Source organism: Oncorhynchus gorbuscha, linkage group LG08 (genome assembly GCF_021184085.1).
Source record: "Oncorhynchus gorbuscha isolate QuinsamMale2020 ecotype Even-year linkage group LG08, OgorEven_v1.0, whole genome shotgun sequence".
Lineage (NCBI taxonomy): Eukaryota > Metazoa > Chordata > Actinopteri > Salmoniformes > Salmonidae > Oncorhynchus > Oncorhynchus gorbuscha.
Window position 1 is genome coordinate 64,800,595 of NC_060180.1, and position 72,089 is coordinate 64,872,683.

General features: G+C 42.7%; 3 protein-coding genes across 3 annotated transcripts; 1 reads left to right on the top strand and 2 right to left on the bottom strand.

The window, feature by feature from the left end:
• Positions 1–4,908: 4,908 nt before the first annotated feature.
• Positions 4,909–35,582, bottom strand: LOC124041999 (solute carrier family 25 member 36-A-like). Its single transcript, XM_046360253.1, is given in 8 exon segments — positions 4,909–7,166; positions 7,460–7,752; positions 8,279–8,345; positions 14,054–14,154; positions 22,219–22,271; positions 22,274–22,298; positions 27,105–27,269; positions 35,181–35,582. Coding segments are annotated over 8 exon segments (939 nt in total). The 5' UTR covers positions 35,222–35,582; the 3' UTR covers positions 4,909–6,972.
• A 24,558-nt stretch (positions 35,583–60,140) lies between these two features.
• Positions 60,141–63,245, top strand: LOC124042000 (E3 ubiquitin-protein ligase MARCHF2-like). Its single transcript, XM_046360254.1, has 5 exons — positions 60,141–60,427; positions 60,988–61,223; positions 61,520–61,715; positions 61,841–62,050; positions 62,493–63,245. The coding sequence occupies exons 2-5, from the start codon at positions 61,045–61,047 to the stop codon at positions 62,646–62,648; spliced, it is 741 nt and encodes a 246-aa protein (XP_046216210.1). The 5' UTR covers positions 60,141–60,427; positions 60,988–61,044; the 3' UTR covers positions 62,649–63,245.
• A 187-nt stretch (positions 63,246–63,432) lies between these two features.
• Positions 63,433–69,441, bottom strand: LOC124042001 (ras-related protein Rab-11B-like). The gene is made up of 5 exons (XM_046360255.1): positions 69,235–69,441; positions 67,357–67,552; positions 64,508–64,701; positions 63,849–63,929; positions 63,433–63,720 (listed from the first exon to the last, which is right to left on the bottom strand). Exons 1-5 carry the CDS (start codon positions 69,272–69,274, stop codon positions 63,578–63,580), a joined length of 654 nt encoding a protein of 217 aa, XP_046216211.1. The 5' UTR covers positions 69,275–69,441; the 3' UTR covers positions 63,433–63,577.
• Positions 69,442–72,089: the final 2,648 nt, after the last annotated feature.

Genomic DNA, 72,089 nt, shown 5'->3' on the forward strand with positions numbered 1-72,089 from the left:
GACAAAACGGACAGCTGATCATCCTCGTAGTCACAGACCACGTGTACCAACACCTGCACAGGATCGGTACATCCGAACATCACACCTGCGGGACAAGTACAGGATGGCAACAACAACTGCCCGAGTTACACCAGGAATGCATAAACCCTCCATCAGTGCTCAGACTGTCCGCAATAGGCTGAGAAAGGCTTGACTGAGGGCTTGTAGGCCTGTTGTAAGGCAGGTCTTCACCATGCAACAACGTCGCCTATGGGCACAAACCCACCATCGCTGGACTAGACAGGACTGGCAAAAAGTGCTCTTCACTGACGAGTTGCGGTTTTGTCTCACCAGGGGTGATGGTTGGATTCGCGTTTATCATCGAAGGAATGAGCGTAACACAGAGGCCTGTACTCTGGAGCGGGGTCGATTTGGAGGTGGAGGGTCCGTCATGGTCTGGGGTGGTGTGTCACAACATCATCCGACTGAGCAATCTCAACGCTGTGCGTTACAGGGAAGACATCATCCTCCCTCATGTGGTACACTTCCTGCAGGCTCATCCTGGCATGACAATGCCACCAGCCATACTGCTCGGTCTGTGCGTGATTTCCTGCAAGACAGGAATTTCAGTGTTCTGCCATGGCCAGCGAAGAGCCCGGATCTCAATCCCATTGAGCATGTCTGGGACCTGTTGGATCGGAGGGTGAGGGAGCCATTCCCCCAAGAAATGTCCGGGAACTTGCAGGTGCCTTGGTGGAAGAGTAGGGTAACATCTCACAGCAATAACTGGCAAATCTGGTACAGTCCATGAGGAGAAGATGCACTGCAGTACTTAATGCAGCTGGTGGCGCCATCAGATACTGAATGTAACTTTTGATTTTGACTCCCCCTTTGTTCAGGGACACATTATTCCATTTCTGTTAGTCACATGTCTGTGGAACTTTTTCAGTTTTTGTCTCAGTTGTTGAATCTTATGTTCATACAAATATTTACACATGTTAAGTTTGCTGAAAATAAATGAAGTTGACAGTGAGGGGACGTTTCTTTTTTTGATGAGTTTAGATCCAGAGTTGCTTTGACTCTCTAACTCAAAAGGAAGATGAACAGAATAAATGAAAACCTGCAAAATCAGCAGTGTATCAAATACTTGTTCTCCCCACTGTATATGGCCAATATACCACGGCTAAGGGCTGTTCTTAGCACGATGCAACGCGGAGTGCCTGGATACAGCCCTTAGCCATGGTATATTGGCCATATATCACAAACCCCTGAGGTGCTTTATTGCTATTATAAACGGGTTATCAATGTAATTACAACAGTAAAAATAAATGTTTTGTCATACCCGTGGTATATGGTCTGATATACCACGGCTGTCAACCACCCAGTTTATAATTAAGCAATAAGGCACGAGGGGGTGTGGTATATGGCCAATATACCATGGCTAAGGGCTGCTCTTATGCACAACGCAAAGCAGTGTCTGGATACAGCCCTTAGCTGTGGTATAATGGCCATATACCACAACCCCCCCGATGTGACTTATTGCTATTATAAACTGGTTACCAATGTCATTAGAGCAATAAAAAGACATGTTTTGTCATACCCGTGGTATACGGTCTGATAACCACGGCTGTCAGCCAATCAGCATTCAGGGCTCGAACCACCCAGTTTATAATAGACAGTATACCACGTGTATGACAAAACATTTATTTTTACTGCTCTAATTACGTTGGTAACTAGTTTATAATAGCAATAAGGCACCCTGGGGGGTTTGTGGTATATGGCCAATATACCACAGCTAAGGGCTGTATCCAAGCATACCACACCCACTCAGACCTGATTAATTATACAATCTGACTGTAGATTTTTTGTTGTTGTATAGAATATAGGTAGGCTACTCAATGTTTGATGGGATTTTATACAATAGAATTCACATACCATCAACTCTAATGACAGGCTATGGAATCGCTTTCTATTAACCTACCTCGCGAGGTAAAATTGATGAAAGCGTACATGTTAGAGCCTCTAACTGTCATGTTTATTATAAAGCTACCTACGTATACATTTAACCCACAACGTTGCAAGGTAATTACTGTTATTACTCCGATTTATTGTTGGCTACATGGTCTACTACCCAAGTTACTTATGGTCACAATTGTGAGTGCTTCAAATTTTCTCACAAAGACCAAAAACAGGACATCAATGCCTTTGTATTGCTTTGAGGAGACTAAGATTGTAGCTCGACTAATCAATATCATTTCAGGACCTCATGTTGTTTGGATGACACTTCCCCATCGGTCAGGTTGGAAACGTACCTCCTTGCATCTAGTTATGGCGACAGAGCGCCACTGGAGTTTATGGTTTAATGGGATGTAGGCAGTACTGTCACGTTGGCTTTGCCTTTGCTGACACCTTGTGGTACAATGTCCTACAGTGTAAAACAGGCTCAGCATAAAATAGCCAACACAACAGCAGTCAAGAAAGTCCATAGTAAAATTGCCTGAACAAACATGGCCTTTGCTTTGCTTCTAGGCCATTTATATATATAAATAAATAAATTAACAAGCAAGCAATTTGAGTTACAATTTGGGTTTTATCAACTGTTGAACAAAAAGGAGGGATGATGATATAGGCGGCAAAGTAAAGACCACGTTAACCAACAGCAAACAGGTGAGATCGAATGGCATTTCAGATACAGGCTGATGGCAGTCAAAACAAAACATTTGAAATAAATGAGATCACTAGTAATCCATTTTTCTATTTACACATTTTGAAAGATTTGACCTCAAGTTACCGTATTTCTCCTTTAAATAGAGTCATCAAGCATCTGAGAAAAATATTTGTTTCAGGCAAAAACATGGATACAACAAATCTCTTGGAACCATCATCCAACTCAGAAACTTGGGCCTCTTTCTAGGGTTCTTGACTTTCCGACTTGAAGATCACCGATGTCATGATTACATTTTTCCCCCCCGAGATCCCAGTTGTCTTTGTATACACCATCACCCAAGACTCTGTGGAGAAAGACAGCTCATGATACTGCAGATCTGATGGCCTGTATAGTGTTTTATTTCCAATACAACAGAGTCTTGAATTGAAAGCAGGACAGTCATTAATATGCAAGCCTATGCTCTACAACAAAATACATCACAGTTGATTGTTCATGGAACAGTTGTTGGTTTGTGAAAATGATATTCCTTTGTACACTAGTTATTCAAATCAGTTTGACTATCAGGGCACTGATAGTAACGATTACACCTACCCTGTAGTCTGTGGGAAAAGGACTCCAGTATGTTCATTCACATTGCGGTTTTAATACAGTATTTCAGTGGAAAGGAAACAAGTTGAAATTGGCATGAGAAAATGGGCAACTATTGTAGATAAAGACACTGTGCTTGAACGCTTCCATGTACAGAAGGATATTTACATCCATATAAATTATACGCATCATAATCCCATGTAGCCTCTGCACTGCCGAAAAGTATTTAAATCAGGAATCCAGAATCAGTTAAAACTACTTCAGGGCAACTTGAATGCCAAAACAAATCTTGTCATATTGACACTACAATAATATAAATATTCAGTAAGATTGAACCCCATCTGTTTATTATTGAAATGCCAGATTGAGAATTTGGAACAAAGGCACTTAACCCTCATTGCTCCTGTAAAATCACTCTGGATAAGAGTGTCTACTAAATGACTAGAATGTTAAGAGCTGATAGGATGTTGTAGCAGTCTACACACTTCGATATGGAGGTTACTATGGATAGCAAACGGGGTAAAAACAAAACAAAAAATTAAGTATTTTACACCAAATCCAATTATTTTATGAATGCCATAAAATTAAAGACCATCTTTCAGCATCAAGCCTTACATGTCAAATTAAATACAATATTATAATATACAACTTTAACAAAATAAAAATGTCAACACACCATGTTGCAACAGGTTAAAATATCTTGACAATCGTACACAAACAAAAATCATTTGCAACTGAACTGCAGTATAATACATGGATCTAAGCAAAATATACACAATAGTTGATATGTATAAACATGTACTATATCAACACACACAAATGAAAATCCTTTGCAAGATTAAGTACTCAACTGTACAATATCTGCAATGGGAACTGTTGAGCAAAATACAGTTTTTGCATAAACAGTAACACTATTCTTATAATGCAAGATTAAAATGTCCCACACACACACACAAATGTTAAGCACAAGACCCAAAAGGTCATAAATGTTGAGTTGGAAGCCATTGGTAAGGCAGGGCTCGGGTGTAGGAGCTGGGATGGACCTGGGATGGGATGGACCACAAATGTACAGTAGCTCAGCCTTGCTCCTAACCTTAATGATCTACACTGAACAAAAATATAATATGTAAAGTGTTGGTCCCATGTTTCATTAGGTGAAATAATAGATCCCAGAAATGTTCCATACAGAAAAATCTTATCTCTAAAATGTTGTGCACAAAGAATCTATCCACCTGACAGCTGTGGCATATCTAGAAGCTGATTAAACAGCATGATCATTACACAGGTGAATCTTTTGCTGGGGACAATAAAAGGCCACTCTAACATGTGCAGTTTTGTCAAACACAATGCCACAGATGTCTCAGATTTTGAGAGAGTGTGCAATTGGCATGTTGACTGCAGGAATGCCCACATGTTGCCAGATAATTGAATGTTAATTTCTCTACCATAAACCACCTCCGTCATTTTAGAGAATTTAGCAGCACGTCCAATCAGCCTCACAACCGCAGGCCACGTGTATGGCGTCGTGTGGGTGAGCCGTTTGCTGATGTCAACGAACACAATTGCATTTGATCAATGAACATTTGAATGCACAGAAATAATGTGACAAGATCCTGAGGCCCATTGCGAAGACCACTTCTTTTAATAAGGTATCTGTGACCAACCAATGCATATCTGTATTTCCAGTCATGTGAAATCCATAGATTAGGGCCTCATACAATTATTTCAATTGACTGATTTCCTTATATGAACTGTAACTCAGTAAAAACAGTTGCATTTATATTTTTGTTCAGTATACATGATTCACTTTTAGTGGAGGGAACTCTACCAGATATCAGGGATGTTCGCTCTCACCCCACAAACACACAAAAATACACAAACGGAGTCAAATGCACAGCAACACACACACACACACACACACACACACACACACACACACACACACACACACACACACACACACACACACACACACACACACACACACACACACACACACAGAGTCTTGCAAACACTCAGGTTGGGAGTAGTGATGAAATAAACATTAACACAACCTTGCTTCAACACTTAAATTATCATCAAGTAGCGGCATCACACCGATATATAGATCTCTAACCTGCTAAATGTTGGTACCCTTCTAGGGTAGTGAAGTCTAGTTCATTCACGAGACAACTAGGTCCTTCACAATGACTAGTATCAGAGAAACAATACCGTTATACAAAAACACTGAAATGATAGTCGGCTTTCAAAACAAATAAACCACTGGTTAAGTGTGAGGCATGTGTTGTGATCGGCGATCACTAGTCTTGTGCAGCAGTGCACCATATGCAATGCTTCAGACTATAACGGGAAACTCGAACCTTCAGGGGAATGCTTGAAGACAAACTCGTTGTAGTGCATGTATGGTTTGCTTGCTATTTTCTTTTGATATACAGGTAAACTGCCAAAATAAAAGAAAACACTTGCGTAAATGATGGATACAAAGTATATTGAAAGCAGGTGCATCCACACAGGTGTGGTTCTTGAGTTAATTAAGCAATTAACATCCCATCATGCTTAGGGTCATGTATAAAAATGCCCAGTTTTTTCTCAGGGACTTTAAAAGAGGAGTTTCATAGGAAAATAGAGGGCTTAGTCACCAGATCTCAACCTGATTGAAGACTTATTGGAGATTATGGAGCGACGCCCGAGACCACATTATCCACCACTATCAACAAAACACCAAATTATGACATTTCTCCTGAAAGAATGTGTGTCGCATCCCTTCAATAGAGTTCCAGACACAGAATCGATGCCAAAGCGCATTGAAGCGGTTTTGGTTGCTTGTAGTGGCCCAACGCCCTATTAAGACACTAGGTTGGCGTTTGCTTTATTGTGACAAGATTTTAAAGGCCCAGTGCAGTCAAAAACATTATTTTACTGTGTTTTATACACAATGGAGGTTGGAATATTGTGAAGTTGTAAAAATTATGATAATGCCCTTTTAGTGTAAGAGCTGTTTGAAGAGACCTGAAATTTCGGCCTGTTTAGGTGGGATGGAGCTTTGAAATCAGTTAATAGACCAATAAGAAAGAGTTCCAAACCTCTCTTCCAATAGTAGCTAGCTTTCCCCTCCCCACTCAAACAGTCCTAGCAAAATTATTGCTTGAAAAAGTGATCTGGGGGGGAATCAGTTGAAAATAAAGATACCCATCCACCAAACTTGGTTTCAAGTTACTGAAACAGAGCATGCTAAGCTCGTTTCAAATATTAGCTTACATGTTAAATCCTAGTGAAAAAGCACTAATTTAATCAAATGCATCTACTGGAGAATTTTATGTAATCTTCAGTGTTATGACAGCAGTTTTTGATCGATTGTTTTCAAACATTCCCTTTCAGATTGTAATTTCCGATACAGGCTAAAGCAGTTTGGTTTCATTCTACAAAAGACACAGCGACAAACTTAAAACTCTTTAAAGGCCACAACATGATATCCGTCTTTCCTTCAGAGACATCTCCTGTTTGACAGGCTCTATAAAAAGACTGACCCAACTGTTTCTCTCTGTCCCCAGACCATAGAGCCCCCTTGAGGGTCAACCTGTAGGATTAGGGTGTGAGGTTGTTGGATGGGGAGTAGGGGGGCTCCTGTTCTTTCTTCTTGGTTCTGGTCCATATCAGTTTTCCTTTGGTCTCCATCTTAGATATGCCCAACCAAGTCAGTCACTTCCTACTTTCTCTCCAGACAGGAAGGGGAGGGGCTAGCGTTGTAGCATGTAGACCACCATCTCGTAGGTGGACATCATGATGGCGGTGTTGGGGATCTGGCGGACCAGATGGGTGGTGAGACCACGGTACAGGGCGCGGTAGCCCTCCTCCTTAGGTACTGTCAGTAATGTCTGGAAGAAGGAGCGGTACTTGCTGCCCTCCTCTCGTAGCCGGGTGCGGATCACCTCTACAAAGGGAAGAGAGAACAGGAGAGCACAGGAGAGAGTACAGGAGAGAGAGGACAGGAGAGAGGACAGGAGAGAGGACAGGAGAGAGGACAGGAGAGAGGACAGGAGAGAGGACAGGAGAGAGGACAGGAGAGAGGACAGGAGAGAGGACAGAGAGAAAAGGGGGAGGACAGGAGAGAGGAGAGAAAGGGGGGGATAGACTGATTAACCCCGACTCAGTTTAAAAATATGTATCATTGGCGATACAAATATCATATCAAACAATAACCATAAGGGTGATACACATGCATACCGTGGGGGTAGGCGAGAGAGGTGGCACAGGTCTTGGAGGTGGCGGCGGCCAGCATCATGCCCACAAAGTCTGAGGCATCCCTCACCGACTCGTCCTCGTCCTGATCCATGCTGGCCTGGGCCCTGGACTCCATCAGCTTGCGCTTGATGCTCTCATAGATGACAAAATGGATGACAGTCTCGGAGATGCCGGCATACGAGGCAGACATACCCCGATAGAAGCCCCGCCAGCCCTCCGCCTGGTAGACCCGCCGCACACACTCAAACGCATTCATGCGCCTCTCGCCACGGTTTCTGTGGTAAAAACACGTTGGGGGGGGGGGGGGGGGGGTCTTTATAGCTAAACGGAATACATTTGGCAAGTAAGTAACATATTAAGGGATTCGCAACATCCAATAACGTAATATGCTCTACTAGTACTCAGAATAACACCGTTTCCCTTAGCACAATGAATCAAAACAATATTTTATTTTACCTCTATTTAACCAGGCAAGTCAGTTAAGAACAAATTCTTATTTACAATGATGGCCTACTGGTGAACAGTGGGTTTACTGCCTTGTTCAGGGGCAGAACGACAGATTTGTCAGCTCGGGGATTCGATCGTGCAAACTTTCGGTTAATAGTCCAACGCTCTAACCACTAGGCTACAATAAGCATGACAATGCATAACATACAGTATTTAGAGAACCAACAAAATATGAAACATCTGTGGACTAACGTAAAAGCTTAGGGAATTTCAAATTGGCTGCATTCTGACTTTGGGGAATCAAATACTTTTACAGCATGTGGCCTAGATACAGCCTCCCTCCTCAGTGCTTACCTGGCATCCAGCTGCAACCGGGTCTTGATCAACCAGATGGGATTGGTCGCCGTGATAGCAGTGAACCCTGGGAAGAAGAGTTCAGAGGTTCAGACAGGGGGAGTGACTGTGTGAAGGACTCAGCCTATCCAAGGACAGAGATATATACAATGGGGGTGCATATTTCACAAAGCACCACCAATGAGTGAGCCAGCCATCTAACAACTGTATTTCCTGGATGATAAAGGAAGATCAACTTGAATATAGGGAACAATATTACAGATTCAATACTTGCAGTAGTAACCCAACGACATTCAACTTCAGCTGGCTTTATGAACTAGAAAAGTAAGAGTTAGAACTGACTGCTGGCCTACCTATGGATCCTGCGTTTTGTGAAATACAACCCCGGTGCACTCTAAACATTTCCTTCTCAACTGGCAGCAGTGTGTGTAAGCTTTGTTGACATCTTTAAGCTGTGTTTATTTGGCCTTTTACGAGCGGTTTATTTACCTCTATTTAACCAGGCAATCTTGTAAAATATTTCCTTTTATCGCTGGTGCTCTGGTACCAGAGATGATAAAACATTTAAACTTGATTACCTTTGTTAAGGGCAGACTGTCCCTCACAGGAATGGTATTGTATGGACTGATTAGATTCCTCAAGGTTATTACAGTACAGGCAAAAACTCAGCTTAAAGATACAGTCCACATTCTTCATATTTACAAGTTGCAACAAATATAACCAAGATAAAGCCTATAATTACTATAAATACTATTCCTTAGTGTTAATAAACAAGGTGGGCCTGAATCTCATGTACACGGAAGGCATTACAGAATGATATAGCATAGTGCTATGCTATTGTTCAGCCCCCTCAATGAACATCATTATTATACTTCACTCTGATTAAGTGTGCCTGATAAAATACTACCATTTAAATTAGTCAATTAATTGAGTAAATGTAATTTGAACAATAGTAGCTAGCTCCCAGATGAGGTGAGCTCAGCCCTACAGTAGGCCTACATCTTAAGAGAAAGTCCTTGTATGAACGACGTCATGGTGTGAGCCTCAGCTGAAGGCCTCATTGGCTGCCATGAGGAAACTAAAATGGAGTCTGGCCTTCTTGAATTATTCAAGAGGACCAAAGAGGGAAAATCACAAAGTGGACAAGTAGGCGGATGTTATTTCCCGGGGAAACTAGGTGTATTTATGAATACCAAAACATTTACTAGTTTAATAGTGTTATTAATAAGTTGCTTGTACTAAATTTGAGTTTGATTCTTTTTTTTATTTTTTATAACAAGAGACCAATGAGTCTCCTGACAATGCAACAAGTCAGTATGCTAATTCACACAGGAGTGTTATGTCATATACATTACAAGGTATATGACAAATGTATAAGGTGCAGGTCATTCTAGTGTGATCATGTGTGCATTTTTAAAATACAGACAGTAAATCCTGCACATCACTTGTGCTCTGTACCGATGTGGTCAAGATACTAAACCTCCAAACAGGAACATAATTTAAAACATGACCATTTGAAAATCAACATACATTTAGATCACTACATAGCATCTTCTCTAAACAAGAAACCAGGGGACGTCTACAGTACAGTACGCACGACTAGATCTTCTACTGTATCAAGTGACACAGTCCTAAGGAAACTGCATGAAGAGGATGACAAGTCTGTTGAAGAAGAAGAAGAAGGAGATAGCGTCTATGGCGTGTACTCACAGAGTAGGGGCAAAGCTACTCCGCCTCACAGCTGCAGCTAGAAGCCTGCAGATATGGGGGGGCTGAGGTGGCGGGGGCTCTCCCCCCTCACGCAGGGGTGAAAGCTACAGTAAATCCCTAAAATGACCACAGTCACACACAGGCAGCAGTCAACCAACCAACCCACCCACAAACTCCCTTTATTTACATAGATGAAGAAGAAACCTACCAATCCTACCAAATCCCTGTATTTTTTAACAGGTAAAATAGGATGACAGGTATCACCCCCATCTCCCCCAATCTGATATAAACAGGTAAGATCCCCAAGCCTCCCCAAATCCCCCTTTTTACATATAAACTTAAGAATCCTCCCCACATTTTTACCCACCCTTTTTTAAACCAACCAAGGTGGGAGAGGAGAAAAGGGTGTGTGTGTGTGTGTGTGGGGGGGTCTCTTCCTCCCCACTCTAACCCTCAAACTCTTGACCTTACCCGACCCACACCTGTTTTAAAATGCAAGAGGCCATCTCGTGTCGTTTCGCTCCCCTACGTTTTGTCAGGTACTGTATCTGTTGTAAATGAACATCACCCCACTGGTATATTCATTATGTGCAGGACAAAACTAATAAACATGTGTGGTACACAATAATAAAATATATATTTCAACGATGCTACAGGTGCCAATCATTGTCAACCAATGGCATCATTACCACAGTCACTTTTATTGATTCTAAACAGTAACGATGGGGTCAAATAAAATGGGGGACAAAGTCAACATTGAAAGAGTTACAATAAAATTAAAATAAAAGGTCAAATAATGCCAGAGGGTTGAAATGCTAACCTTGTCAAGCAGACTTAAGTCTATGAAATGACAACAAGTGTGCCCGATTAAATTCTACCCTATAAATTAGTCAATGAATTTAGTAAATGTAATTTGAACAATAGTAGCTAGCTCCCAGATGAGGTGAACTCAGCCCTACAGTAGGCCTACATCTCAAGAGAAAGGAATTGTATGAACGACGTCATGGTGTGAGCCTCAGCTGAAGGCCTCATTGGCTGCCATGAGGAAACTAAATGGAGTCTGGCCTTCTTGAGTAATTCAAGAGGACCAAAGCGGAATAAGTTAAACGGAATATCGCTGAGTGGAGAATTTGTTTCTCTCTGATAAACAGTGTTGTGATACGCCAATTCAACAAGACCCACCCATCGGTTTCTGATCGCCTGAACAACTTCCAAAAGTGAAGCATTAATGCCATTTTTATGTTAGACAAAGGACTGTGTGGAGAACAGAGGTCTCAAATGCATAGAACTTTTCCCCCAAATGAAACATATTACTGGAGTGTCAGCCGTTTCATATCTAAATTAATTCAATGGCGTGACCCAGTTCCAGTGTTATTACAGTACAGCACTAGACATCTGCTATAATGCAGTGTGCTTTAGGCTGAAAGGGGCCCCTCTTAAAATATATGATAGATGTGATATCTGTGCACAAAGAGTGTCACTTATTGTGGTTGTCAGAGTCCACAACGTAGTTCAAGGCTCTTGACATACTATGGGGTCCTGATCCAGCGTAAATTAACCACATTAACTAGCAAGTCTATACAGGAGATTTATGGACACTAGGCCCTGAGCAAACTGTGGTTGTGTTGAACTCAAGAGAAGGCATGAGTATGTGTGGCAACTCCTACTCATGTGTTATATTTACTAGGGAAAATGGTTTAGATGTGCAGCTGGAGAACAGTTCTTAGCTCCACTCCTGAACTCCTATAGAGAGGGTTCAGGGAGTTGAATGACTGCAAAATGGGCATGATTTATAGGCCAGTAGTGGGTATGATTATGAATCAACACCAAGTATACCAAACACTAGGAACACCTTCCTAATATTGAGCACTCCCCTTTTGCCCTCAGAACAGCCTCAATTCGCCAGGGCATGGACTCTACAAGATGTCGAAAGCGTTGTTCCAAGTTGTCTGGATGTCCTTTGGTGATGGACCATTCTTGATATACACGGGAAACTGTTGAGCGTGAAAAACCCAGCAGTGTTGCAGCCTGGCACCTACCACCATACCCCGTCCAAAGGCACTTCAATCTTTTGTCTTGCCCATTCACCCTCTGAATGGCACACATACACAATCAATGGCTTTATTGTCTGGGGGCTTAATCCTTCTTTAACCTGTTTCCTCCCCTTCATCTACACTGATTGAAGTAGATTTAACAAGTGACATCAATACGGAATCATAGCTTTCACCTGGAATCACCTGGTCAGTCGGTCATTGAAAGAACAGGTGTTCTTAATGTTTTGTATACTCAGTGTATGTTGTCTAAATTAAAATGGTCTATTCATTCTACATCTGTAATTGAAAAAGTCAGTAAGCATGTTTCTATCATTTGTACTTGGAAAACTGCCACTATATCAAATTTAAAAAATGCTGACTAAAAAGCATCTTTGGGTAATTATTCTCTATCTGCATGTGTAACTGAGGGAAAGGATTCAGGTGTTTCAAATCATTTTGGGAGTGCCATAATCCAATAGGGATTTTCTAGTGTCTGGAACTAGGTTGTCACCGATAGCCTATATCCTGTATATAGACATACGTATGTTACATGAGTGATATCTACAGCACAGTATTGTCATCAGACGAGGGCAGACGTAGGTTATTTAAGTTCAGCGATGTACATCTGGTGTCAGCGGTTCAAGAGTAAATGACGATGAACCAAATAAGGACCCTCAAACCTAATAGTGACAAGGTTAGCATTTCACTTCATATGCAGACTAAGAAACATCTAAAAATGCGTATTGTTCATGTACCTTCAGTGGGGGTGGGTGGGGGGGTAAACAGGCTGGTAAAAAAAGGGGGAAGGGGTACAGTGTAGTGTATCAAGACTGTGCAATCATGTAGAAGTTAAAGGAGATGAAAGAGCTGCAAACCAGCTAGTGACCTATAACCAGCATCATCATTACTAGCATCAATAGCATCATCATGGTCATACCAGTGAAAGGAAATGGAGTGCTACCTGAGGCGTCCGGCCGGTGTGTCGCCGCGAGGCGGGGGCTCCCGCAGTGAGGGCCCTGACATGTTAGCACCCTGGGGCCTTTACTACTGTACACACACAGCATAGACAGCGCTTGAAGGGCCAAACTCACTGTTTAGCAACAAACTGGTACGTTAACACAATTTAGGGTCCTTCGAGAGAGAGTCAAAGAGCCTCAAGAGAAAAAACTGGGGAAAGTGGGGGTGGGATGGAAAGCACAACCCAAACTTTGAGGATGTTATTTATTTTATTGCTGGAACAGACAGCTAGCTAGTGGTAAGTCTTGTAGTTGTATGTAGTAAAGCGTTGGGCCTCTGCCAAGTTGGCTGTATATAATTGTAGGACAGAGGCAGTAATGTGGGTCAGTGGGTCTATTTGCCGTGTGAAATCACAAGAGCAGTTCACTATATGAGTGGAAGTAGTAGAAAATGTAACTGACAGTTAACTCTGTGCTTTATCTTTTTCACACTGTCTTTTCTTACTAAGTGCTTTGACAGAGAACACAGATTATTTTTTTCACATACAACTTAACTACAATATTGAAGGGCAGAATAACCTCTTCACTTTCACTATAGATATAAAGTAGGGTTTATACTAGAGACTTATCCTGAAAGTCTTCAATTGTGCTTTCGGGCAAACCATCTGTGGTTGATATTCAAAACACTGGAAAACGTCCACAAGGCAACCCATATAGTGGCAATGTCTAACACCTAGCTGGATAGAGGCTAGAGCAATGTTAATAAAATATTGAATTCTGTTCAAATTAACAGGAAACCCCATTCACCCCATACCGCAAGATACAAATGTACAAAACAAACATTTAATCAAATAGACAAATATGGCCAGTTACTTTAAAAAATAAAAACAAAATCAAAATATCTTTAAATAAATACTTAACATATCCCCTTCTCTATGTAATCAGTCAAAATAAAATAAGTAGCTGGAAATGAATTGTCTAAACAAGTCAACTTTGAATGTAGCAACAAGCAGTAGAAACTGCACTGACAAGCAGGCTATAGACAGCAGAGGAGGAGTTTGTGGAACAACTGTTACCTGCTAGGCCTGCAGACACCATATGGACCTGTGTAGAGTCGGGCTCAAACACGCCGTTCAGCTTCTCTTTGGCAGTGGAGTAGGATGCAAAGTAGATGGCCCTGTTGATACAGGAGGGAATGGATGTGAGCTAATAGAGGGAATCAATCAATAACGATATCCTAACTGAGCAGTTACTGTTAAACTATATTTTTGGGGGTCATGACAATCGATACCAATATGGCAAACAGAAAATGTTTCATTTTTGTGAGATTGGGGCAAAATTGCACAGTATAAAGCACAGGAAAATGCCCTCTGTCCAAATTGACCCACTTCAACTTGCTTACCCCCCAATAGATCCACAGATGATGCAATTGCCATCGCACTGCCCTATCCCATCTGGACAAGAGGAATACCTATGAAAGAATGCTGTTCATTGACTATAGCTCAGCATTGAACACCATAGTACCCTCCAAGCTCATGATTAAGCTTGGGGCCCTGGGTCTGAACTCCGCCCTGTGAAACTGGGTCCTGGACTTCCTGACGGGGTGCCCCCAAGTGGTGAAGGTAGGAAACACCTCCACTTCACTGATCCTCAACACAGGGGCCCCACAAGGGTGGGTGCTCAGCCCCCTCCTGTATTCACTGTTCACCCATGAATGCATAGTCACACACACGACTCCAACTCAATCATCAAGTTTGCAGACAACAGTAGTAGGCTTGATTACCAACAATGACGAGACAGCCTACAGAGAGGAGGTGAGGGCCCTGGGAGAGTGGTGCCAGGAAAATAACCTCTCACTCAACATCAACAAAACAAAGGAGCTGATCATGGACTTCAGGAAACAGCAGAGAGAGCACAAGCCTATCCACATCGACGGGACCACAGTGGAGAAGGTGGAAAGCTTCCACATCATGATAATCTGAATTGGTCCACCCATACAGAGTGTGGTGAAAAGGGTGGAACAGCTCCTCTTCAACCTCAGGAGGCTGAAGATATTTGGCTTGGCCACTAAAACTGTTACAGATGCACAATTGAGAGCATCCTGTCGGGCTGTATCACCGCCTGGTATGGCAACTGCACTGTCCGCAACCGCAGGGCTCTCCAGAGGGTGGTGCGGTCTGCCCAACACATCACCGGGGGCAAACTACCTGCCCTCCAGGACACCTACAGCACCAGATGTCACAGGAAGGCGAAAAAGATAATCAAGGACAACAAAACACCTGAGCCACGGCCTGTTCACCCCGCTATCATCCCATCAAAGCTGGGACAGAGGGACTGAAAAACAGCTTCTCTCTCAAGGCCACCAGACTGTTAAATAGTCTTCACCAGCCGGCTTCCGCCCAGTTACGCAACCCTGCACCTTAGAGGCTGCTGCCCTATATACATAGACTTGGAATCAATGGCCACTTTAATAAATGTTTACATACTGCTTTACTCATCTCATATGTATATACTGTATTCTATTGTACTGTATTTTTACAGATCTTACATTACTCATATCACATGTATACATGTACATATTTTCATTCACCCCTTTAGATGTGTGTGTATTAGGTCGTTGTTGGGGATTGTTAGATTAGTTGTTAGATAAACTCAGCAAAAAAAGACATGGCCCTTTTGCAGGAGCCAGTCTTTCAAAGATAATACATAAAACTCCAAATAACTTCCCAGATTGTAAAGGGTTTAAACCATGTTTCCCATGCTTGTTCAATGAGCCATAAACAATTAATAAACATGCACCTGTGGAACGGTCATTAAGACACTAATAGCTAACAGACGGTAGGCAATTAAGGTCACAGTCATGAAAACTTAGGACACTAAAGAGGCCTTTCTAGTGACTGAAAAATCACCAAAAGAAAGATGCCCAGGGTCCCCGCCCATCTGTGTGAACGTGCCTTAGGCATGCTGCAAGGAGGCATGAGGACTGCAGATGTGGCCAGGGCAATAAATTGCAATGTCCGACAGGTTTGGTACATCCGAACATCACACCTGCGGGACAGGTACAGGATGGCAACGACAACTGCCCGAGTTACACCAGGAATGCACAAACCCTCCATCAGTGCTCAGACTGTCCACAATAGGCTGAGAGATGCTGGACGGAGGGCTTGTAGGCCTGTTGTAAGGCAGGTCCTCACCAGACATCACCGGCAACAGCTTCACTTATTGGCACAAACCCACAGTCACTGGCAAAAAGTGCTCTTCACTGACGAGTCTCGGTTTTGTCTCACCAGGGGTGATGGTCGGATTTGTGTTTATCATCGAAGGAATGAGCGTTATGCAGAGGCCTGTACTCTGGAGCAGGATCGATTTGGAGGTGGAAGGGCCATCATAGTCTGGGGCGGTGTGTCACAGCAACATCGGACTGTACTTGTTGTGATTGCAAGCAATCTCAACGCTGTTCATTACTGGGAAGACATCCTCCTCCCTCATGTGGTACTCTTCTTGCAGGCTCATCCTGACATGACCCTCCAGCATGACAATGCCACCAGCCATACTGCGCGGTCTGTGTGTGATTTCATGCAAGACAGGAATGTCAGTGTTCTGCCATGGCTAGCAGAAAGCCCAGATCTCAATCCCATTGAGCATGTCTGGGACCTGTTTGTTCGGAAGGTGAGGGCTAGGGCCATTCCCCCCAGAAATGTCCGGGAACTTGCAGGTGCCTTGGTGGAAGAGTGGGGTAACATCTCACAGCAAGAACTGGCAAATCTGGTGCAGTCCATGAGGAGATACACTGCAGTACTTAATGCAGCTGGTGGCCACACCAGATACTGACTGTTACTTTTGATTTTGACCCCCTCCCTTTGTTCAGGGACACATTATCCCATTTCTGTTAGTCACATGTCTGTGGAACTTGTTCAGTTTATGTCTCAGTTGTTGAATCTTATGTTCATACAAATATTTACACGTGTTAAGTTTGCAGTTTACAGTGAGAGGACGTTTCTTTTTATCACGCTAAGTTTATTACTGCACTGTCGGAACTAGAAGCACAAGCATTTCCCTACATTAACATCTGCTAACCATGTGTATGTGACATAACATTTGATTTTAGTCAATGCCACTCCGACATTACTCAATCTAATACTTATCTTTTTTATTCCATTCTTTTACTTTTAGATTTGTGTATATACTGCTGCACTGTTGGAGCTAGGAACACAAGCATTTTGCTACACCCGCAATAACATCTGCTAAATATGTGTATGTGACCAACACAATTTGATATGGCGTGGAACTCCTGTTGCATACATTTGGATCGTTTGTGTGTTACCAACCTACATAAAAATAACATCTACAGCACCTATAGAAAGTCCACAACCCTTTGGATTTCTTCACATTTTGTGTTACAAAGTAAGACAAAAACAGATTGAATTGTTATTTTTGTCAACAATCTACACAAAAATTATACATTTTATTATTAAAAAGTACAATTCATCCCCAACCAGGCACCCAAATCACATGTCCTGCTTTAGCTGGAGATTCATCTCCCATGCAACTCCTACGCTTCCTCTACTAAACTCATATTCCAGAGGATTAACGCAAGTAAACATATCCGCTGTGGGGATTAAAACCCAACGACCCGCCAGCGCTTGGCTCGCTCACCCTGCCCTTAGTGTGCAAGTGTATGTTTGTGAGAGTGAGATTATGTACACTGTGCATGTGAGAGACTGGGTGCATATTCATGCGTGTTTGTTAAGTGATGGCCGATCTTCATAGTGGTGACGCGGACTCGTCTAAAGCTTGTGATGTGGAGTGTGCTGTAGATGAACAGCTGACTGCCCAGCCAACCATGCTCTAATGGCAAACAATATGCTCTGCTGAGCAGCAGGCTGCAAAGGCCAAGGGGGAGACCAATCAGCCAGGTCCTTTCCACAGCCATGGCACGCAGCAGTGTTACAGTTACTTCACTGTCTGGTTGGATAAGGTTCCTTGCTGTGTTAATGTTGGTAAAGCCTGGTGAGCGTTTAGTCGCTGGCAGGGCTTATTGAAGAAATGGCATTGGTGTTTTTGCTCTGTTCCAGTGCAACATTGAGGAGAGTATTGAGGAACAGAACCCTGTAGGAGTGAATGAGTAATGAAGAATGATTCATTATTCTCCCCCTTTCCACTGCAGTAATTTTTATGGCAGTGTGTGCTCAGGTTAGTCTGTCTCCTTACCCTCTCCCTCCCTGCCGTTCTACCTCGCTCCTTCCCGGTTTCTCCGACCCCTCTCCCCCCCAGACTCTCCAGAACCCCCGCTCTCCCTATCCTCCCTGTCCTCAGCTACCGCTCCACTTCACTGTCGTCCCACCTCGTTCTCCCTCCTCCCCTCTCCACACCCTCCTCGCTTTCCCCCCTCCCTCCCTCCCGGTCCTCCTCCCTCCTCGTTTCCCTCCCCCACCCTCCTCGTTATCAGCCCTCTCCTTAACTCTCCTCGTCCTCCTCGTTTTCCTCCCTACCTCTCCCATCCCTCCGTGATCCTCCCTCTCCCCGCCTTCCCCTCGTCGTAGTCCTCCTCCCTCCCCCTCCTCGCTTTCCTCACCTCTCCATCCCTACCTCTCCCCGCCCCTCCTCCCTACCTCTCCCCGCCCTCGTTTCCCCCCTTCTCCCCGCTTTCCCCCGCCCTCCTCGTTATCCCCTCTCCCAACCTCCCCGACCTCGCTTTCCTCCCACCTCTCCTTCTTGCCTTCCTCCCTCCTCGTTTTCCCTGCCCTCCTCCCCATCCCTACCTCTCCCCGCCCTCCCACCCCTCTCACCCCTCTCCTCCCACTCTCCATACCTACCGCTCCCGGCCCTCCTCGCTTGCCGCCCTCGCCCCAGAGCAAACATTAGCTAGCTAGTCAACAAGCCTGTGCGTGCGGAGTAGCACTAGAATTTAAAACGTCTTACCTTTTTGTAGTTAATAAATCTTATGTGAAACGTGATAACTATAGTATCCTTAACTAGCATTAAAAAAGTAGATCCATAATCAAACATCGTCAGTAGGCTACAGCAACCTATGCTTCAGAACGGAGTGGCAGGTAACCCACACACACTTCGAGCTGGCAGGCAGACGTTGGTTATCGTTAGTTGGTTGTAGGTATACACGTACTGCGTTTCAAGTTTTCAAGTTCCGACTAGCACGTGAACGTGGCGTAAGTTTGAGTGACAGAGGGCTTGGCATAGGCGCTTTGTTGCAATTTCTGTGGGAATGTAAAATAAAGTTAACGGTTCTGTTCCGGGAAGAGTATAGATCACCCTCGTTTTAAGGTTAGGGTTCTTCTCTTGAAAACAATTTCATTATTTTCCAGTTTTTGGTTCTGTCCTTGAACCGGCTCCAACCCTTGGTTAAAAGTAAATTACTGTGACATCAGCCTATGCCATATGGTCACATTGATTCACTGATCCATTGGCGGCTAAAGAAATGAGCGTATGGAACGCAGCAGTAGGCCTTTAACTTCCATTTCTCTTTCACAGAGAGGATTGGTGATTATCAAGAGGGAGATTGTTGTAAAGACTTTTCAAATAGCTGTGTGAGGAACAATTCCTATACATTATCATTTGCAATAAATAGAAAAGATAGAAAAGATGTAAAAAAAACAAACACTTTCCTACATTTCCAGGCAGCATATTAGCGGATTCGGCTATTTCAGCCACATCCATTGCTGACAGGTGTATAAAATTGAGCACACTGCCATGCAATCTCCATAGACAAACATTGGTATTAGAATGGCCTTACTTACGTTGCCCCGTTAAGCTCAGTGACTTTCAACGTGGCACCGTCATAGAATAGCACCTTTCCAACAAGTCAGTTCGTCAAATTTCTGCCCTGCTAGAGCTTCCTCTGTAAACTGTAAGTTCTGTTATTGTGAATTAGAAACGTTTCGAAGCAACAACGGCTCAGCCGCGAAGTGGTAGGCTACACAAGCTCACAGAACTGGACCGCCGAGGGCTGAAGTGCATAGTGCACCATGCCAAGCATCGGCTGGAGTGGTGGAATGCTCTCCGCCATTGGACTCTGGAGCAGTAGAAACACGTTCTCTGGAATGATATAGCACTTTACCATCTGGCAGTCCGACAAGATGAATCTGGGTTTGGCGGATGCCAGGAGTACAACCTGCCCCAATGTATAGTGCCAACTATAAAGTTAGGTTCGGGCTAGGCCCCTTAGTTTCAGTGAAGGGAAATCTTAACACTACAGCATACAATGATAGTCTAAGTGATTCTGTGCTTCCAACTTTGTGGCAGGCCAGGCCATTTCCGATTTCAGCATGACAATGACCCCGTGCACAAAGCGAGGTCCATGCAGAAATGGTTTGTCGAGATTGGCGTGTTAGAACTTCACTGGCCTGCACAGAGCCCTGACCTCAACAAACACCTTTGGGATGAATTGGAACGCCAACTGCGAGCCAGGTCTAATCGCCCAACATCAGTGGCCGATCTCACGAATGCTCTTGTAGCTGAATAGAAGCAAGACCCCGCAGCAATGTTCCAACATTTAGTGCAAAGCCTTCTCAGAAGAGTGGAAACTGTTATAGCAGCAAAGTAGGGGGGACCAACTCCATGTTAATGTCCAGGATTTTGGAATGAGACGTTCGACGAGCAGATGCCCACGTAGGTTTGTATGTAATAGGGAATTGATAAAACCAAAAAAGGGCAAACAATTCACACAACGAATGCAAAATAAATTACAGGGAGACCGCTGAACCATTCTGGAGAGACTTGCCTATATAGTCACCACACACACCACTCTCCTTCCTCGTCTCAACATATTAAATTACACCCAAGACAGTCACATATTTTTTAGATGGTTTTCACTGAAAGCAATAATCAACTAGGCCTATTGCCTCACGCACTGCCCATATTGTCAGCTTCTCAAATAAGCATAGCTTGTAACAATCCACAACAACAAAATATTAAGAAACAAATGATCCTCGATTCCTCTGTGGCGAAGTCATTCTTTCTGGTGAAGTATTTTGAATTATTATATTTCTGTATAGACAGGAGTAATTATATCATTTTGGCAAATGCATTTCCATTTCCTTCTCTATTGGACCCACCACTATGCCGTTTTTCTCCTGTTCTATTGGTTTTAATATCAACATTATTTCATTGTCCAGAAGCCGAAGGCACAACCCTCGTCACTAACAACCCATCCTAGTTGTTGGATCTTTAGATTCCCCTCTTTCTAAGTCATGGAACCTCTGCAGGTGCACTATTTGAATAGTGTTTTTCCAAGTGAGCTGTTTAGAATGGCATTTTTGGCAAATGTTTGAAAATTAAGTTTTATTGTCTGCTTCATCATAGTAGTTGCATGTTCTGTTCAGATGTATTACCAGTGTAAATGTGATGTCTGTTATTCTGAGCACCGTGGGTGGATGCCCTAATGGGTTATGCACGCAACGCAGACAGCTCCGGTACATTTCTCAAATGACTGGTATATTTAAATCTTTCCGGGCATGTTGTTCGGCTTCACATTTTCCTAACGGAAATCCCTGTCACACACACACAGACGGAAACAGGGAAGACCGTCAAGGGCATTTAACGCCCCACAGAGGACCAGACTAGCAGAATGAGAGAGATGATCTACATACAGAGAAGGAAAGAGACATTCAGATACTCAAAGATACTCAAAGAAAATTTACAAAGCGCATTTTTTTCATTTTACCAACCCTTTTCCTAACAACCTAATTTGAATAACCTGCTACGCAAAGTCAAATCTGTCGTTAATTTGACAAAAGCTGTATCCCTTCTAGCCCTGACCCAGTGGACAGCCGATACTCTGCCCACAGTGACTGTGATTAACAGACTGGACCAGGAGGCTACTGTTGCGTAATAGGGCTAACACAAAGAACAGTCATTTCAGTCTGGGTTCTACCACTAGGTAGTGTGAATAATGCCCCTGTGGAGATGGAAGATGAAGACAGGGAGGGAGTGGAATTTTACTGGCAATTAAACTGCAGAAATTCATTTGGGGGGGGGGGGGGGGTTACCTGGAAGAAGATTATGTAAAATTGTGTCGTCCTCCGATGTGGTTACAAAATGGAATTGCTATCATCAAGGTCAAATAATGGAAAACCAAATACAAAATACATCTAGGTTTCCTAGCCACAACCCTTTACATCTGAAGCCAGAAAAAAAAACTATAAAATAGCATACATAGAAAGAGAAGAAAATGCTAGCAGAAGCCACAACAGGACAAATTACTGCACAGGAAGGGAGGTCATACCTGGAAGGAGCCACACCCACCAGGTTGGGCCCAAGGCCTCTGAACAGCGAGCGCGCGGTCCCTCCTTCTCCAGTATCAACCTGTCGAGGGAGAGAGGAAGAGGTGTATGAATAGCTAGCATAGCGCAAAGTGTTAATTACTGATATGCTGAAACATAAGAAAAGATGGCTATCAAGATAGTGGGCTGGTGCCAACGTGGATAATCAGTCTGCCATGACCATAGCACATCGGCCTTTACCTAAATTTGTCCATTGGCGACTAATACTGTAATAAACAGATGCATATATGGTACATTTCCTGATACTGTGTGTTTTTGCAAGATGGCTGAAAGGAACCAAAAGTGTCAAAACAGATCAACATAGCTAGCTGATTATGCATTACATTAGATGATGGATTTCAGCATTTGTCTATGTGACCTTTTTCTTTTTAATACAGTGTGTTGTTTTAATCCTGAATGCGGTTTGGTTAAAACCGCTTTTCCAGCCGGTGTCTATTCACATACAACGATCTGGCTCAGTCAGCTAGGGTTAGGTGGCCTCCCGACCAGTTAGCCCCAGGTAAGACAGCAGGCCTCGAATGGAGACAAGACGTTATTAGGACGGCTGGTAGCCTAGCGATTAAGAACATTGGGCCAGAAACCGAACAGTCTCTGGTTCAAACCCCTGAGTACACTTAACCCTAATTGCTGCTGTAAGTCACTCTGGATAAGAGCATCTGCTAAATGACTAACATGTAAATGTGAATTATAAAAAGGTCAGCAATGCAATGAGCTGCTCTATGTAACATGGTAATGGCTGTTGGGGTTCATGTTGTTTAGTGTCACCCAAGGTTATTCCACCATTAACTTCATTCATGGAGATATTCAAAGCAGTGACAGAGCGAAGCTTCAATTCAAGGATTAAGGCCTCTAAATTCATCTGCGAATTCAGTCTACTACGCAGTCAGGACTGCTCATAAAGAGCTACCTCTGTTCTAAATGCGATTTGGCCTACGCTGCATTCGGTGGTGACCCACTTCTGCAAGTTGTTTTCCTCTCCCTGTGCTGCTTAGTGGTGGTGTTGGGTTTCAGTTAGTGCTTCCAGGGCAAAAGCATGGTGATTGACTGATGGAGAAGGGGGGGGCAGGCCCAAGAACACTGCAGCAGAGCGGTGATCCAACAGAACAAAGCCTTCAGCCAAAACCTGACTTTAGCCATCTTAATAAAAAAATCTAATGTAAAAAAACAAGTAGCTTCATCGATATTTCACTAGAAGGGAAATCTTTGTATCTAAGCAATGAACTGGCTTTTATGGTGATGAGGCAATTGATGATACATTTGAAGTCAGAAGTTTACATACACTTAGGTTTGAGTCATTAAAACTTTTTTTTTTTTTCAAATGACTCCACAAATTTCCTGTTAACAAACTATAGTTTTGGCAAGTTGGTTAGGACATCTACTTTCTACTTTTTTCCAGCAATTGTTAACAGACAGATTATTTCAATGTATCACAATTCCAGTGGGTGAGAAGTTTACATACACTAAATTGACTGTGCCTTTAAACAGCTTCAGCTAATTCCAGAAAATTATGTCATGGCTTTAAAAGCTTCTGATAGGCATTTGAGTCAATCGGAGGTGTACCTGTGGATGTATTTCAAGGCCTACCTTCAAACTCAGTGCCTCTTTGCTTGACATCATTGGAAAATCAAAAGAAAATCAGCCAAGACCTCAACAACAACAAAATGTGGAGGTTTATCATTGGGAGCAATTTCCAAATGCCTGAAGGTACAACGTTCATCTGTACAAACAATACGCAAGTATAAACACCATGGGACCACGCAGCAGTCATACCTCTCATGAAGGAGACACATTCTGTCTCCTAGAGATGAACGTACTATGGTGTGAAAGGTGCAAATCAATCCCAGAACAACAGCAAAGAACCTTGTGAAAACGCTGGAGGAAACAGGTACAAAAGTATCTATATCCACAGTAAAACGATCCTGTATCACATAACCTGAATGGCCGCTCAGCAAGGAAGAAGCCACTGCTCCAAAACCGCAATAAAAAAAGTCAGACTACGGTTTGCAACTGCACATGGGGACAAAGATCATACTTTTTGGAGAAATGTTGTCTGGTCTGATGAAACAAAAAAAGAACTGTTTGGCAATAATGACCAAATCAAATCTTATTTGTCACGTACACATGGTTAGCAGATGTTAATGTGAGTGTAGCGAAATGCTTCTGCTTCTAGTTCCGACAATGCAGTAATAACCACCGCGTAATCTAACCTAACAATTTCACAACAACCACCTTTTACACACAAGTGTATGCACACCATTATGTTTGGAGAAAAAAGGGGAGGCTTGCAAGTCGAAGAACATGATCCCAACCGTGAAACACGGGGGTGGCAGCATCATGTTGTGGGGATGCTTTGCTGTAGGAGGGACTGGTGCACTTCACAAAATAGATGGAATCATGAGGAAGTAAAATGATGTGGATATATTGAAGAAGCAACATCAAGACATCAGTCAGGAAGTTAAAGCTTGGTTGTAAATGGTTCTTCCAAATGGACAATGACCCCAAGCATACTTCCGACATCGCGGCAAAATGGTTTAAGGACAACAAAGTCAAGGCATTGGAGTGACCATCACAAAGCCCTGACCTCAATCCTATAGAAAAAGTGTGTGAAGCAAGGAGGCCTACAAACCTGACTCCGTTACACAAGCTCTGTCAGGAAGAATGGGCCAAAATTCACCCAACTTATTGTGGGAAGCTTGTGGAAGGCTACCCGAAACATTTGACCCAAGTTAAACAATTTAAACAAGGCAATGCTACGAAATACTAGTTGAGTGTATGTAAACCTCTGACCCACTGGGAATTTGATGAAATAAATAAAAGTTTAAATAAATCACTCTACTATTATTCTGACATTTCACATTCTTCAAATAAAGTTGTGATCCTAACTGACCTAAGACAAGGAATTGTTACTAGGATTAAATGTCAGGAATTTAAATTGTGAGTTTAAATGCATGTAAACTTCTGACTTCAACTGTACATAACTAGTTGAATTCAAGGTTAATATATTAACTGAAAATTTGAAACACCTAATTATGTCTAAAAAGAGTATGTTTGGTTGGATGGTCAAAATTTGTTGAACAGACCTTGTGAAGAAAGTGATATGCCCATACAACTACAAGGTCTATGGCCCAATGTATTTGGTATTACCCCTCAAACTGTAGGGCTGTGAGTCAAGGAACTTTGGATGACGGTTTTTTGTCAGCCAAATGACCATGGTCATCAGTCAAATAGCCCAAAAATATGCATATTTTCTCCTCTCCTTCGCTCCAGACTGTATGTGCTGCAGGGGGAGGTGTCCTGTGTTTACTGTTTAGCTAAGCTGACAGCTGGTAGAGGGGATGGCTTGAAGATCTTTCTGTCAGATTGGGCCCTGTTCTTGGTAAGCCATTAGGTGCATGCATTTCATGATGCAGTGCATTCAGAAAGTATTCCACCCTTGACTTTTGCCACATTGTTACTTTGCAGCCTTATTATGTAAAAAAAATACTCAACGTACAATGCACACACACATTTGCCACACCACCTTGCTAAAACAAGAAGCACCAATTTCATCACGTCATAAAGAGTCCATCTTACCGCGGAAATGGAGTCAACCGCATGTCTGGCCGTCTTCAGTCAGCTTCTCATTCCACACACAAAATTCTAAAACTGGATATTCATGTCTCTCCTCTTGCCTTATTCAAAAAATAAACAATGGCTATTAGATGTGAACCAGGCTTACTTTTACTTTACTGCTGTTGGGTAGTTTGTCGACTTGAAAATATATATTGTTTTGTATTAAAACAGGTATTTTAAATGTCCATAATCGTTGGTTACCAGATTACCGTGCCAGCCCTAGCTTTTTGCTCCCTTTACTACGCCAGTTATGAAACTGGCTGTGCCTCCTGGCCCCGTGGTGTGGAAAATGTTTAAGGTGAGGGCATCTAAACAGCTGTTGGTATGAGGGACATTCATTCACTGTGCCACTGTCCACATTAAAATAACAGCTGCAAAGAACGTGTCTATTTCCTTGTCCTCTATGTATTTCAGCCTCTATTCTAGTCCGATCAGCAGAGGGCTTTTACAGAGCAATACGAAAGGAGAAGATTAAGGGGTTAATGTTTTCTCTTAGCAATATGGAGGATAGGAAGGAGTTGGAATAGTCACAGTGCAGTGGTATAGACTAAATGTTTTTAAAAACTAAGGCAAAGGAGAAAGTTGCCCTCTACGATACTTACGTGGGTAGTTCCACAGCAAACCAAAGCAGAACCACAGTAATCCCTGTTCTCATTCTATTTTTACAAGTGAGTGATGCAGATTTAAGTATGCTATAGAACAACTTGTACTTATCCAATATGATAAGGGATATTTCAGCCTTAGCAATGATGACTGCTAAACTACATCCCCAATCTGAGATTATAGAACCCCACTATGTGGTTCAATATGTGTGGGAGAACCATATTGATGCAATCAAAATGCTGAAAAGCAAAGCAAGATTCCCAGACCGTAGTCTATTATGACAGTCTTGCTTTAGCTATGACAAACTGTCGTTGCCTTTTGGGGGGGGGGTTGAAGAGTAAACTTTAACCTTAGAGGACAATAAAAAGACGCCCGCTTCATGACCATTAAAAAGGAAACGTCAAGATGTTTGTCTGACAACACTCTCCTACAGAAACTCATCTTTGAATCATTGGGTGTTGTGTCAAAATGACATGTGAGATACTGCAGGTGGCCTTGAGTGAAACGTGGCGAGAAACTTCTAGTCTTCCCGAGACGGTGACCCAACAAACCCTGTCCAAACAATGGAATGTGTAGGCTATTCTCTGTAACCCCTGTGTGTTTGTGAACTTACTTGAGGCAGTGGAGGGGTCCCGGGGGGGCCATGCGGGCCACACTGGCCCCATTGACGGTGCTGAGCTGCACCTCAGAGATGTAGAAGGTGACATGAGAGGACTGTAGTCTGGTCTTTACCACTTCCAGTGGACAAGTCAGAATAGCACCCACTGTTCCCCCACACCTAGATGGGTTGAGAGAAAGAAAGAAGATGGGAGGAAGACAAGCAGGTCAGAATAGCACCCACTGTTCCCCCACACCTAGATGGGTTGAGAGAAAGAAAGAAGATGGGAGGAAGACAAGCAGGTCAGAATAGCACCCACTGTTCCCCCACACCTAGATGGGTTGAGAGAAAGAAAGAAGATGGGAGGAAGACAAGCAGGTCAGAATAGCACCCACTGTTCCCCCACACCTAGATGGGTTGAGAGAAAGAAAGAAGATGGGAGGAAGACAAGCAGGTCAGAATAGCACCCACTGTTCCCCCACACCTAGATGGGTTGAGAGAAAGAAAGAAGATGGGAGGAAGACAAGCAGGTCAGAATAGCACCCACTGTTCCCCCACACCTAGATGGGTTGAGAGAAAGAAAGAAGATGGGAGGAAGACAAGCAGGTCAGAATAGCCAGAGTACACAAGGCTGTTTATTATTATTTTTACAAAAACAAGAAACCCCATAATTGCTCTCGGATCACTAAGATTAGGATCTGTATTTATCCATTTCATAATTGTTTATTGACCAGATATTATACTTTTTACCACAATTTCCAACACAAAAATTCTCATTACAGCAACAGTTTTCAAAGTCCCAAAAATAAACTAAATCTATGTAATATTATTTTTACATTGCTCACCTGATGAAATGGCCTGAGTAAGACACTGAAAGCAAATATATTTTAAGTTAAATTATTAAATTGTATTTTGTCATTTCACTCTTTACCGCAACACTGAATCTTGTTTTTTTGGTCTTAATTACTTGTGTGTACTTTATTTTATATATATATAACTAAAACTAAATGAAACTGGGTGATAATGGTACAATTGGAAATCAACAATGTTTGACCGTCATCGTTATTTGACAGACAATAGTTTAGCCTATTTGAACTTGACTGGCACCGCTGAAGTCGGGCAACGCACAGCTGGGCGACATACCAAATGACCTACCCATTCCCATAGCCTATTTCAATAAACATGTCGTAGGTAGGTAGCCTGTTATTAACATAATGCAAGAGTACAAATCATCTAGGAGGCCAGTAACCGAGTTCTCGGAAAGTTGTGTGTCGTTTGTGAATAGCCAAAATAAAAACATGGTATGGTAAAGAGAATAATCCATTTGGAAGTGTCTGCCATCCACCTGACCAAAGCCTTAGTTTTCTCCTAAGTGTGGTGCCGGAAAATCCCTCCTTGCAAACCAAACAGCCAATAATATTGACCTATACTAGGCTACGGTCAATTAACGTGGCAGTAAACGTTACCTGTGTAAATTAAACTTAACATTTATTTTATTGAAGTGTTTATTCATATCCTTGAATTGCACACTTGGCATTAGCCTAAATAAGCTCCAACAGCAGTGCTTTTGATAAATGGGAACAAAAAATAAATGATTTGTCAGAGTTGTCACAAACAAATGTATTTCGAATAGCTATTATGAACAGTGCATTTATTTCAAAGCCATCAATCACATTAAACAAATAATTTCTACAAAGCGAACACCAAAAACGGCAAGGGTGGATGATGCATTTACACTTTCTGATGCTTTTTTGATACTAAATTGGCCATAACACCTCTTAAGTTTTAATGGTGGATCATTCACCGTTGACTTCATTGAGGAAAGGTCCAACAATGCTGTTGAGAAGTAGGGAAAGACCCACCCACATCTAGACCTGATATTTCTGGAAACTAGATTGATTTTCATTGAGTTCCCTGCTAGCAGCAGCTGGATCTGGGCCATATAAAGAATACAGACTACGCAACTGGAGGTGAACATAAAACGTGCAACTGTAAATACAGACAAACAATGGTAACCTGGGGAGACTTTGAACTGGATTTACTCGTCTGTGAAAGTGTAAACTGAGGTGGTGGCCCTTCTGCCTGTAATGAACGCCTTGGCATATTATGTCTGTTGGTGTAGGCTGGTGTCTGCGGTTGCTAGGCTACAGGCTTTCCCACCTCCGCTTTCAAATAATATTTGTCAATGAACCTCAACATGGGCTGTGTAGAACGCATACTCTTTGGGCGCAATCACACTGCTCCTTAGCCCGGGGCTAAGAGAGTGTTCGTACTTGCACATTCTAATGTGAGCTAGCATCAACCTTAGCCCAGGGATAGCTGGCCCTGCAGCAGAGTTTGCACTGCCTTTTTGGCGCTATCGCCAGAAACATTGTCCCAAAATATCCCGTGTGAAACAGGGTCAAAAACAATGCGTAGAATTTGTTTACTGTCTAATCGATTGGTCAACATTTTAAAACGTGTATTTTTCCATATATAGAAACACTGAATAAAATCAACTAAATGTAGGCTACTGAGCTTGTCTGTTGCTTTAAGCACTGCGATTAAAACTGAAGACAAATTACTAAAGAGAGCTCAAGAGATCAGTATAGCCTAACATGCTGACCACACCGCTCACGTCGCAAAATACATTTAAAACATACATGTTATTCAATTATTTCGCTCACGTGCACCAACAAGTGTCTGCGTTACGCTAAAATAGAAGTCAGTTCTCTGACACTGAACGCGGTGCAAGTACTGCCTCGCCCATCTTCTCATTGGTTTATAGAAGCAGATACCCATGTGCCATCTCATGTGTTATCCCCACATGGGTGATTGAAAGATTAACTGAGTTCGGTCGGTCGTCGTGGTAACTTTGAAAGTTAGATGCCAATCGCCAAAAAATGTCCAAAGAAGAAAAAGCCTGGAAGGAGATTATAGAGGTCGACCGATTATGATTTTTTTCAGCGCCAATACCGATTATTGGAGGACCAAAAATGCCGATACCGATTAAATGGCCAATTTTTTTTTTACATGTATTTGTAATAATGACAATTACAACAATACTGAATGAACACTTATTTTAATTTAATACATCAATAAAATCAATTTAGCCTCAAGTAAATAATGAAACACGTTCAATTTGGTTTAAATAACGCAAAAACAAAGTGTTGGAGAAGAAAGTAAAAGTGCAATATGTGCCATGTAAGAAAGCTAATGTTTCAGTTCCTTGCTCAGAACATGAGAACATATGAAAGCTGGTGGTTCCTTTTAACATGTCTTCAATATTCCCAGGTAAGAAGTTTTAGGTTGTAGTTATTATAGGAATTATAGGACTATTTCCCTTTATACCATTTGTATTTCGTTAACCTTTGACTATTGGATGTTCTTATAGGCACTTTAGCATTGCCAGTGTAACAGTAAGGCTTCCGTCCCTCTCCTCGCTCCTCCCTGGGCTCGAACCAGCAACACAACGACAACAGCCACCATTGAAGGAGCGTTACTCATGCTAGCTAGCAACTTACCTTGGCTTACTGCATTTGCGTAACAGGCAGTCAGTCTCCTTGTGGAGTGCAACGAGAGAGAGGCAGGTCGTTATTGTGTTGGACAGGTTAACTGTAAGGGTGCAAGATTGATCACCCGAGCTGACAAGGTGAAAATCTGTCGTTCTGCCCCTGAACGAGGCAGTTAACCCACCGTTCCTAGGCCATTATAGAAAATTAGAATGTGTATTTAATTGACTTGCCTAGTTAAATAAAGGTATAAATAATAAATAAAATAAAATGTCAATTTAAATAACGGCAAATCTGTCCCCAAAAATACCGATTCCGATTGTTATGAAAACGGCCCTAATTATTCGGCCATTCCGATTAATCGGTCGACCTCTAGTAGAGATGACAAGAAACGATTCAGTTGACCAATTTTGTGTGTGGATTAATAATAATAATATAATATATGCCATTTAGCGGACGCTTTTATCCAAAGCGACTTACAGTCATGTGTGCATACATTCTACGTATGGGTGGTCCCGGGAATCGAACCCACTACCCTGGCGTTAATTGTCGGAGTAGAGGACCTTGTGCATTTCAGGTAAAATAACTCAATATCCCAGGACAAATTAGCTAGCAACTGCAAGCTAGCTAGCTAGCTAAATTCCCATTAATGTTTAATGCTTTTCGTCCTGTCCCCAAATTAATATAAATGGTTGAGAGTTTGTTTTTATATTTTAACCTGCGTGTCATGATCGCGTTTGGTGTAGGGGGATGAAATCAATTTGCCTGCGGACAGTTTGGGTATGGTGTGACCAGAAGGGATTTCACGGATTTAAAAAATATATATAGAAATAAATAAAATTGTTCCCGACTCTCCTTCTGCTACCTGAAATTACCAGTAATAAGCTACACCAACCTTTTCCCATTTGGAGTGTCAAGTTATCGTACCATTTCTACTGATCTGTGTGCCAGTTCTGATTTTCATTACATACATTTTTGTGGAACAGTTTCATTGCAGCCCGCATGTAGAAAATGTCCTGATAAAAATAAATATCCCATTAATCACATTGGCTACGCATGGCCTGTCTGCAAGGAACTTGACACATGCAACACAGCATTCCTAAACTAGCCAACAATGTCTGCTATGTGGATCGAGCAGTCATTTGAAAGAGTAACAAAATTTCAGCAAGACAACTCAAAAGGCAAAATACATTAAAGCCAAGATAATAGAATTCATTGCCCTCCACAATCAACCATTCTCTGTCATGGGTGATGATCAAGCACCGGTACACACTACCAAGTGCGTAATTTTTCAGATGTTTCCATACTGGAGTTGCACAGTAACGGAGTCTTTGCGTGTCAAAAAAGATACAGTAGCACTGTCAAAGCTGTACAAAAAAAGTCTGCAAACAAGAAAACACCAGCCGCGAACGATGTGCTTACAATACCACGTTGTTAATAAAGCATCATTTGTTCGACCGCAACTTCTGGAGAAGCCAGCTTTAGTTTGGTACCTAGCTAGCACCAATACAACCAGCCTGAAAACAATGACCAGTAGAAACAGCAGTAAATTTCATTATTCTTAGCAATGATTTTAAGAATCCTTGTGAGTAAGTATTAACTAGGTTGCCACTTGTTGTTCGCCTATTGAAATTTAACTTAAATAAATTGCTAGTCAGCTACGTAATCCTGTTGGCCAAAGCTAACAATTATAAGCAGCCAGCTAGCTTCATCTGTCTAGTAAGCCTCGACCGCACCGGGTTGTGAATCTAGCCACAATAAGGATTAGGCACAATAGTGGAATTTGCGGTTTGCCTTCAAAATAAAAGTATATATTTGAAAGTAATGCAAATTAATACATATAATTATGCCATACTTTTATTTTAAAGGCTAACCGCAAAGTCTACTATTGTAGCTAATCTTTATCGTGGCTAGCTTCACATAGATGGGTCCGACCACCATTAATCAAATAAGAAATGTCTTATAAATTAGGGTTATTTCAGATGACACATAGCTATATAGTTAGCTAGCTAACTATAGCTACTGAAACAGGTGTAGTGTTATTTGACACGTATCTTTTTTGACACGCAAAGACCCAAACGGCGTTCCATAGAAATCCTGGTTGAGAATGAAACTGAACAAATAAACAACGAAACAGCACAGCAAGTAAGTGAAATAAATTGTTTTTGATTATGTTTTACTGGTAATGGGGAAATATGTAAATACCAACAAAATAACAATTTGGTCAGTGTATGTGTAACCTTTATTATCTACAATGACGAAGCTGGGCAAATTGTGCGCCGCACTATGGGACTTCCAATCAAGGCCGGATGTGATACAGCCTGGATTCGATCCAGGGACTGTAGTGACGCCTCTTGCACTGAGATGCAGTGCCTTAGACCACTGCGTCCATGTGTGTGTTAACTATACTAGAATGCTTAAAAGGCCGCTAAAGTTGTAAATATACTGGTAAATATCGGTATCGGGCAAAAATGTCACATCGGTGCATCGCTAGAACAATCCATTGGCGGCTTCTGCTGTGCACGAGTGACATAGTGATGTCCCATTGCCTAGGGTTATTTCTCTCCCTAACACTAGTAGCTCCATTTGAGAGTCAGTCCCCACCAAGGGACACTCGAAAACGAGGGGGAGGGCTAAGGGGGTTATTGGGATTGAGGCCGTTTACCGCTGCTGCCTTTCAAAAGACCGAACCAAATACAGGCAAGAGCGACCTTCGGCCCAGATTCAGGGGGCTGTTCCAGGTTGCTGCTGCTGCCTGCGCCTGAGTGTACAACCAACAGACAGTGAGAGGAAACAAGACACACAGGCCTTGAGACCTGTTGTGAGGAACATCAAGGGGATTTAGAGATCATTATTTGTTTCTCGCTGAAGTAACTCAATTTGTACCCCTAACATTGCGTTTCCGGACCCAATTAATAAAAAGTAAAACATCAGGTTCGACAAGATGGGCCTTACTTGTTGACATTTTTAAAGTTTGCCCAGAGGCTGATGGAAAACAAGACAAAGGGGAAAAGATAAAAGGAAGAAAATATGCTGGCACTGCAATGGAATCAATCTAGCCTTTCTCTGAGGTAAAACAATATATTAAAAAAGACTGGCATACAAAACAGGCTATCTAGTGTTAGGCTATCCTAAGACTTGAGCCAAAACCATACTAGAATTCAATTTCCATGACGAGTAGACATATTCTTGTCCAATTGTGAGAATGGCTCCAATAACCAACAGGTTGCTTTTCAATGACACTTAACTTATTGATTAAAATCTACAATCTCAATTTACTTGGAGCAGTCAGATATTGATTTTTTTTTTTAAAGAGTAAATTCAGCAATCTAGTCTTCAGACAGGTGCCCTTCAACCCTTCCAATGTCCTCATTGTCAACATAATGTATTGAATGTGAAAGTCTACAATGTAGCAAAGGTAGAACATGACTTCAGTATCACATTGACACAGAAGATGCCAATGATGTACAGGAACGGAAACAGACACTCCGGTAGTGTGGTCAAAGTCGCAACAGATGTTCTTTTTGTGTTTTTCCTACAATGAGAATGAAAAATAAGCTAGCTACACTTGACGATATCACCGGGAGACCTGTGTAAACTGTGTAAACACAATATTTCCACTGACATGCAGATCAAGCAAACTGACATTTACTCTTCAGGTGCTGACCTGTTGCACCCTCTACAACCACTGTGACCCTGCTGGTCATCTATGAACTCTTGAACATCTTGGCCACGTACTGTTATATGCTCCACCCGGCACAACCAGAAGAGGACTGGCCACCCCTCAGAGCCTGGTTCCTCTCTAGGTTTTTTCCTAGGTTCATGCCTTTCTAGGGAGTTTTTCCTAGCCACCGTGCTTCTACATCTGCCTTACTTGCTGTTTGGGGTTTTAGGCTGGGTTTATGTATAGCACTTTGTGACATCGGCTGATGTAAGAAGGGCTTTATAAACACAATTGATTGATGTAGCTAGCTAGATTGAATCCAACCCTGTGTTTTGCCCTGACCTTTTCATCCAGTCTATTGAACACCTCGGAAGGCAAATAAGGTAGATATTGCTGTAGGTTAGTGGTTGATACAGAGGATGCATTGCATAGGCCAAGACATGTTCTCCATCTTTCAATGGTGTGTTTTATAAGGCTTGTCGGAGTATGCCAAAGCACAAGGTGTCAATCATAATATTCGACGATATGGCTACTCGGTCAACGGCTGGCCGAGGACAACAAAGGCTCGTGCGTCACTGTCGTGGACTTCATTCACGAGCACACTCATCTGTCGTAAGGCAAACCACGAACCCTGTGGAGTGTGATGTGTACTAATATCAACCTGTTTTTGGTCGAATTTAATAATGCGATGTGTAATAAACTAGTGGCTAGCGCCTGGCTACCTAGCTAAACCGTGGTGGCCTATTTTGATGCTGCAAGACAGAGCTAATTTGCTAACTAGCTGCTGAGGATGGCATAGGTAGTGACAGCTGCTAATGTTACATGCACGCGCGTCTGGAAAAAATGTCTTGTTTTCTCCATGCAAGCTTATTTTGACTCTATAAAAGACAGTCAGGTCATGTAACTAGCTAACATTATTCCTAACAAATAACTCACCCTCCGGCAAACAAATGAACCAGGGTATCTCTTTGACTCATTCTTTGGCATTCTCCGAACCAGTACACTCTTCGGACTGCGTCAATGACGAAGACCGGGTTGGATGACGATATGCGCACTTCGTAATATCGGCAACGTCGGTTAGAAAATCAGTAAAACTGATTTGATTAACGTTGCCCAACGTTAGCTAGTCATCTAACGTCACACAAACCCTTCTGTTTCGTACAATCCCCTCTTTGAACGGTCAGGTTTTATTTTAATTCCTATGTACGTTAAACTACAAAACATGAGGAATTCTAAATTAACATGTTCTGCGTATTCTCAGTTCTATCCATCGGTATTTGCTACAGTCACCCTCGCTCGCATCTCTTATCTGTTCATCGCTACAGTGAGGGAGGATAGGTCACAGTATGTACTGTAGAAAAGGCTGTAAGACAGAGCCGGCTATTGGCCAGTTAGCGTAAGTACGTCACTTTGTCTCCGCCCGATCACGCATCTTTCACATGATCACGCCGCGATCAATCAGCCACAGGGCAATAAACAGGGTGCAGTTTAGGCTTTATAGGAATAAATAACTGATTAACTTTTTTAACCGTATTGTTGTGAGAGTATGGCTGGTGGTCATACCTGACTATTCAAAATGCTTTGCTGATGAACCTACTGTATGGACATGTCATGCACACTGCATGAATGCATACTGCGTGAATGCATAAGGACCCTACAAAATTGACTTTGATTAACCTCATATTTGATAAATACTCCAGAGAAATATTGAGTATTTGCTTTGAATATTAGTGACCACTGTCCCATTGTATGTGTTAGAGATATATGGATGCCCAGAGCCATACCTCGTTTTATTTTTTTACCTTTATTTTACTAGGCAAGTCAGTTAAGAACAAATTCTTATTTTCAATGACGGCCTAGGAACAGTGGGTTAACTACCTGTTCAGGGGCAGAACGACAGATTTGTACCTTGTCAGCTCGGGGATTCAAACTTGCAACCTTTCGGTTACTAGTCATTACATTACATTACATTTACATTTAAGTCATTTAGCAGACGCTCTTATCCAGAGCGACTTACAAATTGGTGCATTCACCTTATGACATCCAGTGGGACAGTCACTTAACAATAGTGCATCTAAAACTTAGGGGGGGGTGAGAGGGAATACTTATCCTATCCTAGGTATTCCTTAAAGAGGTGGGGTTTCAGGTGTCTCCGGAAGGTGGTGATTGACTCCGCTGTCCTGGCGTCGTGAGGGAGTTTGTTCCACCATTGGGGGGCCAGAGCAGCGAACAGTTTTGACTGGGCTGAGCGGGAGCTGTACTTCCTCAGTGGTAGGGAGGCGAGCAGGCCAGAGGTGGATGAACGCAGTGCCCTTGTTTGGGTGTAGGGCCTGATCAGAGCCTGGAGGTACTGAGGTGCCGTTCCCCTCACAGCTCCGTAGGCAAGCACCATGGTCTTGTAGCGGATGCGAGCTTCAACTGGAAGCCAGTGGAGAGAACGGAGGAGCGGGGTGACGTGAGAGAACTTGGGAAGGTTGAACACCAGACGGGCTGCGGCGTTCTGGATGAGTTGAAGGGGTTTAATGGCACAGGCAGGGAGCCCAGCCAACAGCGAGTTGCAGTAATCCAGACGGGAGATGACAAGTGCCTGGATTAGGACCTGCGCCGCTTCCTGTGTGAGGCAGGGTCGTACTCTGCGGATGTTGTAGAGCATGAACCTACAGGAACGGGCCACCGCCTTGATGTTGGTTGAGAACGACAGGGTGTTGTCCAGGATCACGCCAAGGTTCTTAGCGCTCTGGGAGGAGGACACAATGGAGTTGTCAACCGTGATGGCGAGATCATGGAACGGGCAGTCCTTCCCCGGGAGGAAGAGCAGCTCCGTCTTGCCGAGGTTCAGCTTGAGGTGGTGATCCGTCATCCACACTGATATGTCTGCCAGACATGCAGAGATGCGATTCGCCACCTGGTCATCAGAAGGGGGAAAGGAGAAGATTAATTGTGTGTCGTCTGCATAGCAATGATAAGAGAGACCATGTGAGGTTATGACAGAGCCAAGTGACTTGGTGTATAGCGAGAATAGGAGAGGGCCAAGAACAGAGCCCTGGGGGACACCAGTGGTGAGAGCGCGTGGTGAGGAGACAGATTCTCGCCACGCCACCTGGTAGGAGCGACCTGTCAGGTAGGACGCAATCCAAGCGTGGGCCGCGCCGGAGATGCCCAACTCGGAGAGGGTGGAGAGGAGGATCTGATGGTTCACAGTATCGAAGGCAGCCGATAGATCTAGAAGGATGAGAGCAGAGGAGAGAGAGTTAGCTTTAGCAGTGCGGAGCGCCTCCAACGCTCTAACCACTAGGATACCCTGCCGCCCCGGCAGGGTAGCCATTTCAATGAACAGGCTTTTTTTGTGACCTTTATTTTGGTGACTTTGATTGTATTGCATCTATACAGTACCCAGAGTTGGCTCTGAACAAGTTCGCAAATGTTTTCAATTTTATTGTAGATAAACATGATCCCTTTAAAAAACTGAGACTTAAAAATAGGTTTTGTCCTTGGTTCAGTCCAGATCTGAAGTCATACACAGATGCCTGCCTGGGCTAAAGCTAGATTCACAGACTCGGACCCAGATTGGCAGTCTTTCAGGCAATTGATAAATGTGTTAAATTAGTTTTAAAAAGCTAAATCAGATTCTTATGTTAATACACTATCTGAATGTACAGGGAACTCAGCTACATTTTGGAAAGCTGTTACATCACTGAAGGTTTGTGTCTCCTCTTCTCTCCCCCCAGAAATTCATTTAGCTTCTGCCTATTACTGACAGAATTTATATAATTAATGCATTTAATCACAATTTTATCTTGGTGGGCTATATATTTGAATGCATTTCAAAGCCATCTTTGAAAATAGTAGTTGATGGGGTTGATGGGGAAAATCTATTGAATGATACTGAAAATGCTGGTCAGGAGTTTTCTTTTCGGGAAATTCACTGATAAAGAAGTCCTGTATGCTTTGCTAACATTAGACAGACAAAAAAAACATCCACAGGGCCTGGTCATTTGGAGCCTGGTCTGTTTATGTGTGCAGCTCCCCTTATTGCTGGCTCAGTAGCCCACATGTTTTATTTAACATTGTTATCAGGAAGTATTCCAAAAGCATGGAAATCTGCATACCACTGCATAAGGGTGGGAATATAATTGATATCGACAATTATTGCCCTATTTCAAGACTACCTTGTTTAGTTAAGATTCATGAATCCTTGGTAAATGTACAACTTCGTTCCTTTTAATCTGATAATTGATTCTTAATATAAACCAATCGTGGTTTAGGCCTGGGCATAGTACTACCACAACAACCACGCTAGTTGTTAATGATATTGTCAATGCCTTGGATGCTAAAATGAGCTGTGTTGCCTTGTTTATTGAACTGTCAAAGGCTTTCGACACTGTTGATCATTCTGTTTTGCTGAAGAAGTTATCAGGAATAGCCCTGGGATATACAGCCTGTTTATGGTTTCAGACTTATCTTGGCGACATAACTCAGGCCATCTTGACAGGTTAAATCTGAATTTCTTAAGATTCAAAAAGGTGTTCCTCAGTGTTCGATTTTGGGTCCATTATTATTCCCCTTGTATATTGATGACATAGGAAACACTGTTAATACTTGTAACAATAATCTCTATGCAGATGACACAGTTTTGTATTCCTGTGCCACCTCAGTGCAGCAGGCCATTTGTGAATTTCAGCATGACTTTGATTCAATTCAGAAAACACTTAAAGATCTTAAATACAAGTAAAACTAAACTCATGCTGTTCTCTAGGTCACAAAATGTTGACCCTGAGAACCTGCATATTTGCACTATAAATTGAGGCCTAATTTGGCTTGTTTCTCAATATACAGTGGCAGTGAACAGTATGGGAACCCCTTGGAATTACCTGGATTTCTGCATCAATTTCATCTGATCTTCATCTAAGTCACAACAATAGACAAACAGTGTGCTAAAACTAATAAACACAAATTATTGTATTTTTCTTATCTGTATTGAATACATCATATAAATATTCACAGTGTAGGGTTGGAAAAAGTATGTGAACCCCTAGGCTAATGACTTCTTCAAAAGCTAATTGGAGTCAGCAAACCTGAAGTCCAATCAATGAGATGAGATTGGAGATGTTGGTTAGAGCTGCCTTGCCCTATTTCTTTTACTTGGTAAGTCAGTTAAGAACAAATTCTAATTTTCAATGACGGCCTAGGAACAGTGGGTAACAGAACGACAGATTTTGTACCTTGTCAGCTCGGGGATTTGAACTTGCAACCTTTCGGTTACTAGTCCAATGCTCTAACCACTAGGCTACCCTGCCTTGCCCTATAAAAAACTCACAAAATTTGAGTTTTTTTAAATCACAAGAAGCATTGCCTAATGTGAACCATGCCTCAAACAAAATAGATCTCAGAAGACCTAAGATTAAGAATAGATTACTTGCATAAAGCTGGAAAGGGTTACATAAGTATCTCTAAAAGCCTTGATATTCATCAGTCCACGGTAAGACAAATTGTCTATAAATGGATCAAGTTCAGCACTGTTGCTACTCTCCCTAGAAGTGGTCGTCCTGCAAAAATGACTGCAAGAGCACAGCACAGAATGCTCAATGAGGTAAATTTTTATTTATTTAACCAGGTAAGTCAGTTAAGAACAACTTCTTATTTACAATGACAGCCTAGGAAAAGTGGGTTAACTGCCTTGTTCAGGGGCAGAATGACAGATTTTTACATTGCTAGCTCGGGGATTCGACAACGACCCAAAACACAAAGTAAATCAACAACAGAATGGCTTCAACAGAAGAGAATATGCCTTCTGGAGAGGCCCAGTCAGAGTCCTGACCTCAACCAGATTTAAATACTGTGGCATGACCTCGAGAGCAGTTCACACCGGACATCCCAAGAATATTGCTGAACTGAAACAGTTTTGTAAAGAGGAATAGTCCAAAATCCTCCTGATCAATGTGCAGGTCTGATCCGTAACCACAGAAAACATTTGGTTGAGGTTATTGCTGCCAAAGGAGGGTCAACCAGTTATTAAATCCAAGGTTCACATGCTTTACCACCCTGCACTGAATGTTTACACTGTTCAATAAAGACAAACGTATAACGCAGTCTACCATTCCGCAATCCGTTTTATCACATGGGCCCATGTTAGGACTCTTTGTAATCTGGAATGGACCTCTGTCGGTGAGAAGTCTATTTTATTTATTTACAAAGCAATCTTACAGAAACTCCCTCCATATGTTACTTCATTAATTAAGTTAAGATCATAAATTACCAAACCCGTTCTTAGAACTAGATAACACTAGAGATCCCTTAAGTCTCCACAGATTTGGGAAAATCTGTGTTTTTGCCCCTAATTTGGAGTTCACTGCAGTTAGATGCGTCTCTCAAGCGGTTTAACTTATTTAGGACCTCTATGTAGTTGAGCGTAATTGCTTTTATTAAATATTTGTAATGAATTAGTTTAATAATTCAATTATTGTAATGTATACAGGTCTCTTGTAAAGTATTTGTAATCTCAATGTGGCTCCATTTAAATAAAAACACATTGTCATTCTTAGTCATATTCTCATAGGCTGCGTTTACACAGGCAACCCAATTCATTCTTTAGCCCAAATGATTGGCAAAAGATCAGAATTAGACTGCCTGTGTAAATGGAGCCCTAGTGGCCTATTGCACATTTATAACAAATACACAATCTTTAGGTTTACCTACACTGCATTTAACATTTGTATGCACATTGTGTGCTTTATGGGATGCCATAAAAACTGTACTGTTATTGAAAATATATGGGGGGAAACATTTATGCCTGGAAGTGGTAATAAAAAGGAGAATTGGGGCATGGGAGCCAAAGCTATAGCCCCATAAAGCATGCTTCCTGCTATAGCCCCATAAAGCATGCTTCCTGCTATAGCCCCATAAAGCACGCTTCCTGCTATAGCCCCATAAAGCATACTTCCTGCTATAGCCCCATAAAGCATGCTTCCTGCTATAGCCCCATAAAGCATGCTTCCTGCTATAGCCCCATAAAGCATGCTTCCTGCTATAGCCCTATAAAGCATGCTTCCTGCTATAGCCCTATAAAGCATGCTTCCTGCTATAGCCCTATAAAGCATGCTTCCTGCTATAGCCCTATAAAGCATGCTTCCTGCTATAGCCCTATAAAGCATGCTTCCTGCTATAGCCCTATAAAGCATGCTTCCTGCTATAGCCCTATAAAGCATGCTTCCTGCTATAGCCCTATAAAGCATGCTTCCTGCTATAGCCATATAAAGCATGCTTACCGCAGGTTGTAACAGGAGGCTAAACCCCTGACCGCTGAACCCCTCACCGCTGAAGCCCAAGACGAGTGCTGAGCGAATGCTCGCTTCACACAGGTGGGACAAACATGCCTGACTTCTGTCTCTTACAGTCATCTTGGTGACAGTTTGAGGTAAACTGTTATCTGTGTTTGAGGGCTTGATTACAATTTACAGTTAAATTAGAAATAAAGAGGTCCAATCAAAATGTGAAATTGACTTGACTCTGGACAATTGTCACATCCCACCTGCACCACTGCTGAGGGGAGAACGTCTTATTGGCATGAAATCACCGTCTGTGCCCGAAATAGAGGCACAGGCGGTGCAGAACCTCTCCTTATCCCTCATAATAAATGTCGAGAATTGAGCAAATGGAATGGCATCAAACACCTGGAAACCATGGAAACCATGTGTTTGATGTACAGTTTGATACCATTCCACTGATTATGTTCCAGTCATTACCACGAGCCTGTTAGCCCCAATTAAGGTGCCACCAACCTCCTGTGTGTTGTAACATCCATTATGGGAATATCTGGTAGGCTGAACTCATATGGAATGAATGGATCTTGTGGTTTCTTAATTGGAGGCACAGTTTTACAAGTTGAAGTCACATGCATGGAGGCTAACGTTATTTATGAATATCCTGGCAGACTAAAACAAGATCGGCTCATCTGCATAGATTATATAGCGTATGCTCCCACCATGTACAACCGTCTTGAAAGACTGCAACAATGAAAATAGCCAACACTTAATTCATATCACTTTTCCTTCCAGAGTTCGTAAAACATTAATATTCAAAGAGGAACCATGTGATCAGGTCTGCCATGTGTGAGGAGAAGAAGCCTATAGTTTTCCTGGACACCAATCTCTTAATGGTTAGTGCTATCTGGGATCCTTGGGATGTCCCTACCCTAAACCCCTAACCATAACCCTTACCCAACCCTAATCGTAACTGTTTTAAATGTACACTTTCAGAGTTGGACATCCCAGGGAACCAGTTTACACTTTTCCTTTAAACAATATCCAGCTCCCTTTGTTGTTATCTTGCACAAGTCAGCAACAATGGACACTGCAGTACAGTGATAGCTGGTAAACACAATAGATACCGGGCATGAATAAGGAAGGGGTTATGTGTTCCCATTGACAGTTGAGATGACAAATGATGGTACCCGACTGGCAACCCAGATAGATAAATCTGGGCTGACAGATCAAAACCTTGATCATAATTCTACATTTACCCACCCAAGTGAGGCTCTTGGCAAGAGTAAATATATAGCTAATCATGGTTTCAATGTACATTATGTAAGCCACCTTGCTGTGAGGACGATTGCACAGTAAATGAATTAAATGGAATTACATTTTTTACCACTACGAAGTTGTCTGCAGTCGCTCACACTAACAGTTTAGGAGGATCACGAGATTGCAGCAGTGGAATTATGTGATTAAAAGCACATTTTACGGCATTGTTAGGTAACCATTATCTGCACAATTTTGTGTGGAAGATATAGAAACACAAGAAAATGGCTGTGTGTATGAGCTTTTGTGTGTGTGAAAGAGATACTATACTTAGAATATACTTCATCCACTATGTGTAATGCAGACAGCAAGCTTTGTAGTACTTCTATAAATAGGGAGAAAGTCACTGGGTTATGTTTACTTCTGATTCATGTATACATTGAGTCATTGCTGAACAAATTGCAGACTGACCCCAGACATCTTGATATATAACAAATTGCTCATGGGAACATTTTGACACAATCAATCCATTCATAACCTAATCACCACAAATTAAATTACTTTGAAGATAATTTAAGAGGGAACACCATAAGTGGATTGATTATCTACTGTATGTTAAATCAAATTTATTTGTCACATACACATTGTTAGCAGATGTTAATGCGAGTGTAGCGAAATGCTTGTGCTTCTAGTTCCGACAATGCAGTAATAACCAACAAGTAATCTAACTAACAATTCCAAAACTACTGTCTTATACACAGTGTATGTAAGGGGATAAAGAATATGTACATAAAGACATATGAATGAGTGATGGTACAGAGCAGCATAGGCAAGATACAGTAGATGGTATCGAGTACAGTATATACATATGAGATGAGTATGTAAACAAAGTGGCATAGTTAAAGTGGCTAGTGATACATGTATTACATAAGGATGCAGTCGATGATATAGAGTACAGTATATACGTATGCATATGAGATTAATAATGTAGGGTAAGTAACATTATATAAGGTAGCATTGTTTAAAGTGGCTAGTGATATATTTACATCATTTCCCATCAATTCCCATTATTAAAGTGGCTGGAGTTGAGTCAGTGTCAGTGTGTTGGCAGCAGCCACTCAATGTTAGTGGTGGCTGTTTAACAGTCTGATGGCCTTGAGATAGAAGCTGTTTTTCAGCCTCTCGGTCCCAGCTTTGATGCACCTGTACTGACCTCGCCTTCTGGATGATAGCGGGGTGAACACGCAGTGGCTCGGGTGGTTGTTGTCCTTGACGATCTTTATGGCCTTCCTGTAACATTGGGTGGTGTAGGTGTCCTGGAGGGCAGGTAGTTTGCCCCCGGTGATGAGTTGTGCAGACCTCACTACCCTCTGGAGAACCTTACGGTTGTGGGCGAAGCAGTTGCCGTACCAGGCGGTGATACAGCCCGCCAGGATGCTCTCGATTGTGCATCTGTAGAAGTTTGTGAGTGCTTTTGGTGACAAGCCAAATTTCTTCAGCCTCTTGAGGTTGAAGAGGCGCTGCTGCACCTTCTTCACAATGCTGTCTGTGTGAGTGGACCAATTCAGTTTGTCTGTGATGTGTATGCCAAGGGACTTAAAACTAGCTACCCTCTGCTGTTTCCTGAAGTCCACAATCATCTCCTTGGTTTTGTTGACGTTGAGTGTGAGGTTATTTTCCTGACACCACACTCCGAGGGCCCTCACCTCCTCCCTGTAGGCCGTCTCGTCGTTGTTGCTAATCAAGCCTACCACTGTTGTGTCATCCGCAAACTTGATTATTTGTGTTGGAGGCGTGGGTGAACAAACAGGGAGTACAGGAGAGGGCTCAGAACGCACCCTTGTGGGGCCCCAGTGTTGAGGATCAGCGGGGTGGAGATGTTGTTGCCTACCCTCACCACCTGGGGGCGGCCCGTCAGGAAGTCCAGTACCCAGTTGCACAGGGCGGGGGTCGAGACCCAGGGTCTCGAGCTTGATGACGAGCTTGGCGGGTACTATGGTGTTGAATGCCGAGCTGTAGTCGATGAACAGCATTCTCACATAGGTATTCCTCTTGTCCAGATGGGTTAGGGCAGTGTGCAGTGTGGTTGAGATTGCATCGTCTGTGGACCTATTTGGGCGGTAAGCAAATTGGAGTGGGTCTAGGGTGTCAGGTAGGGTGGAGGTGATATGGTCCTTGACTAGTCTCTCAAAGCACTTCATGATGACGGAAGTGAGTGCTACAGGGGCGGTAGTCGTTTAGCTCAGTTACCTTAGCTTTCTTGGGAACAGGAACAATGGTGGTCCTCTTGAAGCATGTGAAGCAAGCTGCCATCAATCCACGGTTTCTGGTTAGGGAAGGTTTTAATCGTTGCTATGGGAACGACATCTTCAACGCATGTTCTAATGAACTCGCACACCGAATCAGCGTATTCGTCAATATTGTTATCTGACGCAATAAGAAACATATCCCAGTCCACGTGATGGAAGCAGTCTTGGAGTGTGGAGTCAGCTTGGTCGGACCAGCGTTGGACAGACCTCAGCGTGGGAGCCTCTTGTTTTAGTTTCTGTCTGTAGGCAGGGATCAACAAAATGGAGTCGTGGTCAGCTTTTCCGAAAGGAAGGCGGGGCAGGGCCTTATATGCGTCGCGGAAGTTAGAGTAACAATGATCCAAGGTTTTTCCACCCCTGGTTGCGCAATCGATATGCTGATAAAATTTAGGGAGTCTTGTTTTCAGATTAGCCTTGTTAAAATCCCCAGCTACAATGAATGCAGCCTCCGGATAAATGGATTCCAGTTTGCAAAGAGTCAAATAAAGTTTGTTCAGAGACATCGATGTGTCTGCTTGGGGGGGATATATACAGCTGTGATTATAATCGAAGAGAATTCTCTTGGTAGATAATGTGGTCGACATTTGATTGTGAGGAATTCTAAATCAGGTGAACAGAAGGATTTGAGTTCCTGTATGTTTCTTTCATCACACCATGTCTCGTTAGCCATAAAGCATACGCCCCCGCCCCTCTTCTTACCAGAAAGAGGTTTGTTTCTGTCGGCGCGATGCGTGGAGAAACCCGCTGGCTGCACTGCCTCCGATAGAGTCTCTCCAGTGAGCCATGTTTCCGTGAAGCAAAGAACGTTACAGTCTCTGATGTCCCTCTGGAATGCTACCCTTGCTCGGATTTCATCAACCTTGTTGTCAAGAGACTGGACATTGGCGAGAAGAATGCTAGGGAGTGGTGCACAATGTGCCCGTCTCTGGAGTCTGACCAGAAGACCGCCTCGTTTCCCTCTTTTTCTGAGTCGTTTTTTTTTGGGTCGCTGCATGGGATCCATTCCGTTGTCCTGTTTGAAAGGCAGAACACAGGATCTGCGTTGCGAAAAACATATTCTTGGTCGTACTGATGGTGAGTTGACGCTGATCTTATATTCAGTAATTCTTCTCGACTGTATGTAAGGAAACCTAAGATGACCTGGGGTACTAATGTACGAAATAACACATAAAAAATAAAAAAAACTGCATAATTTCGTAGGAACGCGAAGCGAAGCGGCCATCTCTGTCAGCGCCGGAAGTTACAATTGAGACATATTAGAGCATTCAATGGAAAGACACAGAATGCCATTTGACATAGCTATGTTATTATCACGAGTGGCTTCACTCGTTAGACATACAATATACAGCTTGATCCCGGGGAACCGACTACCTACCAGGACCCAGATTGGATGAACTTAACCTTAAGATGCTTTAGGGAAAGCGGAAACTGGGCTATTCGATCAACACTTGGTTGTTGATCAAGTGTATTACACATGAAAGAAAGTGAGGTGGGTGTGTTACACTCTAAGTGCTAACACACTTCTCATTAATATCCTCACACACACTGAAACTTCATGCTCTAGTCCCTTGACTCGCACTGGACTCTAAGGAGACACCATCTAATGGGTAGCTTGCTCTTGAGAACCCAAGGTGGCGTTCTGCCTTATTCCTAGGTTGGATACAAGATACCACGACGGCCCTCAAGGAACTACACCGGAATTTACTCAAACTGGAAACCACATATCCTGAGGCTGCTTTTATTGTAGCTGGGGATTTTAACAAAGCAAATTTGAGGAAAGCGCTACCGAAGTTCTACCAACACATTGACTGTAGTACTTGCTCTGGGAAAACACTCAACCGCTGCTGTTCTCTCTTCTGGGATGCCTACCAGGCCCTCCCCCGTCCTCCCTCTGGGAAATCAGATCGCGACTCCATTTTTCTTCTCCCTTCCTATAGACTCAAACAGGAAGTACTCATACTAAGGTCTATTCAATGCTGATCTGACCAATCGTAATCCATGCTTCAAGATGCCCACCATTGTTCCTGTACCCAAGAAAGCAAAGGTAACTGAACTAAATTACTTCCGCCCCATAGCATTCACTTCTGTCATCCCAAAGTGTTTTGAGAAGCTAGTTAAGGCTCATATCACCTCTATCTTAATTAACTCTAGACACACTTCAATTTGCTTATGCCCCAATAGGTCCACAGACAATGCAATCGCCATTGGACTGCACACTGCCCTATCCCACCTGGACAAGAGGAATACCCATATAAGAATGCTGTTCATTGACTATAGCTCATCCTTCAACACCATAGTTCCCTCCAAGCTCATCATCAAGCTCAGGGCCCTGGGTCTGAACCCCGCCCTGTGCAACTGGGTCCTGGACTTCCTGACGGGCTGCCCCCAGGTGGTGAAGGTAGGAAATAACACCTCCATTTTGCTGATCCTCAACACAGGGGCTCCACAAGGGTATGTACTCATCCCCCTCCTGTAGTCCCTGTTCACCCATGACTGTCTGGCCACACATGCCTCCAACTCATCAAGTTCAGACGACACATAAACATAATAGGCCTGATTGCCAACATTGATGAGACAGCCTACAGGGAGGAGGTGAGGGCCCTGTCGGAGTGCCAGGAAAATAACCTCAACATAAACAAAATGAAGAAGCTAATTGTGGACTTCAGGAAAAAGCCGTGGGAGCACACCCCTATCCACATTGACAGGGCCGCAGTGGAGAAGGTGGAAAGCTTCAAGTTCCTCGGCATACACATCACGGACAATCTGAAATGGTCCACCTACACAGACAGTGTGGTGAAGAAGGTGCAACAGCACCTCAAACTTTTACAGATGCACAATTGAGAGCATCCTGTTGGGCTGTATCACCGCTTGGTACAGCAACTGCACCGCCTGCAACCACAGGGCTCCCCAGAGGGTGGTGCGGTCTGCCCAACGCATCACCGGGGGCACACTGCCTGCCCTCCGGGACACCTACAGCACCAGATGTCACAGGAAAACTAAAAAGATCAAAGGACATCAACCGCCACGGCCTGTTCACCCCGCTATCATCCAGAAGGCGAGGTCAGTACAGGTGCATCAAAGATGGGACTGAGATACTGAAAAACAGTGCTACTGCACGGTTGGAGCTAGGAACACAAGCATTTCGCTACAACCACAATAACATCTGCTAAATATGTGTATGTGACCAATACAATTTGATCTGAGCTTCTACCCCCAAGCCATAAGACTGCTTTACAATTAAACCAATGGCCACCTGGACTATTTACGTTGAACCCCCACCCCCAAATTTGTTTTGACACTGCTGCTACTCGCTGTTTTATCTATGACTAACCTGTACCCCGCACATTGACTCGGTACTAGTACCCCTGTATATAGCCTCGTTATTGTTACTTTTTATAATTTTTTATCCTAGAAATATAAAACACACTATACAAATTACAGCAGCGTTTCCCAAACTCACTTTACCCATACCTACATGTACAAATTACCCCTTGAATCTAACCTAATCGACATCCATGTCCGCCCATTGAACAGTGGGTTAACATTGACATTATAGCCTTGTTATTGTTACTTTACATCTTTTTAAACTTTTGTTTATTTGGTAAATCTTGTGTTCACCCCTGTATATCGGTGCATTTGACAAAAAGTTTGATTTGTACTGATTGGAAAATATCAATTAACTGGATTTGCATGCGATAATAAATAAACAAACAATAAAATATGCAGCCTACTCAATGACTTTTTATAGCTACTGTTTACAGGCCTCCTGGGCCATATACAGATTTCCTCACGGAGTTCCCATAGCAGATCATATTCTATTTTTTGGTGACTTTAATATTCACATGGAAAAGTCCACAGTCCCACTCCAAAAGGCTTTCGGAGCCATCATCGACTCAGTGGCTTTTGTCCATGTTTCCGGACCTACTCACTGCCACAGTCACTCTGGACCTAGTTTAGTCCCGTGGAATAAATGTTGTGGATCTTAATGTTTTCCCTCATAATCCTGGACTATCGGACCACCAGTTTATTACGTTTGCAATCGCAACAAATAATCTGCTCAGACAACCCAAATGCCCTTCCAGACTCCCTCTGCCTACCCAAGGATGTAGGCAGAGGACAAAAATCAGTTAACCACCTAACTGAGGAACTCAATTTAACCTTGCGCAATACCCTAGATGCAGTCGCACCCCTAAAAACTAAAAACATTTGTCATAAGAAACTAGCTCCCTGGTATACAGAAAATACCCGAGCTCTGAAGCAAGCTTCCAGAAAATTGGAATGGAAATGGCGCCACACCAAACTGGAAGTCTTCCGACTAGCTTGGAAAGACAATACCGTGCATTATCGAAGAGCCCTCACTGCTGCTTAATCATCCTATTTTTACAACTTAATTGAGGAAAATAAGAACAATCCAAAATGTCTTTTTGATACTGTCGCAAAGCTAACTATAAAAGCAGCATTCCTCAAGAGGATGGCTTTCACTTCAGCAGTGATAAATTCATGAACTTCTTTGAAGAAAAGATCATGATCATTAAAGCAAATTACAGACTCTTCTTTAAATCTGCGTATTCCTCCAAAGCTCAGTTGTCCTGAGTCTGCACAACTCTGCCAGAACCTAAGATCAAGGGAGATAAGTGTTTTAGTATTGTAGCGACACAATGATGAAAATAATCATGGCCTCAACCTTCAAGCTGCATACTGGACCCTATTCCAACTAAACTACTGAAAGTTTTTTTACCTCTTGGGGATGTCATTCGAAAACATAATGTTAACTTTCACTGCTATGCGGATGACACACAGCTGTACATTTCAATGAAACATGGTGAAGCCCCAAAATTGCCCTCCCTGGAAGGCTGTGTTTCAGACATAAGGAAGTGGATGGCGGCAAAATGTCCTACTTTTAATCTCAGACAAAACAGAGCTGCTTGTTCTAGGTCCCAAGAAACAAAGAGATCTTCTGTTGAATCTGACAATTCATCTTGATGGTTGTACAGTCGTCTCAAATAAAACTGTGAATGACCTCTGCGTTACTCTGGACCCTGATCTCTGCCTGGCCGGTTCCCCTCTCTCCACTGGGATTCTCTGCCTCAAAACCTATTACTGAGTCACTGGCTTACTGGTGCTCTTCCATGCAGTCCCTAGGAGGGGTGCGTCACTTGAGTGGGTTGAGTCACTGACGTGGTCTTCCTGTCTGGGTTGGCGCCCCCCCTTGGGTTGTGCTGTGGCGGAGATCTTTGTGGGCTATACTTGGCCTTGTCTCAGGATGGTAAGTTGATGGTTGAAGATATCCCTCTAGTGGTGTGGGGTCTGTGCTTAGGCAAAGTGGGTGGAGTTATATTCTGCCTGTTTGGCCCTGTCCGGGGGTATCATCGGAAGGGGCCACAGTGTCTCCTGACCCCTCCTGTATTTATGCCTCAGTAGTTTGTGTCGGGGGGCTAGGGTCAGTCTGTTATATCTGGAGAATTTCGCCAGTCTTATCCGGTGTCCTGTGTGAATTTAAGTATAGTCTAAATCTTTTTCTTTCTCTCTGAGGATCTGAGCACTTAGATCATGCCTCAGGAGTACCTGGCATGATGACTCCTTGCTGTCCCCAGTCCACCTGGCCGTGCTGCTGCTCCAGTTTCAACTGTTCTGCCTGCGGCTATGGAACCCTGACCTGTCCACCAGACGTGCTACCTGTCCCAGACCTGCTGTTTTCAACTCTCTAGAGACAGCAGGAGCGGTAGAGATACTCTCAATGATCGGCTATGAAAAGCCAACTGACATTTACTCCTGAGGTGCTGACCTGTTGCACCCTTGACAACTACTGTGATTATTATTATTTGACCATGCTGGTCATTTATGAACATTTGAACATCTTGGCCATGTTCTGTTATAATCTCCACCCGACACAGCCAGAAGAGGACTGGCCACCCCTCATAGCCTGGTTCCTCTAGGTTTCTTCCTAGGTTTTTGGCCTTTTCTAGGGAGCTTTTCCTAGCCACCGGGCTTCTACACCTGCATTGCTTGATTTTGGGAGTTTTAGGCTGGGTTTCTGTACAGCACTTTGAGATCAGCTGGTGTAAGAAGGGCTATATAAATGTTGTTCAAATGATCAAAGTTTGATGATTAGTTAATTATTTTAAATAATCCATGTAGAGCTAGGGTAAAAACCAAAACACGCACCCCTTGGGGTCCCCAGGACCAAGTTTAGGAAACCCTGAATTACAGTGAAGGCCGCTACTTCACATATATCTTCTGTTACAACCAAATGTGTGATTGAACATAGAATCACATATTATGGACAGCATTTTAAACAGTAACAATGTTGATGGACATCTTTATTGGAGATTGTCAGCTTGCATCAAGGTTTGCTGTGGTGTTCTACTCAGCCAATATTATTGTCAGACCATTCGTGTCACACGTGAACCCGATTGCCAGGGTCTTTCTCAATATTTGAGTCCAAAGGGGTGACTAGACTAGAATAGAATGTACAGGCTTGGCAGCAAGGCGTACATAGTCTGTTTGAACTCGACCGCTGGAGTCTCATTAATTGTCATAGAATGTCATGTAGGATTTCTTTGAACACCTAAGAATTTTCTTGTTTTGTTAATCTCTTTGACTACTTTATAAATTTCGCTAAAGCACTTATAAAATGCATTAAGTGGCAGTTTATTATTGAAGTGAAAGGGCACTTCATGGGCATCTCCTTCCTCATTGGAGAGAAGGAGGCAAGTTCCTCCTCTGGTGGTGGTGTAGACACTATGAATAAGAGGAAGTGGCGTTTTTAAAAGATTAAAGCAAATACCGATCATGCACAGAACTACCTGTGTTTTACGTCTCACTCTGGATGATCAAAAGGGCATGAGGAGGATTCTTGGTGGTCTCACCCGGAATTGCCTAAAATCCACTTACAGTTTTGTTGATAAAGATCTTCGGAAGCTTCGTAATGGAAACTAAAGATAAAGGAAACTAATAGATAAAGGAGAGTTTTGGAATGACAGTTTTGAAAGAGTTGAAAGAACTGGTTGACAAATGAAAACATTCTTGGGTCTCTCCTCCCTCATTGAGTAGGAAGGAAGATACTCTGAGTTGCCAAATCAGTGTAGAAGACTGACAACAGCAAATAACAGTAGGACTGAGTTGAAATGATTGGTTATGGCGGTGAAAAAGGACTGCGCCTTGAGCCTCTACTTCCTCGTTGTGGAGTAGGTGACGAGATGGTCCTCTGGTTGTGTTGCCAAATAACCAAAAGGACATTTCTACTGACGCTAACTTTTGTCATGCCTAGACATGGCAGAGTATACCCGGATTAAAAATAATTGGTTATTTGGACTCTCCTTCCTCTGAGGAACAGGAGGCAAGATCTTACTCTTGTCATGGTGCATTCTCAGTGTTGGAGTAGTGCAGAATATTGTGAACAAAGGATGTGGCTTTTGAAAGCAAAGATAGTCATCTATTAGATACATACTACTATAGTTGACATCAGCAGGATCCTTGGTGGTCTCAAAGGGAGCGATATCCCCTTTGTTGACTTTCTTTCTCTGTTAAATGTGAGGAAATGAGAATTCAAAGGAGAATGTCAAACAAGCTTGATTGCAGTCAAATACCAATACATTTACTGTACAAGTTGATCTCAATGCCTTGCCCAAAATAATGAACACCTTCCAGCTCAAAAAGCAGAAGAAAGAGGATTTCAACTCTCACCATCCCACATTTTTCAGGAAATAGTTTCTGTCAGAAACAGATAAGATTAGCATTCCTTTAACACTATTTTGTTTAATTATCTCTGAGAAATTAAGCTAATTGATTGCACCCAAATAATCTCTAGCTGACATATTTGCTAACAGGTAGTGTGTCAATTTAAAACTTGCACAAGACAGTTCACATAATTGTCATCTTAAAGAAATGTAGCCAATGTATTCATTACCAATTTGTAAGTCGCTCTGGATAAGAGCGTCTGCTAAATGACTTAAATGTAAATGTAAATGTACTACACTTAGTTAATCAATTCAGCAGTCTCGTCCAGATCATCGTGACATTTGTAGTTCTTTATGATAGCCACATTAGCAGCTAATTAGCATTTCATTTTTGGGGGGGGAAATACAGGCAACTATATAGATTTTTTCTAATGACCTTGTCATAGAGAGATTTACATGGTTATCAAAACATCACGCAAGAGATTACACAAAACGCAGCCCTTATTTTAAGTGTTTATAAAATCCCCTATGGGAAAATTAATGGTGGGAATACGATTGGAATCTTTTCCTTGTTTGACTGCTAGGTTTTATGGGTATTATGACTCATACTGTGGTACTCCATGCTAAAATGTCAATGCACGGGTGAGTCAGTGCCACATTTTCATTTGTCCCGAAATTAAAGTTATCTTGCAAATTCAGCAGGCTATGGTGTGAAATAGGCTTTTAGAAGCGCCGTCTTTATTTTTTATTATCAAGAATCGGCTTTCTATTCCGCAACAAAGCCTCCTTCACTCACGCTGCCAAGCTTACCCTAGTAAAACTGACTATCCTACCGATCTTCGACTTCGGCGACGTCATCTACAAAATTGCTTCCAACACTCTACTCAGCAAACTGGATGCAGTTTATCACAGTGCCATCCGTTTTGTCACTAAAGCACCTTATACTACCCACCACTGCGACTTGTATGCTCTAGTTGGCTGGCCCTCGCTACATATTCGTCGCCAGACCCACTGGCTTCAGGTCATCTACAAGGCCATGCTAGGCAAAGCTCCGCCTTATCTCAGCTCACTAGTCACGATGGCAACACCCATCCGTAGCACGCGCTCCAGCAGGTGTATCTCATTGATCATCCCTAAAGTCAACACCTCATTCGGCCGCCTTTCGTTCCAGTACTCTGCTGCCTGTGACTGGAACAAATTGCAAAAAAATAAAAAAAAAAAAAAAATAAAAAATAAAAAAAAATAGCTGAAGTTGGAGACTTTTATCTCCCTCACCAACTTCAAACATCAGCTAGCTGAGCAGCTAACCGATCGCTGCAGCTGTACATAATCTATTGGTAAATAGCACACCCATTTTCGCCTACCTCATCCCCACAGTTTTTATTTATTTACTTTTCTGCTCTTTTGCACACCAATATCTCTACCTGTACATGATCATCTGATCATTTATCACTCCAGTGTTAATCTGCAATATTGTAATTATTCACCTACCTCCTCATGCCCTTTGCACACATTGTATATAGACTCCCCTTTTTTTCTCTGTGTTATTGATTTGTTAATTGTTTACTCCATGTATAACTCTGTGTTGTCTGTTCACACTGCTATGCTTTATCTTGGCCAGGTCGCAGTTGCAAATGAGAACCTGTTCTCAACTAGCCTACCTGGTTAAATAAAGGTGAAATAAAAAAATAAAAAAATTGTCATTAATGCATTTTTTGGAGTGCTCATCAATGCACCATCACCTTTTCCCCCACTCCTATCGCTTCTTTTATCTGTGGAACAGCTTGTTGCATTGTGGCCATAGACACAATCCATAGAAGGGTTTTGGAACCTCTAACTCTGGCAATATGACTGTTAAACTCATACGGATACGCTTGCAATGGCTGTCAGTCTTGACTTGAATGGGAATTACCATCTATGGATTATATGTCTATGGTTGGGTGCGTTGTCAGTTTGCCTTAAGCAAAATACAATTGGGCGAAAAACATACCGTTTGGAAAGTAAATGCTGTCATTGCTAAATATGTAATGTGGTATTTTAACATGACTTTAACACAAAAACACATTTAATAAAATATTTAAATCAGTTGCCTTCCTGAAATAAAGGGGATGATGACAATCTTTGTGAGAGGGAGGGTATTTGATTTCATTGGTCCTTAACTTGTGGTAGACACTTAATTTAGGATCAAATTTGAGTTATTCCCGAGTTAGCCTGCCCCAGAGCAGGTTAGTTCTCAAGGATTTGTTACCAAAGAAAATATACCTGGCTAAAAAGGTGAGCCACCTCGCTAACTCCTCAAACCCGATTCGTAGTATAGGGCTCTGGTCCATAGACTACTTCAAGGGTAAGAAAACCAATATGTCATTTTAGAATTTGGGTGAACTCTTTAACCATGGGGGGTATAAAAAAAAAGATTAAAAAAAAAGTTTATATCACCTAATAGCACCATCTAGTGGTCAGAACCTGGTAACAGGCTGTAGGATGGGACATAAACCCAATAACTGTTGGGGTGAGATTGACATGGGTGTGGGGAGTCCCTGGATGGCTTTTGAACACGTCTTTGGATTCATCATGTCTTACTCATTGTTAGAAAAATGTCCAAATTGGATGTTCGGTTGCCTAGCTACCCAGACTCCTTGCTCTGGCCAAATGCTATGCCACGCCCACAGATGTTAGTTTCTTCTCAGCAATGAGTCTGGATCTGAGTACTGCCCTAACAATTTCTAGAACGCAAACACAATCTAACCTTTCTGATCGGTTCCAGAAACCGATGGGTTGTGCCAGAGCCAGAACACACGAGGGTATGCAGCATTTAGAAAATTGTCATTGACTTTAATACTCTGATTGGTTAGAGATGATCTAATCGCTAATTACTTTGTTTTGACGTCACCACAAATTACTTCAGCTAGGCGCACACCTCCGCAACAATAGCCACTAGGTATTACAGACCCTGTCCCTGGCCCTGTAACGGCACGTCCAGCTGATCAAAAACACGTGCGCATCTCGACAGGGCACTCAGACTTAAGTATGTCGCAAACATTGAGCAGCAGAAGAATTCAGTTTGAGTCGTCAGGCAAGATTTTACGTACTATAATTATTGAATATTATAGAACCCTATAAATTAAAATGGCCAATTCGTGTGTAATCAATTAGCTTTATTTCTCAGATCAAATTATATTTTTACAAAATATAGTTTCCTTCCTCATCGCCATCCCCGTCTCCATCTGCTGAGGGGGTGATCAAAGGAACTCCTTGGCCCTCAACCACTGTCACGTTGGTAGGAAGGATCGGAAGACAGACGCAGGAATGCGTAATAGTTTTTTTTATTAAACCCAAATTACAGCGTGACATGTAAAGGCACCGGAACGAAGACCAAACATTTACATTTACATTTAAGTCATTTAGCAGACGCTCTTATCCAGAGCGACTTACAAATTGGTGCATTCACCCTATGACATCCAGTGGAACAGTCACTTTACAATAGTGCATCTAAAACTTAAGGGGGGGGGGTGAGAGGGATTACTTATCCTATCCTAGGTATTCCTTAAAGAGGTGGGGTTTCAGGTGTCTCCGGAAGGTGGTGATTGACTCCGCTGTCCTGGCGTCGTGAGGGAGTTTGTTCCACCATTGGGGGGCCAAGGCAGCGAACAGTTTTGACTGGGCTGAGCGGGAGCTGTACTTCCTCAGTGGTAGGGAGGCGAGCAGGCCAGAGGTGGATGAACGCAGTGCCCTTGTTTGGGTGTAGGGCCTGATCAGAGCCTGGAGGTACTGAGGTGCCGTTCCCCTCACAGCTCCGTAGGCAAGCACCATGGTCTTGTAGCGGATGCGAGCTTCAACTGGAAGCCAGTGGAGAGAACGGAGGAGCGGGGTGACGTGAGAGAACTTGGGAAGGTTGAACACCAGACGGGCTGCGGCGTTCTGGATGAGTTGAAGGGGTTTAATGGCACAGGCAGGGAGCCCAGCCAACAGCGAGTTGCAGTAATCCAGACGGGAGATGACAAGTGCCTGGATTAGGACCTGCGCCGCTTCCTGTGTGAGGCAGGGTCGTACTCTGCGGATGTTGTAGAGCATGAACCTACAGGAACGGGCCACCGCCTTGATGTTGGTTGAGAACGACAGGGACCACCCATACGTAGAATGTATGCACACATGACTGTAAGTCGCTTTGGATAAAAGCGTCTGCTAAATGGCATATATTATTATATATTATATTATTATATTATTATTATTATTATATTATTATTATATTATTATATATATTATATATTATTATATTATTATTATTATTATCATATATATAGGGTGTTGTCCAGGATCACGCCAAGGTTCTTGGCGCTCTGGGAGGAGGACACAATGGAGTTGTCAACCGTGATGGCGAGATCATGGAACGGGCAGTCCTTCCCCGGGAGGAAGAGCAGCTCCGTCTTGCCGAGGTTCAGCTTGAGGTGGTGATCCGTCATCCACACTGATATGTCTGCCAGACATGCAGAGATGCGATTCGCCACTGTCTCGTCACCATGATAATATATATTATATGATTATATTATTATATTATTATTATATTATTTGTTTTGATTATATAAATTATATATTATTATATTATTATTATTCGCAAAACATAAAAGGGTGTTGTCCAGAAGATGGTGAAGAGACACGTAACAAAAACACAGGGTTGAAACCCAAACAAAAGAGTGAGGAGTACCTAGAATAAATAACACGCGCACAATGATTAACACAAGGGACGAGACCTGTAATCATCTGCGCAATCCACAAGGGTACGACACCCCAAAACACAGGTACTCACTCACACGCACATTAGTTTCCATTGGGTGGTCCATTATTGTTACAAAGGGCACACTTATACAAGTACTAATCAGTGGGAATAGGGGGCAGGTGTGCATAATGAAAGTTCCGGAGGGATCTGTGACAACCGCTGCCAGCCCATCTTTGCAGATCCCACTATAGCAAGTAATTGGGTTTGTTGGAGAGCCCTGGACAGGGCGGCATTGATCTGCTGCACTACCGCCTTTACAATGGCTCTAGCTTGCCTGTCAGAGACACTCTGGAATAGCTGTTGCTCTAGCTGGTTAGCCGCCAAGTAGATGTCCTGCATCACTTCAATCACTCTATCCTGGACATCTGTGTATATATCACATCCTGAGTGATACCAAAAAGCTCCTCCGGAGAGTCAATCAGGATTCGGAGGCTCACTTTTTTGCCTGAGCTGTGTGCAAACTGATCATGTGCCTCAGTGGAGATAAGGAATATGCAAAAGACTATGAAGAACATTGTTGGGAACATACAAATAGTTTCATTCCAAAAAGCCATATTAATCAGTAATATAATACAGTCACAAAACTGGGAGGGTGGTAAAATCTCCTCTTACAATTTGCACCAATTTTCTTAATTTCAGGCTTTTATTTACTTTGTACAAGCTTTCAGTCGTCACTGTATATTTGACAGTTTAGTGTGACATTTATGTTGACGGCAGGTTTTTTGCCATCTGTTTTCCGCGCAAATGGTATATGGGAAACGGGCGCGAGAGAAAAAGGACAATAACTTAACGTTCAAGCGTCCAAGAAACAACGTCAATCTTAGCATCTAGTTGGAAAGAGAACAATGCATTTACTGTGTTTCAATATTGGTCGTTTCAGAAATCTAATTCTTTTGAACGTGTACTGAACGGATATTTGTATACTTGCGCCACATTAGCATGTAATCAACTATTTGGGTAGAAATTCTCACGCATATGGATGCATTTGTTGTATGAATCACGCTCATGTAAAGTTGTGTACACAAGTATTGTTTGTGGACTGTATTGTTCATATTGTAAGAGCATTTTGGTATGTTACTCTCCAGCTCTAACGGTGTGTATGGAAATGGTACCGCATTAAACTCATGAACCATCAGTATGAGAGGTGACCATTCAGCTGGGTATGCTACACTTATATGGTGTATGTATTTGTTAAACATTGGATATATACCGCTTTGCAACTAAACACGTTTTAAATCTCAAATCTCACTACAAATCTGAGAATAATATAGTAATATTTTACAAAGGCGATAAAACACATGAATGTGTGGATAGTGCGTTTTGAAACAAGAAACTCTGACTATTAGATAAGTGACTGTCATTGATCTGTTTAGGGCCTGTTTTCAAGAATGGAATGAATAACGTAATCAAATTAACTTACAATCTTGACTGGCGACCGTACACTACTGCAATAAGTCTTTGCGCTTCCATTCCTCTCGGGAATTGGTCTGGTTTCAAGGTGAATTGTCCTCGACATTAGGCCGGTGCACAATTGGCCCAGCGTCGTTAGAGTTTGGCCAGTGTAGGCCGTCATTGTAAATAAGAATTTGTTCTTAACTGACTTGCCGAGTTAAATCAAATAAAAATGTAAAAACAGGGAGCGACAATTCACCTTGTCCATGTCCAACACTCTGTCGTTCTCCTGAAGAGGACTGGAGAAGGAAATCCGGTTCAGGGTGAATGAAGCGAAGTCGATATAGAGCACCTTGACCTCCACCTTCTTTTCAGCCCCGTGTTGCGTCAATAGATGTAAGGGATCTACACTAGACAACACCATTTGGTTTATTCAGATAACTTATATAAACCTAGGACTTGTTTTCAACTTCCACATTTCAAATTAAGAGTGAGAAAAGCATAGGCATGTCACAGGATGGGTAAAAAAAACAAAATACTTCTGGTTTTGAAGGGGGTGGCCGTGCGTACACCACTGCAATATATCTTTGCGCTTCCTCTCCTCTCCTGAATTAGGCTGCGTTCAAAGCGAATTGTTCTCGAGAGACAATCCAAAGTGTCCATGTCCAGCAGTCTGTTCATCTCCTCCTGAATATTCCTCAAGGAGGCTATCTGGTAGACAGTGGTGGAAAAAGTACCCAATTGTCATACTTGAGTAAAAGTATAGATACCTTAATAGAAAGTTACCCAAGTAAAAGTAAAAGTCACCCAGTAAAATACTACTTGAGTAAAAGTCTAAAAGTATTTGGTTTTAAATATACTTAAGCATCAAAAGTAAATGTAATTGAGTAGTAAAAGTATAAATCAAACCTTTTCTGCTTCAACGTATGAATCTCAACCTAGGAACCTCATAGACAAGTAGCAGCATTCCTACAATGTCCAAATATAAAACTGAGATATTAAATATTTGACAATAGTGGTGTCACCTAGCGGCTATATATATATATATATATATATATATATATCACACTTTTTGTATACCATCTTGTCTTGCATTGTTTTCTCTTGCCAATAGTGTCTTAAAATAGTGGCTACTGCCACTTCAGGGTGTTCACATATTAGCCTAATTTGTATAATAATTGGTACCAAATGAATAATCATGCTACCCTTGTATGGTGGTAATAGTGATGCGTCACCAGACACGGTGATCACGTGACCATAACGATACAGTCACTGCACAGCTGAGAGAGATGCGAGCAAGTCAGCTGACTGTCATAAATCCGTGAATAATACACCGTTTCTGCAAGAAGACGGGGAGATGGTTACGAACGAATACATTTTTCCAGCCAATGCAGCAGATACACGGCTTACCATCATATATTGTATTCCTCCCAAAGCATCGTTTTCTGTCTAAATGTCAATGTCTCTAGCTAGCCAAATAGCTAGCTAAGGCCAGGGGGAGCTGGTGTCGACGGTACGTTATCCCTTGTTTAGAAACGCTATCTAGATAACTGTTCATCATGCAGAGCTTTTCATTGCATTGCATTGTATTGATGTATTTAGATAGCTTGTTAACTAGTGGAAATGTCGTAGCTAGCTAACGTTAACGTAGAGAGGATGTGAAAACATGAATGCTTAACAGTAACGTAGTTAGCTACACTAACTAGACAGCCAACCATTTATCCTGTCTGGCTGTGTCTGTTGGTCATTTATTGATTCACTGGAGCCGAGCTTTGTCTATAGTTGCTGACAGTCAGTTTTATCTTTGATGTTGATGACATGTTGAGCACCACCACATAAGCTTGTCAAAATGAAGTATGCACCTGGCCTTTCATTCGAATCCTCTTTATTACATAGTTCCCCGTGTCAAATCCTGTTTTGACATTGTCAGCAAAGCCTTTGCCAAAGGTTTTTGTCATGATAAAAGGATGATCAATAGAATATGGATTCTATTTCTATGGACTGATCAGCTCACATGTCATGAACCATCACAAGTAACTTGTAACAATATTACATTCTTACATTGTCACTCAGTCCAAACAGTTGCCCACAGCAGTGGGAGGAGAGGTGTGTCACCCACACCAGGGCGCCATGACTACACCAGGCTGCTGCCACCTGCCTGGATCCCTGTGTGACTACTCAGGCAGCACTGCCGACCTGCCCAAGGAGGTAGAGGAGCCAGATGCCGGCCAGGCCCAGTACGTCGCTAAGGTTACGGCCAAAGATGGCCGCCCACTCTCCACTGTTGTCAAGGCTATGGGCTCACAGAGGTAAGGAGGTTCTTCGAGAGGGTTCTTATCTTTCTTTGTAAATATGGATGACCGGGAATGTGACCCTTGGCTTCGATCTGATATATAAACAATTCCTTGAATGGAGATAAACGATGGACAAATAGATCTCAAAGCTTATAGGAGAGGGCAACATACTCATTTTCAGATTCAGCATATCTGATTCATTTTTTTTGTATATTGATGAAAATAATGTCTTTTGTTTATAGTGCATTTAATGTGTCATTTGTTTTAAAACGAGTGGTCACCAGGCACAATTTCTTCCCCTATTTGTCTAGTAATGAAGGCATGTGTCGGATCTGCCACGAGGGGGCCGGTGGTGAGATGCTGCTCTCCCCTTGCAGTTGCACAGGGACCCTGGGTAAGGTGCACAAGAGCTGCCTGGAGAAGTGGCTGTCCTCCTCCAACACCAGCTACTGTGAGCTCTGCCACACCGAGTTCACCGTCGAACGGCGACCCCAGCCCCTCACACAGGTAAAATGGCAGTGTGTGTGAGTGAGTGACAGGTTGATGGGTAATCCTGTTTAAGTCCTCCATCACCATAGTAATGACAGAATAATTAGCATATTAATAATGAATCTTTCCTTGCATCCTCCCAGTGGTTGCGGGACCCAGGCCCGCGCAGTGAGAAGCGCACGCTTCTGTGCGACATGGCCTGCTTCATGCTCATCACGCCACTGGCGGCCATATCTGGCTGGCTGTGTCTGAGGGGAGCCCAGGACCACCTGACCCTCAACAGCCGGCTGGAGGCTGTGGGCCTCATCGCCCTCACCATTGCTCTCTTTACCATCTACGTCCTCTGGACACTGGTAACTAACACACACACACCCCTTATCACCATTACCATGGATTACTTTACTCCACCTGTTAATTGACAGTATATTTTTGCAGTGTAAATGTGTGCTTTACAATCGCTATTATTACAATTGTGAGACAAATTAGACATTTGTGGAGCATCATTTGTTTTGTTTTCTTGTCTATGGTATTTTGTGCCCTTCCCATTTTATATTCAGGGGAGACAAGTAATGTGCCAACAAATCTTTTTTGTCTGCAACAAGAATTGTTTGTACTCTGAAAAAAATCTTACAATAGTTACACAATCATCAAATGCAGACCAAATACAAATTTGTCATGCAGTCTGTCTAACTTTGTATTTTGCGTGCCTGCGATAGCAACGGTATATTTAATGAATCTGCAGTGCATATGAAACCGTCTGATAGTTTTGTTGACGTCTGTCTCCGTGCACCTCAGGTATCGTTCCGCTATCACTGTCAGTTATACTCGGAGTGGAGGAGGACCAATCAGAAAGTGCGCCTGCTCATGCCTGAAATTAAAGGAGCTCACTCTACCCAACATTGCGTCCCGACCAAGTCGACCAAGAAAATGACTGACGAGACCATCGTATGAGCACTGGTCTCACTTAAAGTGTAATATATCTTGAACTTCTGCACTTGTGGACCATTCTGGGGATTATTTCTCCATAATCTCTATTTGAAACACTTAAGCCCAGATATGAACTATAACCAGTGTTTTTGGGACGTGTTGGACTCGTGTCACTGATGTCATCGCTGGATTATGAACACTGGCCTGGAAAATCAGGACACTAATGGAAGGACACAGTTAATGTAGCAGGATGTAACTGATGCAGCATGTTAATACAGTATATCTGAAACATACTACTACACCCCCCCCTCACAATGTATTTAGCTGTTTTTTTGGAAAACTGGCATCCAATAGCCCTATGAATTTACTCTCTCAGAACAATGACCACGTGAACAACCAAGTCTAAATATGATGTTTTCTGTTGTTAACTCTTTGCCCTTTGGAAGTTGGTGGGAGAGGGGGGGAGAGAGAGAGGGAGAGAGAAGGGAACAAACTGCAATGTTTTGGAGTGGGCTTTGGAGTGTCAGTCAATGTATGCTAAAATTTTATGTTGCACTCCCTTGAGTAAGCTGGATCATTGTGCAATAAAACATAAGGGACTCTTGGTCTTTGCAGTCGGCACATCTGGAATGCATGTGTGCTGAATCTCTTGAGTTACTGATACAGGAGTATTAGATCGGTAATGATCACTTGATGCAGTTGACTGCACCAAACATACCACCGTCTAGTGGGCATGTAAGAGACTACACTCCTTGCAAGTGGTCCAGAATGTAGGAGCATACAAGTAACGAGAGATCCACTCAACTACTGTAATATTGTAAAATTTTATTTTATGGCATTAATATAATGTGAGTTGACAAGCTATCAAAAACAAAAGTATATTACACAAAATGAAGAATGTTTGCGCCACAACATTGAGATGACAGAAAGGGGAAGGTGAGCGTCATCATGGGTTACAGGTTCTGACAGCACTGCAGTTTGTTCCCTTTCTGGTCCGTGGTGGGCGGAACACTTATGTCCACCACATTGTTTCCAGGGGACTCGTCATGGGCGGACCGCTCAGCGATCTGCTTCTGCGATACGATGCGATAGATTTCTGTGGAGAGTAGACTAGACTGTTGTACTGCATCTCAATACTTAAATAGAGGATTTTCTAGTTTACTTCATCTTCACTATGTCAAAGCAATTGGCTTTCCAGACAGTCCTTTTGCTGTTATACTGTACCTGTAAGGATATTCTTGAAAGCTTCCTCTACATTTGTTGAATCTAAGGCTGAAGTTTCAATAAAGGATAGAGTGTTCTTCTCTGCATGTTTAGAGAAAGGGGAAAGTGAGTCACACAATCATTATTAAACGGTTCCTGGGAGGAAAGAAACACCTCTTTACATTTTAGTGATTTAGCAGACGCTGTTTTCCAGAACCAATTAGGGTTAAGTGTCTTGATCAAGGGCACAGACAGGTTTTTCACCCAGTCACCTAGGGGATTCGAACCAGCAACCTTTCAGTTACTGGCCCAGTTAACTGCTAGGCTACCTGCTGCCACATTTCACATTAAAGCTGCCTCAATACCATTTGCATTACACATTTAGGCTGCTAAATATAGCAATACTGTCCCAATACAATACCCTCCTCCCATTCCCTTGTGATGATCACTGATATAAAAGTTCCAGATAGGTGAAAGCAACTATATGCAGTTGCTCTCATTTTACTGTCCTCCTTTCCGTCTCTTCAAAATCAGTGTTCCCTTAGGACCACTTAATTAAGACAAGAAGGCTGTTCCAAGATTATGTACCCCTTAACCTGGTCCTTTATTAGTTTGTGCTGTTTGCAGCACAAATAAATCTGGGACCAGGCCATGTTCCCCATGCCAAAAGACCAGAGTACCTGCAAAAGCCCGGGCCTCATCCATGGGCACGGCCCTGAGGTGGCGCAGGTCGCTCTTGTTGCCCACCAGCATGATGACGATGTTGTTGTCTGCATGATCCCTCAGTTCCTTCAACCAGCGCTCCACGTTTTCATAGGTCAGGTGCTTGGCGATGTCATATACTAGGAGAGCACCCACTGCCCCTCTGTAATAGCTGTAGGAAAGACTGCTTATCAATCTCAATGCACCAACAGACAATGTATGGGGCTCCAGTGAGGCTCCAAGTCAGACACTCTGATTGGTGATGAGGCTCGTGATCGGCTAGTGCTCGCCAAACCTGATCCTGGAGAGATATATTTATTGTCATGATTCTTGCCCTGGCGGCATTATGGAGTGATTTCCGATAGATTGGTCAGCTGCAAAGTCAAAATTGGCTATATTGGGCCTCCCGGGTGGCGCAGTGGTTAAGGGCGCTGTACTGCAGCGCCAGCTGTGCCATCAGAGTCCCTGGGTTCGCGCCCAGGCTCTGTCGTAACCGGCCGCGACCGGGAGGTCCGTGGGGCGACGCACAATTGGCCTAGCGTCGTCCGGGTTAGGGAGGGCTTGGTCTCATCGCGCACCAGCGACTTCTGTGGCGGGCCGGGCGCAGTGCGCGCTAACCAAGGTTGCCAAGTGCACGGTGTACCCTCCGACACATTGGTGCGGCTGGCTTCCGGGTTGGATGCGCGCTGTGTTAAGAAGCAGTACTGGTTAGGTTGTGTATCGGAGGACGCATGACTTTCAACCTTCGTCTTACGGGAGTTGTAGCAATGAGACAAGATAGTAGCTACTACAACAATTGGATACCACGAATTTGGGGAGAAAAAAGGGGGTTAAGGTTAGGCATTAGGGTTAGCAGTGAGGTTAGGGTTAGATTAGGCATTAGGTTTAGCAGTGAGGTTAGGGTTAGGCATTGGGGTTAAAGCTTAGGCATTAGGGTTAGCAGTGCGGTTAAAGATTAGGCATTAAGGGTTAGCAGTGTGGTTAAGGTTAGGCATTAGGGTTAGCAGTGAGGTTAAAGGCTAGGCATTAGGTTTAGCAGTGAGGTTAAGGTTAGGCATTAGGGTTAGCTGTTAGGCATTAGGGTTAGCACTGAGGTTAGGGTTATCAGTGTGGTTAGGCATTAGGGTTAGCAGTGTGGTTAGGCATTAGGTTTAGCAGTGTGGTTAGGCATTAGATTTAGCAGTGAGGTTAGGTTAGGCATTGGGGTTAGCAGTGTGGTTAGGGTTAGGCATTAGGGTTAGCAGTGAGGCCAAGGTTAGGCATTAGGGTTAGCAGTGAGGTTAGGCATTAGGGTTAGTAGTGTGGTTAGGTTATGCATTAAGATTAGCAGTGATGTTAAAGGTTTAGCAGTGAGGTTAAGGTTAGGGTTAGGCATTAGGTTTAGCAGTGAGGTTAGGGTTAGGCATTAGGGTTAGCAGTGTGGTTAAGGGTTAGGCATTAGGGTTAGCAGTGTGGTTAAGGGTTAGGCATTAGGTTTAGCAGTGAGGTTAAGGGTTAGGCATTAGGTTTAGCAGTTGTTGGTTAGGTTTAGCAGTGTGGTTAGGCATTAGGGTTAGCAGTGAAGTTAAGGGTTAGGCATTAGGGTTAGCAGTGTGGTTAAGGGTTAGGCATTAGGTTTAGCAGTGTGGTTAAGGGTTAGGCATTAGGGTTAGCAGTGTGGTTAATGGTTAGGCATTAGGTTTAGCAGTGAGGTTAAGGGTTAGGCATTAGGTTTAGCAGTGAGGTTAGGGTTAGGCATTAGGGTTAGCAGTGTGGTTAAGGGTTAGGCATTAGGGTTAGCAGTGTGGTTAAGGGTTAGGCATTAGGTTTAGCAGTGAGGTTAAGGGTTAGGCATTAGGGTTAGCAGTGTGGTTAAGGGTTAGGCATTAGGTTTAGCAGTGAGGTTAGGGTTAGGCATTAGGGTTAGCAGTGAGGTTAAGGGTTAGGCATTAGGGTTAGCAGTGTGGTTAAGGGTTAGGCATTAGGGTTAGCAGTGTGGTTAAGGGTTAGCAGTGAGGTTAGGGTTAGGCATTAGGTTTAGCAGTGAGGTTAGGGTTAGGCATTAGGGTTAGCAGTGAGGTTAAGGGTTAGGCATTAGGGTTAGCAGTGAGGTTAGGGTTAGGCATTAGGGTTAGCAGTGTGGTTAAGGGTTAGGCATTAGGGTTAGCAGTGTGGTTAAGGGTTAGGCATTAGGGTTAGCAGTGAGGTTAGGGTTAGGCATTAGGTTTAGCAGTGTGGTTAAGGGTTAGGCATTAGGTTTAGCAGTGTGGTTAAGGGTTAGGCATTAGGTTTAGCAGTGTGGTTAAGGGTTAGGCATTAGGTTTAGCAGTGTGGTTAAGGGTTAGGCATTAGGTTTAGCAGTGTGGTTAAGGGTTAGGCATTAGGTTTAGCAGTGTGGTTAAGGGTTAGGCATTAGGTTTAGCAGTGAGGTTAGGGTTAGGCATTAGGTTTAGCAGTGAGGTTAAGGGTTAGGCATTAGGTTTAGCAGTGAGGTTAGGGTTAGGCATTAGGTTTAACAGTGAGGTTAGGGTTAAGTTTCAAATCAGATTGTATGACTTAGTGGCTGTACCAGCTAGTGACCACTCTGCAGAGCTACTTCCAGAACAAGATTCATGACGAAAACGCTAACCTGCTATAGGATGTGTAGGTTTACATTCCACACTTCAACCCAGCACTAAAACACCTGATTTTAGTCAACAAGGAAATGAGCAGTTCATTAATTAGTTGAGTCACCAATGTACCTCTCTGGGACTAAGATCTGAGGCCACTAGATTATTGTTTTCTGTTATCCTTGTTGACAATCATTTACTTTTCAATAGGCAGCCATGAGGAATCCCACCCGACTTACGCGGAGGTGATGGCTCTGTAACGTTCCTGTCCAGCCGTGTCCCATATCTGGGCCTTTATCGTCTTCCCATCCACCTGGATGCTGCGGGTGGCAAACTCCACCCCGATGGTGCTCTTACTCTCAAGGTTGAACTCATTCCGTGTGAACCGAGAGAGCAAGTTACTCTTCCCGACACCAGAGTCCCCAATTAGCACAACTTGATAATGAGACAGAAAGAGATGGAGAGAATGAGAAAGACAGAAATTCTTACAGCCGAACTGTCAGACGAGCTAGCCTAGTCAACAAGTATGTCATAGATGTACTAGGATCCAGGATCCTGGGTTAGACCTTGGCTCAATGCATGCATTCCTCATCATTATGTGACTTGGCCCTCCCACCTACAACTGTTACATAATGCGGGTTGTCATTTCCAATCATATCCATTGACAATATTTGTTATTTATTTGACCTTTATTTAACTAGGCAAGTCAGTTAAGAACAAATTCTTATTTCCAATGACGGCCTAGGAACAGTGGGTTGACCGCCTTGTTCAGGGGCAGGATGACAGATTTTTACCTTGTCAGCTCGGGGATTGATCTTGCAACACTTCGGTTGTCCAACGCTCTAACCACTAGGCTACCTGCCGCCACTTGAATAAGTGGATGGCTGGAATCGACCTATTTGAAGTGGTATATGTCTTTATATACTTCTGTAAATATTTCTCAGAGCTTATGGGTCTTTTGTTTAATTGTTTACCCCTTAACCAAGGAGACAAAGTAGTTGGTGTCTAATTGATGCTCATTTTGAGTGAAATTCTAGCATGTACAAAGTTGGGCCCCTTAAGAGCACTGCTGAGAAACACTGAACTCAATGATACAATTTTACTATTAATAATATTATTATTATTACTTTTACTACAATAACAGGCTGACAAACGGCCTATTCTACTGTATTTAGCCGACAGTAAAACATTGAGGTGACAGGAGTAGGCCTGGCAGTCACAACGGGGCTGTCGAGGTGGAGCCCTTTTGTATTCTCACAGTACAGTAAGTACAGCTGAACCTTGTCCCTGTGGCATCACTGCTGCTGCAGGAAGCTGATAACATGCTCCGTCAAACCTAAATCGACAGTTTGGCTTTCCTGTTTCAACAGGGTTTCTAAATGATGGTGAGGGAGGAAGAGGAGAACCCTTTATCGGCTGATGTCTACTCCACAGAAGATACTCTGTATCACTTCATAAATAGACCTCTATACAGGGTGTCGCTGGCGAGCTCAATGGAAATCAAAGGATGACATTCTAGAATAGATCAAAGGGGGATTTCTTGAGATTGAACATAGTAGTCACAGTGTTATATGGTCCTTGGACACGGGTCTACATTGCCAAGTTTTACATTTCCTTTCACTAGTTCTATCAAAAATCTACATGAATTCAACATTTGTATAATCAATAGTCCCCCATTAAATAAAATATGAAATAATATATCTATGGGATATGGGAGGCTACAATTCACAATAAAAAAATGAAACTTAATATAGCTCTTTTAACCATAAATTGGAAAACAGCATTCTTGTCAGTAACCTATTGATAAACAGTTCCTCTTTTATGGTTTCATCAGTGTTGATAAAGTCAAAGAAGCAACCGCAGATAGGGTGTTGCACCTTACCTAAAAACATAGCTGTGGGCGTTGTTACAGTGTTACAATGACAACATTTATGTAGCCATAGTAGCAAACGTTTTCCACCAAAGAGACGCATACAATGTTTATTTCTAAAACATTTATCCAGACTATTTGTTATTATTCGTTCACACTGATGTCTGATTTGTCATAGGACAGAACGCAACAATGATAGAATTATTGAAGGTCCTATGAACGGGCGAATGCAGTCATCAAAATTTACCTTTGAACAAGAAATCGTATTCATCGTCTCTGTTCCCCATTCTAGACGATGCCTCTCCAGCCCTTGTTCCCGAAAAGAATGTGCAAAAGTGTATGCCTCTGAATTATCGGTATGTACGGGATAATTGTCTTTATAAATGTGTGAAACAATGCGCCAATGTTGTCTGTCAAACAAGGCTGACCGCAGGAAGAGAGATCTCAGAACTCTGCACTGGGGAGGAGCCCCTGTTTCCATACCTTCCACACGGTGGCGCTGCTGGCTGTCATACTAATAGGAAACAAACAGCACAACCTATCCCTGCTGAGGGCCATTGAGAAAGAGTGTTAGATGCTCAGTTTGTTTATCACACAACTCTTCATCCTTGTAGTTCATGTCCTAAATTAGCAGTGGGCCCTTGTGCATATGGTTGATCAATATTTACATCACTCTAAAACAAATCAATATTAATTGCATACTAATAATATTCAGATATAGTCTCTCCTCATCAAGTTGATATTGGCAATCAAGAGAAAGTCAGGTTGAGAGTTGAGGTCTTGAACAGACGACTATTATGTCATTCAGTCGACCTTTTTACATTTACATTTTAATCATTTAGCAGACGCTCTTATCCAGAGCGACTTACAGTAGTAAGTGGATACATTTTCATTCTTCTTGATTATGGTGATATTATTTATCAAAGTGCAGCTGCTACTACTCTTACACCTTTGGACTCAGTTTACCATAGTGTCCTTGGTTTTGTAACAGGGGATAGTTTTGATACTCATCACTGCATCCTGTATCAAAAGGTAGGCTGGACTTCGCTAATGACCTGTAGATCTCTACATTACTCCCTTTTTGTTTACAACGAGCTACTTCATAAACTCCCATCTTATCTAACTTTGGTGTTGAAGTATAGACACCTCAGTTGTCTAACCCGTTCACAGGATTGGTTAACTCTTGAGGTTCCTACGGTCTCCGCCGAGCGAGTTAAATCTGACAGGATTGGTTAACTCTTGAGGTTCCTAGGGTCTCCGCCGAGCGAGGTAAATCTGCTTTTAGGTTTAATGCACCGTATTGCAGGAACAACATTCTAAATACATTTAATCTTGATGTCCTAGTGCCGTTCGGGCAATTTAAAGTATTGATTGGGGACTTATTTGTGAAAGACTGTAATGGTTTTTCTGGGTGATTTGTCATATTTTATTTGTGCTTCCTATGACTGTTTTTGTATTTTAATATATACACTACTGTTCAAAAGTTTGGGGTCACTTAGAAATGTCCTTGTTTTTGAAAGAAAAGCAATTTTGTGTTCATTAAAATAACATCAAATTGATCAGAAATACAGTGTAGACATTGTTAATGTTGTAAATGACTATTGTAGCTGGAAACGGCTGATTTTTTATGGAATATCTACATAGGCATACAGAGGCCCATTATCAGCAACCATCACTACTGTGTTCCAATGGCAAGTTGTGTTAGCTAATCCAAGTTTATCATTTTTAAAAGGCCAATTGATCATTAGAAAGCCTTTTTGTAATTATGTTAGCACACCTGGAAACTGTTGTTCTGATTAAAGAAGCAATACAACTGGGCTTCTTTAGACTAGTTGAGTATCTGGAGGATCAGCTTTTGTGGGTTCGATTACAGGATCAAAATGGCCACAAACAAAGACCTTTCTTCTGAAACTCGTTCTGACAAATGAAGGCTATTCCATGCGAGAAATTGCCAACAAACGTAAGATCTCGTACAACGCTGTGTACTACTCCCTTCACAGAACACCGCAAACTGGCTCTAAACCAGAATAGAAAGAGGAGTACATTAGTGTCCAGTTTCAGAAACAGATGCCTCACAAGTCTTCAACTGGCAGTTTCATTAAATAGTACCCTCAAAACAGTAGTCTCAACGTCAACAGTGAAGGGATTCTGGGATTCTGGCCTTCTTGGCAGAGTTCCTCTGTCCAGTGTCTGTTCTTTTGCAAATCTGAATCTTTTAAATCAGCCAGTCCAAGATATGGCTTTTTTTTGCAACTCTGCCTAGAAGGCCAGCATCCCAGAGTCGTGTCTTCACTGTTGACGTTGAGACTTGTGTTTTGCAGGTGCTATTTAATGAAGCTGCCAGTTGAGGACTTGTGAGCTTCATTAAATAGTATCCTCAAAACACCAGTCTCAACTCAACAGTGAAGAGTTGGAAAGAAAAAGCCATGTGATATATTCAATGCCCATAATATGAACATGTATTTACAAGTTTTTAGCATAGACAACAATGCCAAAGAGATCTAGATTTTTGAATCAAACTTATTTCTAGAAATGGCAGACTGGTCTCATAGTATGACATAACATAGTAAATGTAATTCCGGGACACTGAAATTATTATGATAAGTTACGTTTGGTATGGTTACATAAAATAGTTACTTCAGTTAAGGCAAAAACTAAAGGAGGGTATAACGCGAACTAGTGGTGCGCAGGTTAGCTGTTTCTTCACCCGCACCCGCCCGCAATTGTTAATAACTCATAACTCATACGCCATGCACAACCGGCAGACTATATGTGATAAAGTGAAAATCTGAGGCCCGCAACCAACCCTAACCCGCGAATATATAAAATGCGCTTTAGGCTACAGTCAAATATGACAGAACGATTTTTGACAGAGATATGTTTCTTCTCATAATTTCCGACATTTTGGTAGGGTATTTGTTTGTCAACTTTCTATTTTGTCATCATACGTTGCCCTAGAAGACTAAATAAACCTATGCCCAACAGAATAATGTAATAGATCGATAGAATGAATCTTCAGTCTAGTTGACATTGATTACATTTTCTGTCATCTTTCGAGGAGCAAAGACGTTTAGGGACCGGGGAGAAAATACAATAACGCAC

Excerpts from the sequence above, each read along its gene's own strand:
- LOC124042000 (XM_046360254.1), top strand. The coding sequence starts at position 61,045 with ATGACTACACCAGGCTGCTGCCACCTGCCTGGATCCCTGTGTGACTAC. Across the intron at positions 61,716-61,840 it reads GACCCCAGCCCCTCACACAG|TGGTTGCGGGACCCAGGCCC; the intron begins GTAAAATGGCAG and ends GCATCCTCCCAG. Across the intron at positions 62,051-62,492 it reads TCTACGTCCTCTGGACACTG|GTATCGTTCCGCTATCACTG; the intron begins GTAACTAACACA and ends CGTGCACCTCAG.
- LOC124042001 (XM_046360255.1), bottom strand. The coding sequence starts at position 69,274 with ATGGGGAACAGAGACGATGAATACGATTTCTTGTTCAAAG. Across the intron at positions 64,702-67,356 it reads TACAGAGCCATCACCTCCGC|CTATTACAGAGGGGCAGTGG; the intron begins GTAAGTCGGGTG and ends TCTTTCCTACAG. Across the intron at positions 63,721-63,848 it reads TTTCAAGAATATCCTTACAG|AAATCTATCGCATCGTATCG; the intron begins GTACAGTATAAC and ends TACTCTCCACAG.